The sequence below is a fragment of the Somniosus microcephalus genome, chromosome 28 (genome assembly GCF_052327205.1).
Source record: "Somniosus microcephalus isolate GS21.2 chromosome 28, FLI_Smic_1.0, whole genome shotgun sequence".
In the NCBI taxonomy this organism is placed as follows: Eukaryota; Metazoa; Chordata; class Chondrichthyes; order Squaliformes; family Somniosidae; genus Somniosus; species Somniosus microcephalus.
In genome coordinates, this window is record NC_141014.1 from 24,759,806 (window position 1) to 24,831,894 (window position 72,089).

General features: G+C 48.5%; 1 protein-coding gene across 1 annotated transcript; it reads right to left on the minus strand.

Annotated features, from left to right (window-relative positions):
* Positions 1-26,181: 26,181 nt before the first annotated feature.
* LOC147099453 (cytochrome P450 2J2-like) lies at positions 26,182-57,712 on the minus strand. Its single transcript, XM_085969623.1, has 9 exons — positions 57,286-57,712; positions 48,255-48,417; positions 46,804-46,956; positions 41,027-41,187; positions 37,208-37,381; positions 35,020-35,161; positions 34,003-34,190; positions 27,529-27,670; positions 26,182-26,478 (listed from the first exon to the last, which is right to left on the minus strand). The coding sequence occupies exons 1-9, from the start codon at positions 57,502-57,504 to the stop codon at positions 26,279-26,281; spliced, it is 1,542 nt and encodes a 513-aa protein (XP_085825749.1). The 5' UTR covers positions 57,505-57,712; the 3' UTR covers positions 26,182-26,278.
* Between the last annotated feature and the right edge of the window lie 14,377 nt (positions 57,713-72,089).

The window sequence follows — 72,089 nt, forward strand, 5'->3', positions numbered from 1 at the left end:
GGCTCACCACCACCTTCTCAAGGGCAATTAGGGATGGGCAATAAATGCTGGTCTTGCCAGCGATGCCCACATCCCATGAACAAATAAAAACATTTCTTGTTTACAGCGTCCAGCATGTGTAGCGGGCAAATTGCGTTGACGCCAACGTGCCCGCTATAACTGGTAGGACTATTATTCTCTCTAAGATCAATACATTGAAGGGGAAGCTCATCAGAAATGCACGGTGGGCGGGCAACCAGTTGGGTTCGCAATACCAAGAGGGAGGCACCAATGGGGTCCATTATGGGGGAGAAGGGTCCTGAAGGTCAGAGGCGAGCCCCCACTGAAAACCACAGCCAAGACCTTCAGCACCTACAGCAGGTAAGTGTTCAGGGCCAGAATGGAGGCGAAGGAGGCCACCACAAAGCCAGCTTCCTCCACGGGGGGAATCTCAGCGACATTCCTCGGGTTCATCGCCACCTTCCCCATGGGAAGCGGCAGTAATACAGGCAGACGGATGGAAATCAGCCAGGGAATGATGCCCTCCACCCCGTCGCCATTTACATGCGGAGGTCTCAGCAGCAGAGGTAGAGGGAGCGAGACGGGTCAGGCGGTGAAGCCCCCCCTCGCTCGCATTCCCTTCATTCTCCACCGCTATCCCACTACTTTAAAGATGGCTTGCGCTGATTTTCTCACCTACTAGTAGCTGGGCCGAGGCTGCTGTTTCACTGAGGACACTGAGTGAGTTACTGAAGGGAGAAAAGCATTTTGGGCCGTTAGTCTGACCTGGGATCGAAGCAGACTTTCAGAGGTGAAAGGTCAAAGAACAAAGCTCTAGCCTATTGCAATGCACAGACCCACCAACAAAATGAAATACTTCATTAAATGCTGTGCTCACCTTTTCCATTTCCAGTAAATAGGCATCAATAAAATCCCGGATCTCTTCACCATTCAGAGTGTCTTTGTGCTGGTTTATGATGTCCTGAAGTATGGCTTCAACTAAGGCCTGGTTTTCAAATATCCTCCGAATAGGCCCCAGGAAGTAGCGAAGGAATCGAGCTATGGGATACACCTAGCAGCAAGCACAAGAGGATCACCATCAATGATCCCTGTAAGCTGCACATCGTTCTGCACAGTCTGCTTCTTTTAATTTGCGGTCCCTTTACATTATTGCGCATACGCGGTCATTACATTGTAAAGGCGGCCTGCGCGGGTCCTTTGAGATTACTGCGCGGCCACGAACCTTCGGGGGAGCATTGATCACCATGTATAATTTTGGTGTTCCAATACACAGTGAGTCACAAGGCTTTCAACATTCCCATCCCCATCTGCCCTCTCAGTTGGATGTGAAAGATCTCAGGGCACTATTTGAAGAGGTGCCGGAGAGTTGTCCCCGGTGTCCTGACCAATATTCATCCCTCAACCAACATCACTAAAACAGATTATCTGGTCATTTATCTCATTGCTGTTTGTGGGACCTTGCTGTGCGCACATTGACTGCCATGTCTCATAAGAACATAAAAATTAGGAGCAGGAGTAGGCCATATGGCCCTTCGAGCCTGCTCCACCATTCAATAAGATCATGGCTGATCATCGACCTCACTCCACTTTCCCGCAGATAGATAAAACATATTTGTTGAAATTCGCTGCCATTTCCTTATTCCACTTTATAATTTCATCTGTCTCAGCCTCTAAGGGACCAACGTGCACTTTGGCTACTTTCTTCCTTTTTACATATTGTAGAAGCTCTTACAATCTGTTTCCTACATTTTAACAGTGATTACACTTCACAAATACTTGTAGCATAGTGGTAATGTCACTGGGCTAGTAATCCCGAGGCCTGGACTAATGATCCAGAGACGTGAGCGCAAATCCCACCACGGCACCTGGGGAATTTATATTCAGTTAATTAAATAAATCTGGAATTATAAAGCTAATATCAGTAATGGTGACCATGAAACTATCGGATTGTTATAAAAACCCACCTGGTTCACTGATGTCCTTTAGGGAAAGAAATCTGCTGTCCTTACCCGACTCTTAACTGTCCTCTGAAATGGCCTAGCAAGCCACTCAGTTGTAACAATTCACTACGAAACAACCTGCAAAGTCCTGCTCACCAACATCTGGGGACATGTGCCAAAATTGGGAGAGCTGTCCCACAGACTAGTGAAGCAACAGCCTGACATAGCCATACTCACAGAATCATAACTTTCAGCCAATGCACAGTTGATGAATCAGTACTCCTTCATGTCGAACACCACTTGGAAGAAGCACTGAGAGTAGCAAGGGCACAGAATGTACTCTGGATGGGGTACTTCAATGTCCATCACCAAGAGTGGCTTGGTAGCACCATTGCTGACTGAGCTGGCCGAGTCCTGAAGGACATAGCTGCCAGTCTGGGCCTGCGGCAGGTGGTGAGAGAACCAACACGAGGGAAGAACCTGTTTGACCTCGTCCTCACCAATCTACCTGTCGCAGATGCATCTGTCCATGACAGTATTGGTAGCAGTGACCTCTGCACAGTCATTGTGGAGACAAAGTCTTCACACTGAGGACACCCTCCATCGTGTTGTGTGGCACACCACCGTGCTAAATGGGATAGATTCAGAACAGATCTAGCAGCTCAAAACTGGGCATCCATGAGGCACTGTGGGCCATCAGCAGCAGCAGAATTGTATTCCACCACAATCTGTAACCTCATGGCCTGTCATATCCCTCACTCTACCATTAACATCAAGCCAGGCGACCAACCCTGGTTCAATAAGGAGTGTAGAACAACATGCCAGGTGCAGCACCAGGCATACCTAAACGGCTGAGTGCACTGGATACAGCAAAGTCTATGGGCCCTGACAACATCCCAGCTATTGTACTGAAGACTTGTGCTCCAGAACTAGCCACGCCTCTCGCCAAGCTGTTCCAGTACAGCTACAATACTGGCATCTATCCGACAATGTGGAAAACTGCCCAGGTATGACCTGTCCACAAAAAGCAGGACAAATCCAACCCAGCCAATTACCACACAATCAGTCTACTCTCAATCATCAGCAAAGTAATGGAAGGTGTCATCGACAGTGCTATCAAGTGGCACTTACTCACCAATAACCTACTCACTAATGCCCAGAAAGACGGAGAAAATACTGCAGATGCTGGATATCTGAAATAAAAACAGAAAATGCTGGAGAAACTCAGCAGGTCAGGCAGCATCTGTGAAGAACGAAACAGAGTTAACGTTTCAGGTCGATGACCTTTCGCCAGCATTTTCTGTTTTTATTTCACTAATGCCCAGTTTGGGTTCCGCTAAGACCACTCGGCTCCTGACCTCATTACAGCCTTGGTCCAAACATGGACAAAGGAGCTGAATTCCAGAGGTGAGGTGAGAGTGACTGCCCTTGACATCAGGGCAGCATTTGACCGAGTGTGGCATCAAGGAGCCCGAGTGAAGAAGCAGCAACTCACCAAGGCTTCTTCGGCAGCACCTCCCAAACCCGCGACATCTCCCACTTAGAAGGACAGGGGCAGCAGGCGCACGGGAACACCACCACCTCCAAGTTACCCTCCAAGTCACACACCATCCTGACTTGGAAATATATCGCTGATCCTTCATCGTCGCTGGGTCAAAATCCTGGAACTCCCTCCCTAACAGCACTGTGGGAGTACCTTCACCACACGGACTGCAGCGGTTCAAGAAGGTGGCTCACCACCACCTTCTCAAGGGGCAATTAGGGATGGGCAATATATGCTGGCCTTGCCAGCGATGCCCACATCCCATAAAAAACGAATTGAAAAAAAATTGGCTGTAAAGTGCTTAGGGACGTCCTGAGCTGGTGAAAGGCGCTATAGAAATGCAAGTCTTTCTTTCTCATCAATTTTGCATTTTGCTGCCTCAAGGAAGTCTGATGCTGGCCAGGCAAGATCCATCCCTGCTTGCGCCACATTGGCTGTCATTAATTAGGTTATTCCTATACAGGTCGTCTTCCAACTTGTTTCTTGATACTTTGCTCAGGCTAATGGGCCTGTTCTTGCCAACAAAAGCTCTATTGCCCTTCTTGAATATGGAACATCATGTCAATGAATCCCTGTGTGTTTGAAAATAAAACTGTAGATTGATTAATGTGCTTAACGCAGGAATTGGACTGTTGCGAGTCTTAGTGGAGTTTTTTTAAGTCTACTCATAATTGACTTAAAAAAAATATATATCTTTCAAAGGCACAGGTATACAGAGACATTGGTTTGTGATTTGTTTCATTTCCGTGTACCAGAATGGGAATCACTCCGCACTCAAAAGTGTGCGTAGTGTTTGTAGTCATCGATTCCCCACTCCCTGGGGGGACAAAATCAGCTTGAGCCCTTAATAAACCTCTATTTCACACTCTTGCCTCCTACCCGGTCCAGACTACGGGCGATTATCACAGTGTCCCCTCTGAGCACTGATTTATTGGCAAGGTGCCAGGCTAGGTCAATTGAAAATTTCAAAACTGAGATTGGTAGATTTTTGTTAGCTAAAGGGTATTAACGGTTACGTAACCAAGGCGGCTGGATGGAGTTAAGATACGGATCAGCCATAATCTAATTGAATGGCGGAACAGGCTTGAGGGGCTGAATGGCCTCCTCCTGTTCCTATGGTCCATTTTCTATGAACCAAATTTTTGACATCTGTATCCCTATTTTAAGAAGGATGTTCTCTTGTTCCTAAGGAAAGGAAGTCCTTTTTCTTTACCTGTAGCCATTTTGATGTCTGAAGCTTCATGTTCTCATCCAGCAGTTCTGTCAGTCGCGTGAATGTCTTGTCTTCATAATGGAAACGCTTCCCCAAAACTACTGAGCAAATCACGTTGGACACAGCACTGGTGATTTTAGAATTGGGATTAAAGGGTTGATCTGCACAAAAGAAAAAGAAGTGGGTAGATGTGCAGGAGCAAAGGTAGACTCCGACATTGTGAAGAGATTGCCCGGGTGAGGTAGGGTTTTGACATTCATCGCTTCATTCTTATTGCATCTTGACCGAACAGTAATGAATAGAGGAGACGGAATGTACCTTTTACTATTTACGGAGTAATTGGGTGGACATTACAGCACATTGTCTGCATGGCAGAACCCGAAACTGAAAGTGAAAGACAAAGTAAAACCGAGCCCCCCAGCAGCCCCTTCAGGTAACACCTGGGAACTGGGACAAACTTAATTGAAGCAAAACTCAAAACACAAAACTCCTTTTCCTCAGATAAAACCCCTTAGTCCTCCAGGCGTCTGGGACGGAATCTAACCCGACTTGAGCGCCGCTGGACAGGCATTGTCGGGGTGCCACTGCTAGCCGCAGGAAAACCTTCCTCCGTGGCTGATGACGCCGTGACACCTTCTGTCGATGTGACTTCCGTCGTTGTTGCAGGAAGCAGGCCGTCACTGCCTGGCAGAGGTGGTGGAGACAATGGCCTAGCCTGTGACGTCTCTGTTACTCTCACCGGAGTACAACCCCGTAGCTGGTCTACGTGGCGTCTGTGTAGCTGGCCATCAGGTGTACGGATGCTGTACGACAGGGGACCCGTGGCCTGCTCCACCACGGCAGGCATCCATTTGTCTCCTCCTGCATAGCAACGGGCAAACACAGTCTCTGATGGCTCGAACTGCCTGGCGGTGCCCTGGTGCTTCTTAGCCAGCTCCTCTTGCTTTGTGTGCATCTCATCCCTGTAGTCCGGGTGTAGCCGGTCCAGTGCAGTCACCAGCCGGCGACCCATCAGCATCTCGGACGGACTCTTCCCCGTTGCTGCGTTTGGTGTGGTATGCTGTGATAACAGGAACCTGGCCAATCTGGTTTGTCAGTCCCCCACCGATATCCTCACCAGTGCCTCTTTTGTGGTTTGCACCATCCTCTCTGCCTGCCCGTTAGAGGAGGAGTGATAGGGCGCTGTGGTCGCGTGGCGGATCCAGTTTCTGCCTGCAAAAGCCTTGAACTCCGCTGACGTGAAGGCTCCTCCATTGTCCGAAACCAGCACGTCGGGGACCCCATGTGTGGCAAACAGCAAACGCAACGTTTTGATCACTGCACTGGATGTCATGGAGCTCATGATAGCCACCTCCAGCCATTTCGAATGAAAACCCACCACTATCAAAAAGACCTTCCCCTGAAATGGCCCTGCAAAGTCAATGTGGAGTCTTGACCATTTATGAGTGGTCCACTCCCAGGGGTGAAGGGGAGCCTTGGATGGGCTATGGCGAGTCAGCTGACATGTCTCACAGCTCTTTATCACCTCCTCCACGTCTCGGTCCAACCCCGGCCACCAGACGTAGCTTCTCGCCAACGCCTTCATGTGCACAATCCCAGGGTGTGAGTCATGTAGTATTTTCAGCACCTCCTCTCTTGCGGCGGCAGGAACCACCACACGGCTTCCCCAGAGCATGCAGTTCTTGTGTGCAGACATTTCATGGCGCCTCTGAACGAAGGGCTTGAAATGCTCCTCCTGGACCTCGGAGGGCCAGCCATGCAGCAGCCAGCGTAGCACCCGTGATAAGACTGGATCTTTCTGTGTGAGGCTGCTAATCTGCTGGGCATGGAGTGGGGCCTCCGGAACCTCCTCCAGTAGCAGCACCTCCAGGGGTGGTGGCGTCTCAGCCATCGGCCGGTTCAAAGGCAAGCGACTCAGAGCATCAGCATTAGCCAGCATCTTCCCAGGCCTGTAGCAAAGTTCACAACTGTAGGCCCCCAACATCAGACTCCACCGAAGTATACGCGGTGATATGATCTGGGGCATGGGCTTGGAGTGATGCAGGAGCCCCAAGAGTGGCTTGTGGTCTGTGTAGATGACGAACTGTCTCCCTAACAGGTACTGGCTGAACTTCTTTACCCCAAATATGATGGCTAGGGCCTCCTTGTCAATCTGGGCGTAATTACGTTCTGTTGTTGAGAGTGTTCTTGAGGCAAAACTGATCGGCGCTTCCCGGCCATCTGGCTCTATGCGACCCAACAGAGCTCCCAGCCTGTATGGTGAGGCATCACACACCAACACTAATGGCTTGTTTTCATCATAGTGTGCCAGAACCTTATCTGCTTGTAGCAGTTCCTTTGCCTGTCTGTAGGCTGTTTCATGAGCTGAGGTCCAGTTCCACACTGTTGCTTGGTCTAACAGCCTGTGCAGTGGCTCTAAGATTGTGGCTTTGCCCTTGAGAAAACAACTGTAGAAGTTTAACAGTCCGAGGAATGCCTGCAGTTCGGTCTTGTTCTTGGGGGTGGGAGCGCTCCAGATAGCCTCCACCTTCTCCGTAGTCGGATGCACATCGTCTTTGTCCACTCGGAATCCCAAGAACTCCACCCCATTGGCAGCGAACACACATTTCTCCTGAAGGCGTAGTCCTACCTCAGCCAGCCAGCGTAGTACTTCCTGCAGCCGCTCATCATGGGCTTCCTGTGTCTTGCCTGTAATCAGTATGTCATCCAAGTAAGGCTGAACTCCCGGAACACCAGCCAACAGGGTGTCCATGAACCTCTGAAAGATTGCCACAGCTGTAGACACCCCAAACTGCAGCCTTGTGGCTCGGAAAAGTCCTCTGTGGGTGTTGATTGTCAACAGCTCGGCTGACTCTTCATCCAGGACCAGTTGCTGGTATGCTTGCTTGAAATCCAGCTTGGTGAACAGAGTGCCTCCAGCCAGTGTTGAAAACAGCTCTGTAACTGTTGGTAAGGGATACACATCTGGTAACACAGCAGTATTAACCATACATCTGTAATCTCCACAGATTCGCAGGCCCCCATCCTTCTTTGCAATGGGCACGATAGGGGTGGCCCAACGGGAGTTCTTCACTGGCAAGAGAACCCCTTGGTTCACCAGCTTATCCAGGGCCTCATCCACCTTCTTGCGCAACGCAAAAGGAACTGGTCGCGCCTTGAAGAACTTAGGCGCTACCCCTGGGTCCACTTCGATTGAGACTGGCGGTCCCCGACAGGCCCCGAACTCACCAAAAACCTCTTCATAGTTCTCCAACATAGGCATTATGGGCTGTCGCTGTACCGTGTGTACTCCTGTCACTTCAATACCGAGGGGCTCAAACCAATCTCTGCCCAGCAGGCTTGTGCCCTGCCCCGCCACCACATAAAGTGGAAGTGTGTCCTTGACTGCCTGATACTTAACTTCCACATGAATCATACCCAGCACCTGGAGTTGAGCTTGGGACCACTGCCATAGCACGCCACTGCCCTGAGCCATCGCCGGGGGTTCACTTGGCCACAGCCTATTGTAAGTCTCTTCACTTATCAACGAACACGCTGAGCCTGAATCCACCTCCATGCAGAGTGGTGCCCCATTCATGATCACATTTGCCGTGTATCCCCACCGTCTGTGGGGTACTGCTCAGCTTCCGTGGTATACACTGTCTACACATCGTTGTCCTCCAGTGTCAGGGTGTGTGTCTGCGATGCTTGTGTTGGCTCTGCTGCAGCAGCCTGAGCTTTCTTCATGCAGACACGAGCTATGTGTCCTCTTTTCTTACAGAAATGACATACCGCTGACACAAATTTGCATGTAGTGGAACCATGGAGAGCCCCACAGCGGAAACATTTTCTTCCTGTCTCTTTAGTTGCCTCCATGTCTCTCGCAGCAGGAGCTGCGTGTGTGGTCTTGTGCACCTCCTCGGCGGCCTGAGATGGTGCTGCCTCTGTACGGAGCATACGTGTGTTCATCGATGCAGCCTCTGCTGCTAAAGCCTTCTCCTCGGCCAGTCGGAACGTCAGGGCCTTCTCCGCTAACAGCTGTCTCTGCAATGCCGAGTCCAGCACTCCACACACAATCCGAAATAGATTGTCCAGGCTGTTGTTTACAATTGTGAAAATGGAAACGCTGCACAATCTCAGAGGGTTTTGGGTTAAAATGTTTCTGCAGCTTCTCAATCAAATCAGCATAATCCACCTCACTAGGTTTACGAGGAGCCACCAATGAACGCAGGACGGAGTAAGTAGCAGCTCCGCATACACTTAGCCACACTGAGCGCTTCTCTTCTTTGTCAATATTATTGGCCTCAAAGAAACACCCCAGTCTTTCTGCGTGTTCCTCCCATGAACTGTCCTTATCCCCAGAGAACTCTTCAATACGTCCCAAAGTCGTCATAGTTTTAATCTGCACTGTCCCTTTAAGATCCACGGACTTTTTCCTTTTAAAAAAAATTATTTTTCTCCTCCGGCCAGAGTTACGGTAGCGACACTCACGGTAGTTGCCTGGCCCGCACAATACTCTGTCCGCCGTCTACGTCGCAGCTAGCCAACTATCAAAATGCCGTTGATGTTGCTAGCTGAGTGGTCCGCTCGTGGCAATTTCCAATATCACGGCTGTAGGTTCGCATGTCTATCTCTGCCCTTCTAGCGAGTTCAACAGCCGCCTCATCGCCAGTATTGCATCTTGACCGAACAGTAATGAATAGAGGAGACGGAATGTACCTTTTACTATTTACTGAGTAATTGGGTGGACATTACAGCACATTGTCTGCATGGCAGAACCCGAAACTGAAAGTGAAAGACAAAGTAAAACTGAGCCCCCCAGCACCCCCTTCAGGTAACACCCGGGAACTGGGACAAACTTAATTGAAGCAAAACTCAAAACACAACAATTCTCAAGGTCATTTAGGAGCAATGTGTCCTCTCATTTTTTCCCCGTCCCTTTAACTGGCTGCGCGGCCTATTCAAATTTTCGCACGTGCGCAGTTTATTCAGTGTAAAAGCCGGTGAGCCGCCTGTGCGGGACCTCCAGACCGCTGATCGGCCGCGCAGATTAGTGGGAACCTTGTTTATGAGCAGTTCTCGACTCGTGATAGCCAGCTGATGTTTCGAGTGGCACATGATCTGTTTCCAATTATTTTAAATCTATGACCTCTAGTTATTGACCCACTCGCTAGAGGGAATATTTTTTCCCCATTTACTCAAAACCTCTCACCATCTTGAAAACCTCTATTAGGTCACCTCTTGACCTTCTCTGTTCCAAGAAGAACAGTCCTAACTTATCCAACCTCTCCTCATAACTGAAGTCCCTCATCCTGGTAACATCCTGGTAAACCTCCTCTGTACCCTTTCTAAGGCCTTTACATCTTTCCTGAAGTGCGGTGCCCAGAATTATCCACAATACTCCAGCTGGGGCCAAACCAGTGATTTATAAAGTTCGAGTGTGATCTCTCGGTTTTTATATTTTATTCCTCTGTTTATAAACCCAAGTAAACCTTTTGCTTTTTTAACCACCTTATCAACTTGCCCTGCCTCCTTTAAGGATTTGTGTATATGGACACCAAGGTCTCTCTGCTCATCTACACTATTCAAACTCGTGCCATTTATAGTCTACTGTCTTTCCCTATTAGTCCTCCCAAAGTGTATCACTTCACACTTCTCCCCGTTGAACTCCATTTGCCCGCGGCAGCGTCCTGGAGATTAATCTTCGCTTACTGGAGACTCCAGGGCAATCCTGGAGGTTCGGCAACCTTATTGTGACCTTGTCATAATAAGTTAAGGAGATAAAACACAGAGTTTACCTTTTGATGCTTTAAAGACTTCAGTCAAATACCGGACTTCTTCCAGAATTTTCTCCTCAAAGGCAATTTTGCCTAAACCAAAGTTTCGCAAAACCGTCAGTGTAAATCTCCGTTGCTGCTTCCAGGACCTCCCGTAGGGGGCCATGATAATGCCTAGCAGGAAGGGGGAAAAGAGTGGATAAATAATAATAACCAGTTTCCTCTCCCTGTCTTTTGAGGACTAAGAGAAAGTTCACAGCACATCGGTGACCCAGTAGCGAAGCTGATCAATTTAAATAGTTCACTTACAATCTGATGCCTCGCGCTACAGCTAGAAAAAATAAATCCGTCCTGGTTGAGACTGGGCAGGAATAAAATAAATAAGGTGTCCTTGCCAAAACAGAGTCTCTCTAACCACCGTTTCCATCCCTGGCAACTGGCTGAAGATGAGCCACACCGTTTGCAACCTTGGTGTTATGCTTGACCCCGAGATGAGCTTCCGACCACATATCCGCTCCATCACCAAGACCGCCTACTTCCACCTCCGCAACATCGCCCGACTCCGCCCCTGCCTCAGCTGGCCTGCTGCCGAAGCCCTGATCCATGCCTTTGTTACCTCTAGACTGGACTATTCCAATGTTCTCCTGGCTGCCCTCCTATCTTCCAACCTACATTAGTTCCCTGTCCGACAACGCCTAAAATTTAAAATTCTCATCCTTGTTTTCAAATCCCACCATGGCCTTCCCCTCCTTATCTCTGTAATCTCCTCCAGCACCTACATCCCTCCGAGATCTCTGCGTTCCTCCAATTCTGGCCTCTTGCGCATCCCTGATTTTAATCGCCGCACTATTGGCGGCCGTGCCTTCTGTTGCCTCGGCCCTAAGCTTTGGAATTCCCTGCCTAAACCTCTCCGCCTCTCTACCTCTCTCTCCTCCTTTAAGAAGCTCCTGAAAACATTCTTCTTTGATCAAGCTTTAGGGCACCTATCCTAATATCTCCTTACCATGAATCATATAGAATGGTTACAGCACAGAAGGAGGCCATTCGGCCAGTCGAGCCCGTGCCAGCTCTCTGCAAGAGCACTTCAGCGAGTCCCAGACCCCCCGCCCTTTCCCCGTAGCAATGCAAATTTCTTTCCTTCAGTTACTTATCCAACTCCCTTTTGAAAGCCGTGGTTGAATCTGCCTCCCCCATCCTTTCAGGCAGCGCATTCCAGATCATAACCACTTGCTCCCAAAAAAAAGTTTTTCCTCATGTCGCCTTTCGTTCTTCTGCCAATCTCCTTAAATCAGTGTCCTCTGGTTCTCACACCTTATGTGGCTCAGTGTCAAATTTTGTTTGATAACGCTCCTGTGAAGCGCCTTGGGACGTTTTACTACCTTAAAGACGCTATGTAAATGCTAGTTGTTGTTGTTACAGTAACTTTCCAGGGCGTTACAGGAAAATGAAACAAACTCATAAATGCTTAATACCTTGACCTTTTGTCAAATCATCAATAAGAGGCAAATGTGGCCGCCCTGCAAATTCTCTGCCATATTGGACGAGGGCCTCTTGAATGATCTGAAATCCATTGAGGAAAACGATAGACATCCCGAATGTGTCGACCATACAAATATTCCCGTACTTCTTGGAAAGCTGTTTTTGGGGGAAAGGGAAGGAAAGAAAAACAAAAAGATGATGGGCACTTTTGTACATCTCGCCGCAATTTACCTCAAAAAAAAGTTTGAAAACAAATCTCGTTACTTGATGATCTTTCATAGCAGACTGCTTTAAGAACTTCCTTATTCCAAAATGACATAGAATTACACAGGCCAATTGGACCAACAGGTCCAGGCCAGTGTCTACGCTCCGCACCAGACTCCTCCCACTCTACTCCATCGAATCATAGAATCATAAAATAGGACAGCACAGAAGGAGGCCATTCGGCCCATCGAGTCTGCGCCGGCTCTTTCGAAGAGCAATCCAGTCAGTCCCACTCCCCTCGCTCTTTCCCCACATCCCTGCAATTGTTTCTCCTTCAAGTATTTATCCAATTCCCTTTTGAAAGCTACTGTTGAATCTGTATCCACCACCCTATCAGGCAGCGCATTCCAAATCCTCACCACTCGCTGCGTAAAAAAGTTTTTCCTCAAGTCGCCTTTGGTTCTTTTGCCAATCACCTTAAATCTGTGCCCTCTGGTTATCGACCCTTCAGTCATTGGTTACAGTTTCTCTTTATTTACTCTGTCTAAACCCGTGATGATTTTAAACACCTCTATCAACTCTCCTCTTAGCCTTCCCTGCTCCAAAGAGAACAACCCCAGCTTCTCCAGTCTATTTATATTTCCCCCGCTTTGCCTCCTGCACTGAAGCTGACGGGAATGACGAGAAAGGGGGCTGGGTGGGGCGGGGGATGAAATCAGGAGGGAGGGCCAGTTCTGCCACTGACCCAAGAAATGGTCACCCGGTGTAATGTTGGTCCTGGGAAGATGCGGGGGGTGGGGGGTGAGGGGTGGGGGAGTGGGGGTGAGGGGGAGGTCTATAAACAGCTGCCGGTGATGGGAGCGAATGGGAAAGGGCGGGTCTTGAACGGCAAATAAGGAGAAACTCTTTCCAGTGGCGGGTGGGTCGGTTAACCAGAGGACACAGATTGAAGGCGATGGCCAAAAGAACCAGAGGCGAGATGAGGTTAAAAGAAAAATTATGGGCCGAGTTCTTACGATCTGGAACGCGCTGCCTGAAAGTGCAGTGGAAGCAGATTCAATGATATCTTTTAAAAAGAAATTGGATGAATACTTGAAGGGGAAAAAATTGCAGGGCTATGGGGAAAGAGCAGGGGGCAGTGGGACTAATTAGAGAGCTCTTTCAAAGAGCCGGCACAGGCACGATGGGCCGAATGGCCTCCCTCTGTGCTATATCATTCTATGGTTCAATGACTTCTCCCTTTGCTCTGTGGTGATGATCTGAAATTTATGTTCTAGTGTGACCAGTAGAAATACTTTTCCCCAACAAAGTAGCCCGCTTGATTGGCACCACATCCACCACCTTAAACATTCACTCCCTCCACCACCGGCGCACCGTGACTGCAGTGTGTACCATCTACAAGATGCACTGCAGCAACTCGCCAAGGCTTCTTCGACAGCACCTCCCAAACCCGCGACCTCTACCACCTAGAAGGACAATCTCAATACAGCAATAAATTCTCCTTGTAATACTCATGCCCAAATCTGAATGTTCTAACAATAGAATTCACATTAAATGCAGGAGCAGTCACACAGCAATACAAACCATGTAAAGTTGTTTTCACACGTCAAACACCTCCGAACCAAACTTAAACTCATACTTACCCAAAGCAACACAGATGGCAAAGGCAGCAGGCACATGGGAACACCACCACCTCCAAGTTCCTCTCCAAGTCACACGCCATCCTAACTTGGAAATATATCGGCCGGTCCTTCATCGTGGCTAGGTCAAAATCCTGGAACTCCCTCCCTAACAGCACTGTAGGAGCACCTTCACCACACGGACTGCAGCGGTTGAAGAAGGCGACTCACCACCACCTTCTCAAGGGCAATTAGGGATGGGCAATAAATGCTGGGCCTTGCCAACGATGCCCACGTCCCACGAATGAATTTAAAAAAATCACCTCTGTCGAATCCCCTCTTCGCCTACTTTGTTCTGATGCGAGGAAAAAGCCTCAGGTTCCCCAGTCTTTAGTCATAACTAAAGCCTTTCATCCAATATAGGGCCTGAATCTGTCATCGGAGGCTTACATAGAAACATAGAAGATAGGAGCAGGAGTAGGCCATTCGACCCCTCGAGCCTGTTCCACCATTTAATGAGATCATGGCTGATCATCCAAGTTCAGTACCCTGTCCCTGCTTTCTCCCCATATCCCTTGATCCCTTTAGCCTTAAGAAATATATCCAACTCCTTCTTGAATATATTTAATGAATTGGCCTCAACTGCCTTGTGTGGTAGAGAATTCCACAGGTTCACCACTCTCTGGGTGAAGAAATTCCTCCTCATCTCAGTCCTAAATGGATTACCCCTTATCTTTAGACTGTGACCCCTGGTTCTGGACTCCCCGGCCATCGGGAACATCCTTCCTGCATCTAGTCTGTCTAGTCCTGTTAGAATTTTATAAGTTTCAATGAGATCCCCTCTCATTCTTCTAAACTCTAGCAAATATAAGCCCAATCAACCCAATCTCTCCTCATACGACATTCCTGCCATCCCAGGTATCAGTCTGGTGAATCTTCGCTGCACTCTCTCCATGGAAAGAACATCCTTCCTCAGTTAAGGTGACCAAAACTGCATATAATACTCAAGGTGTGGTCTCACCAAGGCCCTGTACAACTGCAGCAAGACATCCTTGCTCCTGTACTCGAATCCTCTCGCTATGAAGGCCAACATACCATTTGCCTTCTTAACCGCCTGCTGCACCTGCATGCTTACCTTCAGCGACTGGTGCACAAGGGCACCCAGGTCTTGTTGCACTTCCCCCTTTCCCAATCTATTGCCGTTCAGACAATAATCTGTCTTCCTGTTTTTGCCACCAAAGTGGATAACCCCGCATTTATCCACATTATACTGCATTTGCCATGCATCTGCCCAATCACCCAACCTGTCCAAATCATACTGGAGTTTCTTTGCATCCTCCTCACAGCACACACGCCCACCCAGCTTTGTGTCGTCTGCAAACTTGGAGATATTACATCTAGTTCCCTCGTCTAGATCATTAATATATATTGTGAATAACTGGGGTCCTAGCACCGATCCCTGCGGTACCCCACTAGTCACTGCCTGCCACTCGGAAAAAGACCCATTTATTCCAACTGTTTGCTTCCTCTCTGCCAACCAGTTCTCCATCGAAGACGGTACCTTACCCCCAATCCCGTGTGCTTTAACTTTGCACGCTAATCTCTTATACGGGACATTATCGGAAGCCTTCTGAAAGTCCAAATACACCACATCCACTGGTTCTCACTTATCTATTCTACCAGTTACATCCTCAAAAAATTCCAGTAGATTAGTCAAGCATGATTTACCTTTAGTAAATCTATGTTGACTTTGTCCAATCCTGTCACTGTTTTCCAAGTGCTCTGCTATTACATCTTTTATAATGGACTCTAGCATTTTCCCCACTACCGATGTCAGACTTACCGGTCTATAATTCCCCGTTTTCTCTCTACCACCTTTTTTAAATAGTGGGGTTATATTAGCTATCCTCCAATCCATGGGAACTGTTCCAGAATCTATAGAATTTTGGAAGATGACCAGCAATGCATCTACTATTTCTAGGGCCACTTCCTTAAGTACCCTAGGATGTAGATTATCAGGCCCTGGGGATTTATCAGCCTTCAATCCCCTCAATTCCCCTAACACCATTTCCCTACAAATACTGATTTCATTCAATTCCTCCCTCTCATTAGACCCTATGTTCCCCGACATCTCTGGGAGGTTATTTGTGTCCTCCATTGTGAAGCCAGAACCAAAGTATGTATTTAATTGGCTTTCCATTTCTTTGTTCCCCCATTTTAATTTCCCCTGATTCTGACTGCAAGGGACCTATGCTTGACTTCACCAATCTGTTTCTCTTCACATGTCTATAGAAGCTTTTACAGTCAGTTTTTATGTTCCCTGAAAGCTTACTCTCATAATCTATTTTCCCCCTCTTAATTAATCCCTTTGTCCTCCTTTGCTGAATCCTAAACTGCTCCCAATCCTGAGGTTTGCTGCTTTTCCTGGTCAAATTATATGTCCTCTCCTTGGATCTTATGCTATCCCTAATTTCCCTTGATAGCCACGGTTAAGTCACCTTTTTGTTTTATTTTTATGCCAAACAGGGATGAGCAAATTCTGTAGTTCATCCATGCGATCTTTAAATGTTTGCCATTGCCTCTCCACCATCAACCTTTTAGGTAATGTTCCCCAATCCATCCTAGCCAACTCGTGCCTCATACCATCGTAGTTTCCTTTATTAAATTCAGGACCCTAGTCTCTGAGTCAACTACTTCACTCTCCATTTTAATGAAGAATTTTATCATTTTATGATCGCTCCTCCCCAAGTGGCCTCGCACAACAAGGTTGCTAATTAATCCTTTCTCATTACATAATAACCAATCTAAGATGGCCTGATCTCTAGTTGGTTCCTCAACATATTGGTCCAGGAAACCATCCCGTATACACTCTAGGAATTCCTACTCCACAGTATTGTTACTAATTTGGTTAGCCCAATCTATATGTAGATTAAAGTCACCCATGATAACTGCAGTGCCCTTATTGCACGCATCTTTAATTTCCCATTTAATGCCATCCCCAACCTCAGCATTACTGATGGGGGTCTGTATACAACTCCCACTAACGTTTTCTGCCCCTTGGTATTTCTCAGCTCTGCCCATACAGATTCCACATCATCAGAGCTAATATCCTTCCTTACTATTGTGTTAATCTCCTCTTTAACCAGCAATGCTACCCCACCTCCTTTTCCTTTTTTCCTGTCCTTCCTGAATATTGAATACCCCTGGATGTTGATTTCCCAGACTTGGTCATCCTGGAGCCATGTCTCCGTAATCCCAATTATATCATATCCATTTACATCTATTTGCTCAGCTAATTCATCCACCTTATTGCAAATGCTCCTTGCATTAAGACACAAAGCTTCCAGGCTTGATTTTTTAACACTCATAGTCCTTTTAGAATTATTATTTACTGTGGCCCTGTTTGATTTACACCCTTGATTTCTCTGCCTTCCACTTTTGCTTTTCTCCTTCCTGTCTTTTGTTTCTATTCTTGCTTCCCTTTCCTCTGTCTCCCTGCACAGGTTCCCAACCCCTGCCATTTTAGTTTAAACCCTCCCCAACAGCACTAGCAAACACTCCCCCTAGGGCATCGGTTCCGGTCCCGCTCAGGTGCAAACCGTCCAGTTTCTACTGGTCCCACCTCCCCTAGAACCGGTTCCAATGTCCCAGGAATTTGAATCCCTCCCCCTTGCACCATTCCTCTAGCCACGTATTCATCTGAAATATCCTTCTATTTCTACTCTGACTAGCGCATGGCACTGGTAGCAATCCTGAGATTACTACCTTTGAGGTCCTATTTTTTAATTTACCTTGTATCTCCCTATATTCAGCTTTTAGGACCTCACCCCATTTTTTACCTATATCTTTGGTACCTATATACACCACGACAGCTGGCTGTTCACCCTCCCCTCCAGAATGCCCTGCAGCCGCTTCGAGACATCCTTGACCCTTGCACCAGGGAGGCAACATACCATCCTGGAGTCTCGTTTGCGGCCGCAGAAACGCCTATCTATTCCCCTTACAATAGAATCCCCTATCACTATAGCTCTTCTGCTTTTTTTCCTTCCGTCCTGTGCAGCAGGACCACCCATGGTGCCAGGAAGTTGGCCACTGCTGCCTCCCCCCGATAAGCCATCCCCCTCAACAATATCCAAAGTGGTATATCTGTTTGAAAGGGGGATGGCCACAGGGGACCCCTGCACTACCTGCCTGCGCCTACTACTCTGCCTGGTGGTCACCCATTCCCTTCTTGCCTGTGCAGCCTTTACCTGCGGTGTGACCAACTCCCTAAACTTGTTATCCACGATGTGCTCAGCATCGTGAATGAACATAAGAACATAAGAAATAGGAGCAGGAGTAGGCCAATCGGCCCCTCGAGCCTGCTCCACCATTCAATAAGATCATGGCTGATCTGATCCTAACCTCAAATCTTCTATCACTCTGCATCCACCCGAACCCATGTGATCTCCCGGGAGAGGCGAAAAACCAGATAAAGACCCAATGGCCAATTTGGGAGAAAAAAATCTGGGAAATTCCTCTCCGACCCATCTAGGCGATCGAAATTCTTCCAGGAGATCACTCTGTCCCTATATTATCTACAGTACTTACCTTCTGTAAAGGCGATCTCCACCCCAGCCAGGAACAGGAATAAAACCATCTCCTGAAATCTAACACAGAATTAGAACACAGTAGGAGCAGAACCAGGCTACACGGCCCCTGGGCCCACTCCACTACCCACAGGGCCATGACCATTCCGAACCTAGACTCATGTCCAATTTCCTGCCTGCTCCCCGTAACCCTTAATTCCCTTTACTTCTAGGAAACTATCTATTTCTGTTTTAAATTTATTTAATGATGTAGCTTCCACAGCTTTCTGGGGCAGCAAATTCCACAAACCTACCACCCTCTGAGTGAAGAAGTTTCTCCTCATCTCAGTTTTGAATGAGCAGCCCCTTATTTTAAGATTATGCCCCCTAGTTCTAGTTTCACCCATCATTGGGAACATCCTCACCGCATCCACCCGATCAAGCCCCTTCACAATCTTATATGTTTCAATAAGATCGCCTCTCATTCTTCTGAACTCCAATGAGTAGAGTCCCAATCTACTCAACCTCTCCTCATATGACCACCCCCTCATCCCCGGGATTAACCGAGTGAACCTTCTTTGTACTGACTCGAGAGCAAGTATGTCTTTTCTCAAGTATGGACACCAAAACTGTATGCAGTATTCCAGGTGTGGTCTCACCAATACCTTGTACAACTGCAGCAATACCTCCCTGTTTTTATATTCCATCCCCCTAGCAATAAAGCCAACATTCCATTGGCCTTCTTAATCACTTGCTGCACCTGCATACTAACTTTTTGAGTTTCGTGCACCAGGACCCCCAGATCCCTTTGTACTACAGTACTTTCCAGTTTCTTGCCATTAAGATAATAACTTGCTCTATGATTTTTCCTGCCAAAGTGCATAACCTCACACTTTCCAGTATTGTATTCCATCTGCCAAATCTCTGCCCACTTACTTAGCCTGTCTATGTCCCTTTGCAGGTTTTTTATGTCCTCCTCACTCACTACTTTCCGTCCCATCTTTGTATCATCTGCAAACTTTGATATGTTACACTCGGTCCCCTCCTCCAAATCATTAATATAGATTGTAAAGAGTTGGGGACCCAGCACTGACCCCTGCGGAACACCACTAGTTACTGGTTGCCAATCTGAGAACGAACCATTTATCCCAACTCTCTGCTTTCTGTTAGAGAGCCAATCCTCCACCCATGCCAGAATATTACCCCCAATCCCGTGATTTTTTATCTTGAGCAATAATCTTTTGTGTGGCACCTTGTCAAATGCCTTTTGGAAGTCTAAATACACTACGTCCACTGGTTCCCCTTTATCCACCCTGTATGTTACTTCCTCAAAAAACTCAAGCAAATTTGTCAAACATGACTTCCCCTTCATGAAACCATGCTGAGTTTGTCCTATTAAATTATGTTTATCCAAATGTCCCGTTACTGTCTCCTTAATAATGGACTCTAACATTTTACCAACCACAGATGTTAGGCTAACAGGTCTATAGTTTCCAGCCTTCTGCCTACTACCCTTTTTAAATCCTGTATGTATCCATTCGCAGCTCCAGTGCCGCAATGCGGTCTGTCAGTAGCTGCAGCTGGATACACTTCCCGCACACATGGTCGTCAGGGACACAGGAAGTGTCCCTGATTTCCCACATAGTGCAGGAGGAGCATGCCACGGGGCCGAGCTGTGCTGCCATGACTTCCGCCACCTGGTGGATGCCTCTGAACCGCGATAAATCTACGAACCTACATGATAGTCCTGGATCTATGGAGACTCGCGTTCCCGGGCCTCTAGGCGCAGGACAGCGAAGCGGCCCACGTATCCCAGGAGCGCATGCGGCTTGCAAGCGGCCCTGGGATCACGTGGGTCGGCCCAACCAATCAGAAAGGGGATTCCCATTGACGTACGGAATCCCCACAAGCATTAATAAGAATCACCTAAAAAATACATGTATACAACTTTGAAATGCACGTTTAAGATGAATGAAAATACAACTTCATTTAACATTTAAAACAAAAATTAAATTTTTTGAAAAATAAATTTGAACATTTGTTTAAGGGCAAAAAAATAACAAACTAATTTCGAATGTTTAAAAAAAGTTATTTTAATATTTACTTTCACCCTTACACTGGTAAAAGAAGGCCCTTAAGCCTGCTTTTATCAGGAGCAAGAGTTTCATGGGCATTCGCTGGGCAAATAGCCCGACACTTCGCCAGCGGATGTCCATCTCCCGGGGATGCGGTGGTTCTGTCAAGGAGATTCTTGACAGATCGCAAGTTCCGGGTTTTCGTGCTTGCGCAACCCATGTGTAAACCCGGATCTCGCGGGGCACCTGCGGCCGCGCACGCACTGCGTATGTGGTCAGAGACCCCAGAAAATCCGGGCCATTGTGTGCACATCCACTGCAGAAAGTAGTAAATCACTATTCCCCCGCCCACCGCCCTCCCACCCAGACTGAGCAACCAGGGAATAGAGGCAACAAACAAAGTGAGAGATGTGCAACATTTACCCTTGCAGGCCACATGCTTGGGAATAAATGTTATTTCCTCAAAGCAGAAATCAAACAAAACAATCACAAATCGAGACTTAGGCTTCGTTCAAATAGCAGACGGAGAAAGATTGGGAGCGGGAGCAGCCATTACCTCAGTGAGACCAATATGGGGCGCCTGTCCCCTGCTGAAGAAGCTTCTAACAATGCATAACACGGCGGGTGGTCCTGGGGGTAGTCCGCTTGATCTCCTCACTTTCATCACAGACATCAGCGTTAAAAACACCGCCAGGAAGATCAGGAGGGTTTGTAGATCGAGATATCGCAGCCAACAAAGAGGTGCTCCCTCCAACAACTGCTGCACGATTGCCATTCTCAGCTTTTCAGAAGCGCCCAGCACCTAACGCTTTCACTTCAGTTTATGGTTTATAAATGAATGAAAGGTTTACAACTTTATAAACAACTGGTCCTTCGAAAGGCCGGAGCAGACTTGTTTTATTTCCAGATGCAGTTCCTGTCATCAGGAGAGTCTAGAGTCCAGTTTTTCAGCTTTTCTTGCTGACGGAGTTTTGCAGTTTTTCTTGTTGACGAAGTCCTCAGCGAGGAGTGGCTGATAAAGTCATTTCGCTGGCATTGTATTGATTGGTAGTCGGGTTGCTATAGTTTGCCAACAGCCTCTGGCAGAGTTCCCAGGCCGCAGCCTCTCTTTCATACCTCCTCTATATTTCGGAAAGTGCACCATTGCAGCCTTGGTCCAATCATGGACAAAAGAGTTGAATTCCCGAGGTGAGGCGAGACTATCCTTATTTTGTCTTAAAATACTCCTGTGCAGCGCCTTGGGACGTTTTACTATGTTAAAGGCGCTATATAAATACAAGTTGATGTTGGTGTAATGGAGTTGTTTGGAGTATACAGAGTTCATGGTGGAGCTAAAAGTTGATGTTCTTGGTCCTCCATGTTTATCTGGCGGAACTTGTGGCTTATCCCAGAATAAGGGAATAATCTTTACTCCTGGGTGGGAGTCTACCACAAACAGTTGCACCATCAACCGAATTCAAGACCACAACTTGTATGTCAAGCCTTTCATGTGCTCCGTCGAGAGAATTGTTGCCGTTTTTTACAGGTGTTCAGCTCTGAACTAAAAGCTCCTTCCACAAGGTTTCGATGACCCACAAACACAGCAGGCCTCCCATGACGCCTTGTTTGTTTGAAAGTTTAAAGGGGCCACGTCCTCTTTGCCCAATGTCATTGGGATAGCTTGGGGCTTTATTATCGGTCTGGCCGATAATGTGACTCCAGACCCACAGCAATGTGGTTGACTCTTAACTGTAAGAAGTCACACAACACCAGGTTATAGTCCAACAGCTTTATTTGAAATCACAAGCTTTCGGACCGCTGCTCCTTCGTCAGGTGAACATAAGAACATAAGAAATAGGAGCAGGAGTAGGCCAATCGGCCCCTCGAGCCTGCTCCGCCATTCAATAAGATCATGGCTGATCTGATCCTAACCGCCAATCCACTATCACAGAACCATCTCCTGAATCTAACAGAATTAGACACACGAAATAGGAGCAGGATCATGCTACACGGCCCCTCGGCCCGCTCCGCTACCCACAGGGCCATGACCGATCCGAACCTAGACTCATGTCCAAATTCCTGCCCGCTCCCCGTAACCCTTAATTCCCTTTACTTCTAGGAAACTGTCTATTTCTGTTTTAAATTTATGTAATGATGTAGCTTCTACAGCTTTTTGGGGCAGCATATTCCATGGACCTACCACCCTCTGAGTGAAGTAGTTCCTCCTCATCTCAGTTTTGAAAGAGCAGCCCCTTATTCTAAGACTATGCCCCCTAGTTCTAGTTTCACCCATCATCGGGAACATCTTCCCCACATCCACCCGATCCGACCCCTTCACAATCTTATATGTTTCAATAAGATCGCCTCTCATTCTTCTGAACTCCAATGAGTAGAGTCCCAATCTACTCAACCTCTCCTCATATGTCCATCCCCTCATCCCCGGGATTAACCGAGTGAATCTTCTTTGTACTGACTCGAGAGCAAGTATGTCCTTTCTTAAGTATGGACACCAAAACTGTACGCAGTATTCCAGGTGCGGCCTCACCAATACCTTGTACAACTGAAGCAATACCTCCCTATTTTTATATTCTATCCCCCTAGCAATGAAAGCCAACATTCCATTGGCCTTCTTAATCACTTGCTGCACCTGCATACTAACCTTATGAGTTTCGTGCACCAGGACCCCCAGATCCCTTTGTACTTCAGTACTTTCCAGTTTCTTGCCATTAAGATAATAACTTGCTCTACGATTTTTCCTGCCAAAGTGCATAACCTCACACTTTCCAGTATTGTATTCCATCTGCCAAATCTCTGCCCACTTACTTAGCCTGTCGATGTCCCCTTGCAGGTTTTTTATGTCCTCCTCACTCACTACTTTCCCTCCCATCTTAGTATCATCTGCAAACTTTGATATGTTACACTCGGTCCCCTCCTCCAAATCGTTAATATAGATTGTAAAGAGTTGGGGACCCAGCACTGACCCCTGCGGAACACCACTAGCTACTGATTGCCAGTCTGAGAATGAACCATTTATCCCAACTCTCTGCCTTCTGTTAGATAGCCAATCCTCTATCCATGCCAGAATATTACCCCCAATCCCGTGATTTTTTATCTTAAGCAATACTCTTTTGTGTGGCACTTTGTCAAATGCCTTTTGGAAGTCTAAATACACTACGTCCACTGGTTCCCCTTTATCCACCCTATATGTTACTTCCTCAAAGAACTCCAGCAAATTTGTCAAACATGACTTCCCCTTCATAAAACCATGCTGACTTTGTCCTATTAAATTATGGTTACCCAAATGTCCTGTTACTGTCTCCTTAATAATGGACTCCAAAATTTTACCTACCACAGATGTTAGGCTAACCGGTCTATAGTTTCCAGCCTTCTGTCTACTGCCCTTTTTAAATAAGGGTGTTACATTAGCAGTTTTCCAGTCTGCCGGGACCTTTGCCGAGTCCAGGGAGTTTTGGAAAGTGGAGAAATGCATAAAGACACAGCTTATATAGTCAGAGAATAATGTCAGATGTTTACAGGTAATCTTTTTAACTGCCATTTATCACACCTCGGCAGAGAGATAATCACAGCAATCAAAGGTGTGAATGGTGTCCAAACAGGCCAGTCAGGAATACATTACATCAAAGAACAATGAGGTGGGGTCACAAGGGGTCAAATATTGCAGATGCTGGGGTCTGTATGAAAAACAAAAAAAAAGACAAAAAACATTGTGATTTCAAATAAAGCTGTTGGACTATAACCTGGTGTTGTGTGACTTCTTACATTTGTCCACCCCAGTCCAACTCCGGCATCTCCACACCATGACTCTTAACTGCCCTCTGAGGTTCAAGAAGGTGGCTCACCACCACCACCTTCTCGAGGGCACTTAGGGATGGGCAATAAATGCCGGCCTTGCCAGTGACGCCCACATCCCGTGAACAAATTTAAAAAAAATTATCTTGAAAGGGGAGTTGACAGCGTCTGTTCTGAGCAATATTTAATGAATGATATTGCTGGTCATATAATTCCAGAAAGAGCTTCATGATTTTTTGATATATGACTTTATTATCTGACTATGAAATGAAAAAGATGCCAGATGTGTTCCAATCATTTGCTTCGTAATATTAATGCTTTTTTCTCTGAAAGGTGCTGGGAGCTGCAGGAATGGGAGCCCCCAAAAACTAAGGCTGCACCCAGGTTCAATGAGGTCTTTCTCCATGCTCTTGCTGAGGGAGTTAGAGGACGTCAGGAGGTCCTCTTCTCTGGAAACGGAGGGAGGAGGGTCTCCTCAGCAAACCAAGGCAGCTTGGCTGCAAATTGCTGAGGAGGTGAGTTTGACGTCTGTGTGCAGACGCACATGGGTTTAGTGTCGAAAATGGTTTAATGATCTGCTGAGGTCACCTAAAGTGTGGCCTCTGAGTTCAGGGAAATGGAAGTTCAAGAGTGAGGGCTCGGGGCGATTTCCATGTAGAATGTTGGTGGTGACACTGAGCACAAACCACCGTTTATTGGAGAGATGATGCCTGGGGTTTGAGACTGTCGGACTTATATTCATCTCCATGTGCCGGCCACCTGTGGTTGAAGCGTAAGCTTACGTGAATTTACCATGGCTGAGTGCATCCCTTGCCTGACGGCCAGCAATGTGGTCGCCTGCTGCTGGATTGGCTACATCCGGCCCCGCAAGACATCATTCCCCGTCCTCCTCCTCATCCTCCTCCTCGTCCTCTTCACCTACCTCCAAGGAGGCTGTGTGCTGAGCCACCTGTTCATCCGGCAGCACTAAGCCGCGCTGCTCTTCCTCCGAATCAGACGACCAGGGTGGGAGGATATAAATGGTAGCACCCTCGCCTCTGAGTCAGAAGTTAGTGGGTTCAAGTCCCACTCCAGAGACTTGAGCACAAAAATCTAGGCTGACACTCCCAGTGCAGTACTGAGGGAGTGCTGCACTGTCTGAGGTGCTGTCTTTCAGATGAGATGTTAAACTGAGGCTCTGTCTGCCCCCTCAGCTGGATGTAAACGATCCCATGGCCACTATTTCAATAGAAGAGCAGGGGAGTTATCCCCGGTGTCCTGCCTGATATTTATTCCTCAATCAACATCACTGAAACAGATTATCTGGCCATTATCACATTGCTGCTCTGGGAGCTTGCTGTGTGTAAATTGGCTGCTGTGTTTCCCACATTACAACAGAGCGCTGCACTGCTGGTCGGTGCTGTCTTTCAGATGAGACGTTTAACTGAGGCCTTGTCTGCCCTCTCAGGTGGACATAAAAGATCTCACGGCAACTATCTCGAAGAAGAGCAGGGGAGTTATCCCCGGTGTCCTGGGGCCAATATTTATCCCTCAATCAACATCACTAAAACAGATTATCTGGTCATTATCCCATTGCTCTTTGTGGGAGCTTGCTGTGCGCAAATTGGCTGCCGCGTTTCCTACATTACAACAGTGACTACACTTCAAAAAGTACTTCATTGGCTGTGGGAGGTCGTGAAAGGCACTATACAAACGCAAGTCTTTCTTGACATAGCTGTCTCTGGGGCAGATGTTTCTCTTCTGCTCAGCACCAGGGGGCGCTCCAACAAGGGAGCTCTCATTCCCCGTGACCTTATAGGCACAATATCTGGGAAAGTGGGCTGCGGCCTGCCTCTGTCCGTGGGCTCACTCCCAGAGCAGCTCGCAGTCCAGGAGCTCAGTCAACTGGAGTCGGGGGGCCCGTCCACTCCAGCTTAGACACATTTAATTTGAAAAGGCCAAGACTGAGACAAGGATCTGCAACAGACCACCGAGTCACGTAAGACAGAAGACAGATTACTGTGTGAAGCGACAAGTATTTAATCAAGCAAATTCCATATTTCTCTGAAGCTAACTCTACCATCCACCACCATCACGTGGATTGACTCTGAGATCACAGTTCATCATCTGGAGCCTTTCTGCATCTTAACCCCATCTTGTATGGCTTCGGGGCTAGCAACGAATTGTATTCACCTTGCAGGCTTGGTGAAGAGGTCTTGTCGGGCCAGTAGAACTCAAATTTCTGGAGGAGAGAAGTGAAGAACAGAAAGAGCTCCATTCTGGCCAGTTTTTCTCCCGGGCACGCTCGCAGACCTAGAACATTCAACGCAACATTCAACGTGTTAATGAGTGGAGATGAAAAATAAACCTCGCTTGAAGCAATTCAGAGTGGTTCAAGTGTTCAGACTACATTGCAAATCATGTTGCCAGCAGATAGTAAAACACCATATGGTAGACGTTAGGCGTTACTCTATTGATGGTCCCAATCTTGGCATCCTACTTGATCCTGAGCTGAGCTTCATACCCCTTATCCTCTCCATCACCAAGTCCACCTTCTTCCAGCTCCGCAACATCGCCTTTCTCCGTCCCGTCTCAGCTCACCTGCGGCTGAAACCCTCATCTGTACCTCTAGACTCAACTCACCCAATGCTCTCCTGGTTATCCTCTAACAACAACAATGAATTGCATTTATATATTGCCTTTAACGAAGTCAAACATCCCCAAGGCGCTTCACAGGAGCGTTATCAGACAGAATTTGACACCGCGCTGCATAAGCAGATATTAGGACAGGTGACCAAAAGCAAGGTCAATGAGGCAGGTTTTAAGGAGCGTCTTAAAGGAGGAGAGAGAGGCGGAGATGTTTAGGGAGGGAATTCCAGAGCTTAGGGCCTAGACAGCTGAAGGCACGGCCGCTAATGGCGGGGTGAAGGAAGTGAGGATGCGCTAGAGTTCAGAATTGGAGGAACGCGGAGATCTCGGAGGGTTGTAGGGCTGGAGGAGGTCACAGAGATAGGGAGGGGTGAGGCTACGGAAGGATGAGAATGTTAAAATCGGGACGTTGCCGGACCGGGAGCCAGTGTAGGTCAGCGAGCACAGGGGTGATGGGCGAACGGGACTTGGTGCGAGTTAGGACACAAGCAGCAGAGGTTTGGATGATTTCAGAGATTTCCACAAAGAAAGGAGAAATAACGTCAGAGACTTGCAGTTAGCAGAGGTCCCCTCCCCACCCCCCACCTCTATCTTCAGGAAGAATAAAGCATGAGTTGTGTTGGAAGGCGCTCCTGCTTGTTGTTAGGGTGAAGATTAAATTAATCTAGAACTGATTGTAAACAAGAATCTTGGCAGCCTGAAGTGCCGACTCACCCATTGAAAATGGAATGAATGCCTCTGGTTTAAAGAATTCCCCATTTTCATTCAGGAAGTTCTCTGGATTAAATTGTTTTGGGTCCTTCCATTGTGTCTCATCAGACAAAGCTGACAGCATGTTTATTATGATAAGCGTTCCCTGGAAATACAGAACAAAATATCTGCATTAAGTCACACAACGCAAAGGGTTACATCTCACCGTCTCTTACACAGCATCATCATCGGTATTTAAGGAAAGGCAGAAAAGCTGGAATGGTCATTTGTTCCACTCCCGGCCTGGAGGAACAAGCACTTCTTAAGATAAAAATAAAAAAGTTTATGCATCTCGTGTTATCAAATGGAGCACAGGAGGGGGTCATGACGATGGTTTTGAAAGGGAGGGTACCTGAGGGGAAGAAACAATTACAACATCAATAGCATGGGCACCAGAAAGGGAAATTGGGTGGTCAGCAGTTTAGTAGGAATGGGGGGGTCAAGGAATCCTAGGTTGCTCAGGGACGTAAGGTTGGACATAGATCAAAAGCTTGTGGCTCTGGCCAGAATCTTTCAATCCTCTTTGGATATGGGCGTAGTGCCAGAGGACTGGAGGGTTGAAAATGTTGCAACCCTGCTCAAAAAAGGCGAGAGGGATAAAACCTGTAACTCTAGGCCAGTTGGTGCTGGGGAAACGTCCAGAGGCCATAATCCAGGCCAAAAATGAACCGTCACTTAGAGGAACAATGGTTAATAAACGACAGCGAACATGAATTTATGAAAGGCAAATCGTGTCTGACAAACCTGATTGAGTTCTTCAATGAAGAAACAGAGAGGGTTGATGAGGGTAATGCAGTTGATGTTGTTTATATGGACTTTCAACAGGCGCTCGATTAAGTGCTGTGTAATAGACCTGTTAGCAAAATTAAAACCCTTGGGATGAAAGGGGCAGTGGCAGCATGGATGCAAAACTGGCTCAGAGACAGAAAGCAGAGAGTAGTGGTGAAACGTTGATTTTCGGACTGTTGGGAAATATATAGTGGTGTTCCCCGGGGGTTAGTATTAGGGCCACTGTACCTTCTGATATATATTAATGACCTGGACTTGGGTATAGGGGGCAAAATTTAAAAGATTGCAGATGACACAAAACTTGGAAATGTGGTAAACAGTGAGGAAGATAGTAATAGACTTCAGGAGGACATAGACAGACTAGAGAAATGACAGATGAAATTTAATGCAGAGAAGTGTGAAGTGATACATTTTGGAAGGAAGAATGAGGAGAGGCAAAATAAATTATATGGTATAATTTTAAAGGGTCCTGGAACAGAGAGACCATGGGGCTAGGAATTCGGTGCATTTGCGCCTCTCGTTAGCGCCCCTGAAATGTGGAGAAATTTCTTCACTCAAAGGGTTGTGAATCTTTTGAATTCTCCACCTGAGAGAGCTGTGGTTGCTCAGTCGTTGAGTATATTCAAGACAGAGATCGATAGGTTTTGCGGAACGAAGGGAATTAAGGGATATGGGGAGAGTGCGGGAAGGTGGAATTGAGGTAAAAGATCAGCCATGATCTTATTGAATGGCGGAGCAGGCTTGAAGGGCCAAATGGCCGACTCCAGCTCCTATTTCTTATGTTCTTATGTTCTGTCTTTGTGTACTTTGGCCATTCACTGATCGCACTGGCAGATCCAAGAAGCCTATCAGTGTCAGTTTGCTCAGCTGAGGAATGGCTGAGGCTCTGCGAGGGACAGAGACAAATTGCAATTAGGCAAAATAGAAAAGCACTCTGATAGAAAAGAATGAGTTGTAGGAGTCTCTGCACTCCTAACAAAGAACGTATAACTTACTGGAAGTTAACAAACTGAATTTATTGTCTAAGAACTTTACAAAACAAGAAACTACAGGAGAAGCTCAAAACAGGTCTTTTCTCTTTCAATCCACATGAGGACTGGCTGGCCCCGCCCTCTACCTCTGACGTCATGACGTCATCACGTTTCCCGCCGAAGGGGACGTCACGTGACCCACGTGATGACGTCATCGCGTCAGATCGCGATGTTGTCGATCTAGCTCTGTTTACCCAGAGCCAACTTGAAAGGTAATAACATTGGTTACAGACAATTAATGCTAGAGGTAATAACATTGGTTACAGACAATTATGTAAGTCACTTAGTGGTTTTGCCACATACGCCCCCCCAGAATTGTCTTTAACGAAAAGAGTCAATTGCTGAGGAGGTCGGACAAGTCTGTTGGACCGACTCCGAAATTCCCGGCGGGGCAAATGCTGAGCAGGCGGCGAACTGGTAGGCGGTACGGTGTTGTCAGGTGTGGTAGCGGCCGGCGGCCGGCCATGGCGCGGAGGCTGCGCCAGCTCGATCGGTCGTTCGAGGTCCAGGTGCGCAGGCTTGAGGCGATCGACAGAGATGTGATCCGGTTTGCCCCCGACGTCAATCACGAAACTCTTGTCCCCTGCCTGCAAAACCTTGAAGGGTCCGGCATACGGCGGTGCGAGCGGGGTACGATGGCCGTCCTGGCGCACAAACACGAATTTGGCTTTCAACAACTCCCTGGGGACGTTGGACGAAAGCAAACCGTGCCGTGAGGTCGGAACTGGGCAGAAACAGTGGGCCGTATCCCGGAGGGTCTCTTTTTGTGTGGCCGCGGACCATGGTCGCGTAGGTAACGGCAGGAATTCACCTGGGACTCGAAGCGGTTGCCCATAAACCATCTCCGCCGCCGCCGACTGGAGATCTTCCTTCGGCGCCGTGCGGAGTCCTAACATCACCCACGGTAGTTTGTCGACCCAGGATGCATCCAGCAGGCTGGCCCTGAGCGACGCCTTCAAGGAGCGGTGGAACCGCTCGCACAAGCCGTTCGCCTGTGGGTGATAGGCCGTAGTGCGGTGGAGTTTAACGCCCAACACGGAAATCACCTCGTTCCACAGTTCAGACGAAAATTGCGGCCCCCGATCCGACGAAATATCCGCAGGGACACCAAAACGGGCTACCCAGGATGAAACGAAAGCTCGAGCAACGTCCGCAGATGTGGTGGACGTCAGGGAAACTGCCTTCGGCCACCTCGTGGTGCGATCCACCATCATCAAAAGGTACGTAAAGCCCCGGGAAGGTGGGAGTGGTCCCACTAAGTCGATGTGAATATGATCAAATCGCCGTTCCGGGACCTCTAAGGTGGCGAGCGGGGCTCTGACATGGCGCTGCACCTTGGACCGTTGGCAAACAACACAAGTGTTCGCCCAGTCCCTGACGTCCTTGTGTATTCCCCTCCATACGAATTTGGAGACCAGCAGTTTTTGTGATGCCCGCATCCCAGGGTGCGATAGGCCGTGTAAGGCATCGAAAATCGTACGACGCTATTTGGACGGGACGATCGGACGGGGTGCACCCAGCGAAACATCGCAGAGCAGAGTGGTACCTGCGGAATGGAAAGGCACATCCCTCGGCTGGAGGCTGTTTGGAACCGAACGAAAACCCTGGGTCTCCGGGTCGTCCGCTTGGTCAACCGCCATCTGTGCATAGTCAATGCCCAATTGGACGGCCTGGACGGCGGCGCGGGATAGGCAATCGGCGACGACGTTGTCCTTACCGGCCACATGTCGGATGTCGGTGGTGAACTCCGATATGTACGTCAGCTGCCGTTGCTGCTGAGCCGACCATGGTTCCACAGACTTGGCCATTGCGAACAGCAATGGCTTGTGGTCGACAAACGCGATGAAGCGTCGTCCTTCGAGGAGGAAACGGAAATGGCGGATGGCCAAAAACAAAGCCAACAGCTCTCGATCGAAAGTACTGTACCGGCGTTCATGCCGTTGTAGCTGGCGGCTAAAAAAGGCCAGGGGTTGCCACATGCCGTCGACCCACTGCTCCTGGACGGCCCCCACCGCGTAGTCTGACGCGTCCGTCGTGAGAGCGATGGTGGCTCCCAGCAGGGGGTGTGCTAACATGGTCGCATTGGCGAGTGCGGCTTTCGTCTCCTCGAGAGCACGATCCATGTCCTGTGACCATTCCACAGGGTCCTTTCCCGTCGAGCCTCTGAGGGCCTCATATAGAGGACGCATGAGCTGTGCAGCCCTGGGGATGAAACGATGATAGAAGTTAACCATCCCCAGGAACTCCTGTAAAGCTTTCACGGATTTCGGTTTCGGGAACGCCGCAATTGCTTCCACCTTGGCCCGAAGTGGCGTTGCCCCCGTGGGGGTTATGCGGTGGCCCAGGAAATCCAGTTGCGATAGGCCGAAACGGCATTTGTCCGAGTTAACGATGAGGCCGTGCTGCTGAAGTCGTCTGAAAAGGACCCGAAGGTGCTCGAGGTGTTCCTCCTTGGAGGTGCTGGCAACCAGAATATCGTCCAAATAGACAAACAGAAAGTCAAGGTGCCGCAGGACTGAATCCATGAGGCGCTGAAACGCCTGTGCCGCATTCTTAAGCCCAAACGGCATTCGCAGGAATTCAAAGAGTCCAAAGGGGGTAATTACCGCTGTCTTTTCGACATCCTGAGGGTGCACCGGCACCTGATGGTAACCACGGACGAGGTCGATTTTGGAGAAGATGGACGTCCCCGCCAAATGTGCTGAGAAATCCTGTATATGGGGAATGGGGTAGCGGTCGGGCGTCGTTATGTCATTGAGGCGGCGATAATCCCCACAGGGCCGCCATCCCCTGCCGGGCTTGGGGACGATGTGGAGCGGGGAGGACCAGGGGCTACTGGACCGACGGATGATCCCCATTTTTTCCATCACGGCGAACTCCGCCTTTGCTGCCGCTAGCTTACTGGGCTTTAAACGTCGCGCCCTGGCGTAAACGGGCGAGCCGGTCATCGAAATATGGTGCTCCACCCTATGCTTGACGGTCGGAGCCGAAAAGTTGGGCTTCGTCAGCTCGGGGAAATCCTCGAGGAGCCGGGCGAAATCGTCGGGCTGCGGCCGCGCACATGAAATCGTGTGTGACGCAGCTGTGCTGCGCGTCCCCGAAATATCGTCGAGCGTGGCGGCGCGAACGAGGCGTCGATTTTTCACGTCCACCAACAGGCCGTTGGCGCCTAAAAGGTCAGCACCCAACAGGGCCTGTGAGATTTGAGCGGTGATGAAATTCCAGCTGAAAAACTGTCCACCGAAACATACTCGGACGAGGCGCTTCCCGCAAGTGCGGATCGAACCCCCGTTGGCCGCTTGCATAGGGGGCCCACAGCTGCCGGAGCGAAGGTCTATGACCGAGGCGGGCAGTATGCTGCATTGCGCCCCCGTGTCGCATAGAAAACGACGGCCGGAGATGGAGTCGGTTACGTAGGTGAGATTCCCGGAAGCACCGATCGCCATCGCAGCCGCGGGGGAAGTACCGGGACCGGTGTGCATGACTCGCGGCAGTCTATTCGACGGTCTGGTAACGAAAGTGCACGGTGAGCGGCAGCAGCGGGCCTTCGGGCCGAAACGAGCATGGTAGTAGCAGAAACCGGTCGTCGGAGGCGCCTTTGTCGGAGCCGGGGCCGGGCTCTTCATGGCGGGGCGTTGCGCGAGGGCACAGTATTGTTGCCGGACCGCGTAAATCTTATCCGCCTCTTCGGCGAGCGCGACGCAGTCTGCGGTTTCTGCTCGGGCGAGGGACGCCTGTACTTGCTCAGGAAGTTGAGTAAGGAACAGTTCGTGAAACAGAAAGCACTGGGGCTCGGACCCCAGGAGAGTCAGCATATGACTCATCATTTCCGAGGGTTTGGAGTCTCCTAACCCTGGTAGAGCCAGTAAACGGCGAGCGCGCTCCGCTTTGGTGAGACCAAATACCTGCAGCAATCGTGTCTTGATGGCGACATACTTGTCCGCAGTCGGAGGACTCTCCAGCAGGCTGATGATTCTCGACGCCGTCGAGCTCTCGAGGGCGGAGACCACGTGGAGATATCTGGTCTGATCCTGAACGATGTTGCGGAGCTCAAATTGCGCCTCGGCTTGCACAAACCAAGAGGCTGCCTGTTGTTCCCAGAATTGGGGGAGCTTCAAGGCCACTGCGTTGGCCTCCATCACTGGCCTGTGTTCGGCGTTCACCGCGAAAAACGATCACGAGGAATCGGGGTCACCAATGTAGGAGTCTCTGCACTCCTAACAAAGAATCTATAACTTACTGGAAGTTAACAAACTGAATTTATTGTCTAAGAACTTTACAAAACAAGAAACTACAGGAGAAGCTCAAAACAGGTCTTTTCTCTTTCAATCCACACGAGGACTGGCTGGTCCCGCCCTCTACCTCTGACGTCATGACATCATCACGTTTCCCGCCGAAGGGGACATCATGTGACCCACGTGATGACGTCATCGCGTCAGATCGCGATGTTGTCGATCTAGCTCTGTTTAACCAGAGCCAACTTGAAAGGTAATAACATTGGTTACAGACAATTAATGCTAGAGGTAATAACATTGGTTACAGACAATTAATGCTAGAGGTAATAACATTGGTTACAGACAATTATGTAAGTCACTTAGTGGTTTCGCCACAGAGTCACCTTTTTGATTGTGTATCCCCTAAAGCTTGTGTCTTGTATTGTTGCGTGGCCCGCTGCAAGTGGTACTATGTTCCCAAATCTTTGAATTTCATGAACAACAGCGTTGACATACGGCATGTTGGTTCCATCCTCCATGGATGGGGCACGGGACCAGCCGATCACCTTGCCTATCTCCTTCTGACACTTTTCTGTAAAGCAAAACAGAAAAGAATAACAGTTGACGTCAGGTGCACAACCTGTCCCTCAAATTGATAATTACGTGTTCTCTGTGTCCATTGATGAATTTGTCAAGGCCAAATCCTTGGGAAAGTTGGGATTGTTAGAGCAGAGAAGGCCATGGGGAGATTTAATAGAGGTGTTCAAAATTACGAGGGGTTTTGATAGGGTAGATAGGGAGAAACTGTTTCCACTGGCGGAGAGGTCGGTAACCAGCGGACACAGATTGAAGATAATTGACCAGAGAACCAGAGGAGATGAGGAGGATTCTTTTTACCCAATGAGTGGTGAGGATTTGGAATGCGCTGCCTGATAGGGCGGTGGAAGCAGATTCAACAGTAACCGTCAAAAGGGAATTGGAGAAATACTTGAAAAGTATAAATTTGTAGGGCCAAGGGGAAAGAGCAGGGAAGTGGGACTGATTGGATAGCTCTTTCAAAGAGCCGGCACAGACACGATGGGCCGAATGGCCTCCTTCAATCGCTGCGTCTAAAAACATTCTGCTCATCTCCCCCTTATGTACTCATTGTGTGCTCTGATATCGTCAATGGGAGATTGTACCCATAACTCATTATTTATGGGATGTCTGTGGCTGGAAAGATCTAATGTTGCTGCAGGGGATATTGTACAGGAAATGACTGCTCCCAAAGTATCTCCAAACAGCAGTTCCAAGGCATAAAACTGAGCAACTTGAGATGAGTGAGGCTCACTGAAAAGTGGAGAAATGCCTTCCTTTACAACACTTATTATGGGCAATTTAGTAGAACGGCCACCCCCTTTAAGTCGGAGACCTGGTTGTACCTTGTATATCTGGATAAAGCATCATGTATAGAATGCCCCATTGGAGAGTAGTTGTTGTGGTTACCGTTCCAGCACCAAAGAGATCGTTGACATTCTGGAGCAGGTTTCCCTCCGTCAAGCAAGAGTCAGGAGAGTTCTGTTCCTGCAAAATAAATGTTATTCTTCTTTCTAATTCTTAACAACACCAAAGTCTTCCACCAGCGAACCCTTGCTCCCTGCCGAGGTAACTGCACACCAGAGGGAGAAAGTGACGCAAGGAAAAGTCCAGGATAATTCAGCCCATTGAAGGTTGTCCAACTGGTATGAGGATTTCAAACTCCCCCAATCATAGAATCACAGAATAATACAGCGCTGAAGGCGGCCATTCGGCCCATCGTGCCTGTGCCAGATCTTTGAGCGAGCTCTCCAATTAGTCCCACTCCGCCCTGCTCTTTCCCCATAGCCCTGCAAATATTTCCTTTTCCAGTAGAGGCAGGGACCCTAATCACATTTAAAAAGTACTTGAATGTGCACCTGGGATGCTCTAACCTGCAGGGCTACGGACCAAGAGCTGGGAAGTGGGATTAGGATGGATAGCTCTTTGTTGGCCGGCGCGGACACGATGGGCCAAAATGGCTTCCTTCCGAAGCTGTAACTTTCTATGATTCTATGATTTGCCGTCTTGTTGAGCTCCTCGTACGTTGCCAGGGGTGGGGGAGAGAAGGGGGGGTGGGGGAGTGGGGTAGGGACAACATCTGAATTCTCCTTGCCCCATTCCGCATAGCCCGCCAGTGCCACGATCTCAGGCCGTCAGGTACGGCACTCTTATAGAATTGGCTTTACAATTGTTGCAGTCAGATCGTAGCTGGTGTGAACTTGAAGTGATTTGAGGCTATCTACTGGCCGGAGCTGGGTCTCACGCCGCCTTGACGGAATATGATTCGGACACTTGCTCTGACGCTTTTCATACAGGCCAATGCCAAAAGAGTCTTTTCAGATGGCACCCCATCCACCACCTTAAACATTCACTCCCTCCACCACCGGCGCACCGCGGCTGCAGTGTGTACCATCCACAAGGTGCACTGCAGCAACTCGCCAAGAGTTCTTCGGCAGCACCTCCCAAACCCGCGACCTCTTCCACTTAGAAGGACAAGGGCAGTGGGTGCATGGGAACACCACCACCTCCAAGCTCCCCATCAAGTCACACACCATCCTGACTTGGAAATATATCGGCCGATCCTTCATCGTCGCTGGGTCAAAATCCTGGAACTCCCTCTCTAACAGCACCGTGGGAACACCTTCACCACATGGACTGCAGCCGTTCAAGAAGGCGGCTCACCACCACCTTCTCAAGGGCAATTAGGGATGGGCAATAAATGCTGGTCTTGCCAGCGATGCCCACATCCCATGAACAAATAAAAACATTTCTTGTTTACAGCGTCCAGCATGTGTAGCGGGCAAATTGCGTTGACGCCAACGTGCCCGCTATAACTGGTAGGACTATTATTCTCTCTAAGATCAATACATTGAAGGGGAAGCTCATCAGAAATGCACGGTGGGCGGGCAACCAGTTGGGTTCGCAATACCAAGAGGGAGGCACCAATGGGGTCCATTATGGGGGAGAAGGGTCCTGAAGGTCAGAGGCGAGCCCCCACTGAAAACCACAGCCAAGACCTTCAGCACCTACAGCAGGTAAGTGTTCAGGGCCAGAATGGAGGCGAAGGAGGCCACCACAAAGCCAGCTTCCTCCACGGGGGGAATCTCAGCGACATTCCTCGGGTTCATCGCCACCTTCCCCATGGGAAGCGGCAGTAATACAGGCAGACGGATGGAAATCAGCCAGGGAATGATGCCCTCCACCCCGTCGCCATTTACATGCGGAGGTCTCAGCAGCAGAGGTAGAGGGAGCGAGACGGGTCAGGCGGTGAAGCCCCCCCTCGCTCGCATTCCCTTCATTCTCCACCGCTATCCCACTACTTTAAAGATGGCTTGCGCTGATTTTCTCACCTACTAGTAGCTGGGCCGAGGCTGCTGTTTCACTGAGGACACTGAGTGAGTTACTGAAGGGAGAAAAGCATTTTGGGCCGTTAGTCTGACCTGGGATCGAAGCAGACTTTCAGAGGTGAAAGGTCAAAGAACAAAGCTCTAGCCTATTGCAATGCACAGACCCACCAACAAAATGAAATACTTCATTAAATGCTGTGCTCACCTTTTCCATTTCCAGTAAATAGGCATCAATAAAATCCCGGATCTCTTCACCATTCAGAGTGTCTTTGTGCTGGTTTATGATGTCCTGAAGTATGGCTTCAACTAAGGCCTGGTTTTCAAATATCCTCCGAATAGGCCCCAGGAAGTAGCGAAGGAATCGAGCTATGGGATACACCTAGCAGCAAGCACAAGAGGATCACCATCAATGATCCCTGTAAGCTGCACATCGTTCTGCACAGTCTGCTTCTTTTAATTTGCGGTCCCTTTACATTATTGCGCATACGCGGTCATTACATTGTAAAGGCGGCCTGCGCGGGTCCTTTGAGATTACTGCGCGGCCACGAACCTTCGGGGGAGCATTGATCACCATGTATAATTTTGGTGTTCCAATACACAGTGAGTCACAAGGCTTTCAACATTCCCATCCCCATCTGCCCTCTCAGTTGGATGTGAAAGATCTCAGGGCACTATTTGAAGAGGTGCCGGAGAGTTGTCCCCGGTGTCCTGACCAATATTCATCCCTCAACCAACATCACTAAAACAGGTTATCTGGTCATTTATCTCATTGCTGTTTGTGGGACCTTGCTGTGCGCACATTGACTGCCATGTCTCATAAGAACATAAAAATTAGGAGCAGGAGTAGGCCATATGGCCCTTCGAGCCTGCTCCGCCATTCAATAAGATCATGGCTGATCATCGACCTCACTCCACTTTCCCGCAGATAGATAAAACATATTTGTTGAAATTCGCTGCCATTTCCTTATTCCACTTTATAATTTCATCTGTCTCAGCCTCTAAGGGACCAACGTGCACTTTGGCTACTTTCTTCCTTTTTACATATTGTAGAAGCTCTTACAATCTGTTTCCTACATTTTAACAGTGATTACACTTCACAAATACTTGTAGCATAGTGGTAATGTCACTGGGCTAGTAATCCCGAGGCCTGGACTAATGATCCAGAGACGTGAGCGCAAATCCCACCACGGCACCTGGGGAATTTATATTCAGTTAATTAAATAAATCTGGAATTATAAAGCTAATATCAGTAATGGTGACCATGAAACTATCGGATTGTTATAAAAACCCACCTGGTTCACTGATGTCCTTTAGGGAAAGAAATCTGCTGTCCTTACCCGACTCTTAACTGCCCTCTGAAATGGCCTAGCAAGCCACTCAGTTGTAACAATTCACTACGAAACAACCTGCAAAGTCCTGCTCACCAACATCTGGGGACATGTGCCAAAATTGGGAGAGCTGTCCCACAGACTAGTGAAGCAACAGCCTGACATAGCCATACTCACAGAATCATGACTTTCAGCCAATGCACAGTTGATGAATCAGTACTCCTTCATGTCGAACACCACTTGGAAGAAGCACTGAGAGTAGCAAGGGCACAGAATGTACTCTGGATGGGGTACTTCAATGTCCATCACCAAGAGTGGCTTGGTAGCACCATTGCTGACTGAGCTGGCCGAGTCCTGAAGGACATAGCTGCCAGTCTGGGCCTGCGGCAGGTGGTGAGAGAACCAACACGAGGGAAGAACCTGTTTGACCTCGTCCTCACCAATCTACCTGTCGCAGATGCATCTGTCCATGACAGTATTGGTAGCAGTGACCTCTGCACAGTCATTGTGGAGACAAAGTCTTCACACTGAGGACACCCTCCATCGTGTTGTGTGGCACACCACCGTGCTAAATGGGATAGATTCAGAACAGATCTAGCAGCTCAAAACTGGGCATCCATGAGGCACTGTGGGCCATCAGCAGCAGCAGAATTGTATTCCACCACAATCTGTAACCTCATGGCCTGTCATATCCCTCACTCTACCATTAACATCAAGCCAGGCGACCAACCCTGGTTCAATAAGGAGTGTAGAACAACATGCCAGGTGCAGCACCAGGCATACCTAAACGGCTGAGTGCACTGGATACAGCAAAGTCTATGGGCCCTGACAACATCCCAGCTATCGTACTGAAGACTTGTGCTCCAGAACTAGCCACGCCTCTCGCCAAGCTGTTCCAGTACAGCTACAATACTGGCATCTATCCGACAATGTGGAAAACTGCCCAGGTATGACCTGTCCACAAAAAGCAGGACAAATCCAACCCAGCCAATTACCACACAATCAGTCTACTCTCAATCATCAGCAAAGTAATGGAAGGTGTCATCGACAGTGCTATCAAGTGGCACTTACTCACCAATAACCTACTCACTAATGCCCAGAAAGACGGAGAAAATACTGCAGATGCTGGATATCTGAAATAAAAACAGAAAATGCTGGAGAAACTCAGCAGGTCAGGCAGCATCTGTGAAGAACGAAACAGAGTTAACGTTTCAGGTCGATGACCTTTCGCCAGCATTTTCTGTTTTTATTTCACTAATGCCCAGTTTGGGTTCCGCTAAGACCACTCGGCTCCTGACCTCATTACAGCCTTGGTCCAAACATGGACAAAGGAGCTGAATTCCAGAGGTGAGGTGAGAGTGACTGCCCTTGACATCAGGGCAGCATTTGACCGAGTGTGGCATCAAGGAGCCCGAGTGAAGAAGCAGCAACTCACCAAGGCTTCTTCGGCAGCACCTCCCAAACCCGCGACATCTCCCACTTAGAAGGACAGGGGCAGCAGGCGCACGGGAACACCACCACCTCCAAGTTACCCTCCAAGTCACACACCATCCTGACTTGGAAATATATCGCTGATCCTTCATCGTCGCTGGGTCAAAATCCTGGAACTCCCTCCCTAACAGCACTGTGGGAGTACCTTCACCACACGGACTGCAGCGGTTCAAGAAGGTGGCTCACCACCACCTTCTCAAGGGGCAATTAGGGATGGGCAATATATGCTGGCCTTGCCAGCGATGCCCACATCCCATAAAAAACGAATTGAAAAAAAATTGGCTGTAAAGTGCTTAGGGACGTCCTGAGCTGGTGAAAGGCGCTATAGAAATGCAAGTCTTTCTTTCTCATCAATTTTGCATTTTGCTGCCTCAAGGAAGTCTGATGCTGGCCAGGCAAGATCCATCCCTGCTTGCGCCACATTGGCTGTCATTAATTAGGTTATTCCTATACAGGTCGTCTTCCAACTTGTTTCTTGATACTTTGCTCAGGCTAATGGGCCTGTTCTTGCCAACAAAAGCTCTATTGCCCTTCTTGAATATGGAACATCATGTCAATGAATCCCTGTGTGTTTGAAAATAAAACTGTAGATTGATTAATGTGTTTAACGCAGGAATTGGACTGTTGCGAGTCTTAGTGGAGTTTTTTTAAGTCTACTCATAATTGACTTTAAAAAAAAATATATCTTTCAAAGGCACAGGTATACAGAGACATTGGTTTGTGATTTGTTTCATTTCCGTGTACCAGAATGGGAATCACTCCGCACTCAAAAGTGTGCGTAGTGTTTGTAGTCATCGATTCCCCACTCCCTGGGGGGACAAAATCAGCTTGAGCCCTTAATAAACCTCTATTTCACACTCTTGCCTCCTACCCGGTCCAGACTACGGGCGATTATCACAGTGTCCCCTCTGAGCACTGATTTATTGGCAAGGTGCCAGGCTAGGTCAATTGAAAATTTCAAAACTGAGATTGGTAGATTTTTGTTAGCTAAAGGGTATTAACGGTTACGTAACCAAGGCGGCTGGATGGAGTTAAGATACGGATCAGCCATAATCTAATTGAATGGCGGAACAGGCTTGAGGGGCTGAATGGCCTCCTCCTGTTCCTATGGTCCATTTTCTATGAACCAAATTTTTGACATCTGTATCCCTATTTTAAGAAGGATGTTCTCTTGTTCCTAAGGAAAGGAAGTCCTTTTTCTTTACCTGTAGCCATTTTGATGTCTGAAGCTTCATGTTCTCATCCAGCAGTTCTGTCAGTCGCGTGAATGTCTTGTCTTCATAATGGAAACGCTTCCCCAAAACTACTGAGCAAATCACGTTGGACACAGCACTGGTGATTTTAGAATTGGGATTAAAGGGTTGATCTGCACAAAAGAAAAAGAAGTGGGTAGATGTGCAGGAGCAAAGGTAGACTCCGACATTGTGAAGAGATTGCCCGGGTGAGGTAGGGTTTTGACATTCATCGCTTCATTCTTATTGCATCTTGACCGAACAGTAATGAATAGAGGAGACGGAATGTACCTTTTACTATTTACGGAGTAATTGGGTGGATATTACAGCACATTGTCTGCATGGCAGAACCCGAAACTGAAAGTGAAAGACAAAGTAAAACCGAGCCCCCCAGCAGCCCCTTCAGGTAACACCTGGGAACTGGGACAAACTTAATTGAAGCAAAACTCAAAACACAAAACTCCTTTTCCTCAGATAAAACCCCTTAGTCCTCCAGGCGTCTGGGACGGAATCTAACCCGACTTGAGCGCCGCTGGACAGGCATTGTCGGGGTGCCACTGCTAGCCGCAGGAAAACCTTCCTCCGTGGCTGATGACGCCGTGACACCTTCTGTCGATGTGACTTCCGTCGTTGTTGCAGGAAGCAGGCCGTCACTGCCTGGCAGAGGTGGTGGAGACAATGGCCTAGCCTGTGACGTCTCTGTTACTCTCACCGGAGTACAACCCCGTAGCTGGTCTACGTGGCGTCTGTGTAGCTGGCCATCAGGTGTACGGATGCTGTACGACAGGGGACCCGTGGCCTGCTCCACCACGGCAGGCATCCATTTGTCTCCTCCTGCATAGCAACGGGCAAACACAGTCTCTGATGGCTCGAACTGCCTGGCGGTGCCCTGGTGCTTCTTAGCCAGCTCCTCTTGCTTTGTGTGCATCTCATCCCTGTAGTCCGGGTGTAGCCGGTCCAGTGCAGTCACCAGCCGGCGACCCATCAGCATCTCGGACGGACTCTTCCCCGTTGCTGCGTTTGGTGTGGTATGCTGTGATAACAGGAACCTGGCCAATCTGGTTTGTCAGTCCCCCACCGATATCCTCACCAGTGCCTCTTTTGTGGTTTGCACCATCCTCTCTGCCTGCCCGTTAGAGGAGGAGTGATAGGGCGCTGTGGTCGCGTGGCGGATCCAGTTTCTGCCTGCAAAAGCCTTGAACTCCGCTGACGTGAAGGCTCCTCCATTGTCCGAAACCAGCACGTCGGGGACCCCATGTGTGGCAAACAGCAAACGCAACATTTTGATCACTGCACTGGATGTCATGGAGCTCATGATAGCCACCTCCAGCCATTTCGAATGAGAACCCACCACTATCAAAAAGACCTTCCCCTGAAATGGCCCTGCAAAGTCAATGTGGAGTCTTGACCATTTATGAGTGGTCCACTCCCAGGGGTGAAGGGGAGCCTTGGATGGGCTATGGCGAGTCAGCTGACATGTCTCACAGCTCTTTATCACCTCCTCCACGTCTCGGTCCAACCCCGGCCACCAGACGTAGCTTCTCGCCAACGCCTTCATGTGCACAATCCCAGGGTGTGAGTCATGTAGTATTTTCAGCACCTCCTCTCTTGCGGCGGCAGGAACCACCACACGGCTTCCCCAGAGCATGCAGTTCTTGTGTGCAGACATTTCATGGCGCCTCTGAACGAAGGGCTTGAAATGCTCCTCCTGGACCTCGGAGGGCCAGCCATGCAGCAGCCAGCGTAGCACCCGTGATAAGACTGGATCTTTCTGTGTGAGGCTGCTAATCTGCTGGGCATGGAGTGGGGCCTCCGGAACCTCCTCCAGTAGCAGCACCTCCAGGGGTGGTGGCGTCTCAGCCATCGGCCGGTTCAAAGGCAAGCGACTCAGAGCATCAGCATTAGCCAGCATCTTCCCAGGCCTGTAGCAAAGTTCACAACTGTAGGCCCCCAACATCAGACTCCACCGAAGTATACGCGGTGATATGATCTGGGGCATGGGCTTGGAGTGATGCAGGAGCCCCAAGAGTGGCTTGTGGTCTGTGTAGATGACGAACTGTCTCCCTAACAGGTACTGGCTGAACTTCTTTACCCCAAATATGATGGCTAGGGCCTCCTTGTCAATCTGGGCGTAATTACGTTCTGTTGTTGAGAGTGTTCTTGAGGCAAAACTGATCGGCGCTTCCCGGCCATCTGGCTCTATGCGACCCAACAGAGCTCCCAGCCTGTATGGTGAGGCATCACACACCAACACTAATGGCTTGTTTTCATCATAGTGTGCCAGAACCTTATCTGCTTGTAGCAGTTCCTTTGCCTGTCTGTAGGCTGTTTCATGAGCTGAGGTCCAGTTCCACACTGTTGCTTGGTCTAACAGCCTGTGCAGTGGCTCTAAGATTGTGGCTTTGCCCTTGAGAAAACAACTGTAGAAGTTTAACAGTCCGAGGAATGCCTGCAGTTCGGTCTTGTTCTTGGGGGTGGGAGCGCTCCAGATAGCCTCCACCTTCTCCGTAGTCGGATGCACATCGTCTTTGTCCACTCGGAATCCCAAGAACTCCACCCCATTGGCAGCGAACACACATTTCTCCTGAAGGCGTAGTCCTACCTCAGCCAGCCAGCGTAGTACTTCCTGCAGCCGCTCATCATGGGCTTCCTGTGTCTTGCCTGTAATCAGTATGTCATCCAAGTAAGGCTGAACTCCCGGAACACCAGCCAACAGGGTGTCCATGAACCTCTGAAAGATTGCCACAGCTGTAGACACCCCAAACTGCAGCCTTGTGGCTCGGAAAAGTCCTCTGTGGGTGTTGATTGTCAACAGCTCGGCTGACTCTTCATCCAGGACCAGTTGCTGGTATGCTTGCTTGAAATCCAGCTTGGTGAACAGAGTGCCTCCAGCCAGTGTTGAAAACAGCTCTGTAACTGTTGGTAAGGGATACACATCTGGTAACACAGCAGTATTAACCATACATCTGTAATCTCCACAGATTCGCAGGCCCCCATCCTTCTTTGCAATGGGCACGATAGGGGTGGCCCAACGGGAGTTCTTCACTGGCAAGAGAACCCCTTGGTTCACCAGCTTATCCAGGGCCTCATCCACCTTCTTGCGCAACGCAAAAGGAACTGGTCGCGCCTTGAAGAACTTAGGCGCTACCCCTGGGTCCACTTCGATTGAGACTGGCGGTCCCCGACAGGCCCCGAACTCACCAAAAACCTCTTCATAGTTCTCCAACATAGGCATTATGGGCTGTCGCTGTACCGTGTGTACTCCTGTCACTTCAATACCGAGGGGCTCAAACCAATCTCTGCCCAGCAGGCTTGTGCCCTGCCCCGCCACCACATAAAGTGGAAGTGTGTCCTTGACTGCCTGATACTTAACTTCCACATGAATCATACCCAGCACCTGGAGTTGAGCTTGGGACCACTGCCATAGCACGCCACTGCCCTGAGCCATCGCCGGGGGTTCACTTGGCCACAGCCTATTGTAAGTCTCTTCACTTATCAACGAACACGCTGAGCCTGAATCCACCTCCATGCAGAGTGGTGCCCCATTCATGATCACATTTGCCGTGTATCCCCACCGTCTGTGGGGTACTGCTCAGCTTCCGTGGTATACACTGTCTACACATCGTTGTCCTCCAGTGTCAGGGTGTGTGTCTGCGATGCTTGTGTTGGCTCTGCTGCAGCAGCCTGAGCTTTCTTCATGCAGACACGAGCTATGTGTCCTCTTTTCTTACAGAAATGACATACCGCTGACACAAATTTGCATGTAGTGGAACCATGGAGAGCCCCACAGCGGAAACATTTTCTTCCTGTCTCTTTAGTTGCCTCCATGTCTCTCGCAGCAGGAGCTGCGTGTGTGGTCTTGTGCACCTCCTCGGCGGCCTGAGATGGTGCTGCCTCTGTACGGAGCATACGTGTGTTCATCGATGCAGCCTCTGCTGCTAAAGCCTTCTCCTCGGCCAGTCGGAACGTCAGGGCCTTCTCCGCTAACAGCTGTCTCTGCAATGCCGAGTCCAGCACTCCACACACAATCCGAAATAGATTGTCCAGGCTGTTGTTTACAATTGTGAAAATGGAAACGCTGCACAATCTCAGAGGGTTTTGGGTTAAAATGTTTCTGCAGCTTCTCAATCAAATCAGCATAATCCACCTCACTAGGTTTACGAGGAGCCACCAATGAACGCAGGACGGAGTAAGTAGCAGCTCCGCATACACTTAGCCACACTGAGCGCTTCTCTTCTTTGTCAATATTATTGGCCTCAAAGAAACACCCCAGTCTTTCTGCGTGTTCCTCCCATGAACTGTCCTTATCCCCAGAGAACTCTTCAATACGTCCCAAAGTCGTCATAGTTTTAATCTGCACTGTCCCTTTAAGATCCACGGACTTTTTCCTTTTAAAAAAAATTATTTTTCTCCTCCGGCCAGAGTTACGGTAGCGACACTCACGGTAGTTGCCTGGCCCGCACAATACTCTGTCCGCCGTCTACGTCGCAGCTAGCCAACTATCAAAATGCCGTTGATGTTGCTAGCTGAGTGGTCCGCTCGTGGCAATTTCCAATATCACGGCTGTAGGTTCGCATGTCTATCTCTGCCCTTCTAGCGAGTTCAACAGCCGCCTCATCGCCAGTATTGCATCTTGACCGAACAGTAATGAATAGAGGAGACGGAATGTACCTTTTACTATTTACTGAGTAATTGGGTGGACATTACAGCACATTGTCTGCATGGCAGAACCCGAAACTGAAAGTGAAAGACAAAGTAAAACTGAGCCCCCCAGCACCCCCTTCAGGTAACACCCGGGAACTGGGACAAACTTAATTGAAGCAAAACTCAAAACACAACAATTCTCAAGGTCATTTAGGAGCAATGTGTCCTCTCATTTTTTCCCCGTCCCTTTAACTGGCTGCGCGGCCTATTCAAATTTTCGCACGTGCGCAGTTTATTCAGTGTAAAAGCCGGTGAGCCGCCTGTGCGGGACCTCCAGACCGCTGATCGGCCGCGCAGATTAGTGGGAACCTTGTTTATGAGCAGTTCTCGACTCGTGATAGCCAGCTGATGTTTCGAGTGGCACATGATCTGTTTCCAATTATTTTAAATCTATGACCTCTAGTTATTGACCCACTCGCTAGAGGGAATATTTTTTCCCCATTTACTCAAAACCTCTCACCATCTTGAAAACCTCTATTAGGTCACCTCTTGACCTTCTCTGTTCCAAGAAGAACAGTCCTAACTTATCCAACCTCTCCTCATAACTGAAGTCCCTCATCCTGGTAACATCCTGGTAAACCTCCTCTGTACCCTTTCTAAGGCCTTTACATCTTTCCTGAAGTGCGGTGCCCAGAATTATCCACAATACTCCAGCTGGGGCCAAACCAGTGATTTATAAAGTTCGAGTGTGATCTCTCGGTTTTTATATTTTATTCCTCTGTTTATAAACCCAAGTAAACCTTTTGCTTTTTTAACCACCTTATCAACTTGCCCTGCCTCCTTTAAGGATTTGTGTATATGGACACCAAGGTCTCTCTGCTCATCTACACTATTCAAACTCGTGCCATTTATAGTCTACTGTCTTTCCCTATTAGTCCTCCCAAAGTGTATCACTTCACACTTCTCCCCGTTGAACTCCATTTGCCCGCGGCAGCGTCCTGGAGATTAATCTTCGCTTACTGGAGACTCCAGGGCAATCCTGGAGGTTCGGCAACCTTATTGTGACCTTGTCATAATAAGTTAAGGAGATAAAACACAGAGTTTACCTTTTGATGCTTTAAAGACTTCAGTCAAATACCGGACTTCTTCCAGAATTTTCTCCTCAAAGGCAATTTTGCCTAAACCAAAGTTTCGCAAAACCGTCAGTGTAAATCTCCGTTGCTGCTTCCAGGACCTCCCGTAGGGGGCCATGATAATGCCTAGCAGGAAGGGGGAAAAGAGTGGATAAATAATAATAACCAGTTTCCTCTCCCTGTCTTTTGAGGACTAAGAGAAAGTTCACAGCACATCGGTGACCCAGTAGCGAAGCTGATCAATTTAAATAGTTCACTTACAATCTGATGCCTCGCGCTACAGCTAGAAAAAATAAATCCGTCCTGGTTGAGACTGGGCAGGAATAAAATAAATAAGGTGTCCTTGCCAAAACAGAGTCTCTCTAACCACCGTTTCCATCCCTGGCAACTGGCTGAAGATGAGCCACACCGTTTGCAACCTTGGTGTTGTGCTTGACCCCGAGATGAGCTTCCGACCACATATCCGCTCCATCACCAAGACCGCCTACTTCCACCTCCGCAACATCGCCCGACTCCGCCCCTGCCTCAGCTGGCCTGCTGCCGAAGCCCTGATCCATGCCTTTGTTACCTCTAGACTGGACTATCCCAATGTTCTCCTGGCTGCCCTCCTATCTTCCAACCTACATTAGTTCCCTGTCCGACAACGCCTAAAATTTAAAATTCTCATCCTTGTTTTCAAATCCCACCATGGCCTTCCCCTCCTTATCTCTGTAATCTCCTCCAGCACCTACATCCCTCCGAGATCTCTGCGTTCCTCCAATTCTGGCCTCTTGCGCATCCCTGATTTTAATCGCCGCACTATTGGCGGCCGTGCCTTCTGTTGCCTCGGCCCTAAGCTTTGGAATTCCCTGCCTAAACCTCTCCGCCTCTCTACCTCTCTCTCCTCCTTTAAGAAGCTCCTGAAAACATTCTTCTTTGATCAAGCTTTAGGGCACCTATCCTAATATCTCCTTACCATGAATCATATAGAATGGTTACAGCACAGAAGGAGGCCATTCGGCCAGTCGAGCCCGTGCCAGCTCTCTGCAAGAGCACTTCAGCGAGTCCCAGACCCCCCGCCCTTTCCCCGTAGCAATGCAAATTTCTTTCCTTCAGTTACTTATCCAACTCCCTTTTGAAAGCCGTGGTTGAATCTGCCTCCCCCATCCTTTCAGGCAGCGCATTCCAGATCATAACCACTTGCTCCCAAAAAAAAGTTTTTCCTCATGTCGCCTTTCGTTCTTCTGCCAATCTCCTTAAATCAGTGTCCTCTGGTTCTCACACCTTATGTGGCTCAGTGTCAAATTTTGTTTGATAACGCTCCTGTGAAGCGCCTTGGGACGTTTTACTACCTTAAAGACGCTATGTAAATGCTAGTTGTTGTTGTTACAGTAACTTTCCAGGGCGTTACAGGAAAATGAAACAAACTCATAAATGCTTAATACCTTGACCTTTTGTCAAATCATCAATAAGAGGCAAATGTGGCCGCCCTGCAAATTCTCTACCATATTGGACGAGGGCCTCTTGAATGATCTGAAATCCATTGAGGAAAACGACAGACATCCCGAATGTGTCGACCATACAAATATTCCCGTACTTCTTGGAAAGCTGTTTTTGGGGGAAAGGGAAGGAAAGAAAAACAAAAAGACGATGGGCACTTTTGTACATCTCGCCGCAATTTACCTCAAAAAAAAGTTTGAAAACAAATCTCGTTACTTGATGATCTTTCATAGCAGACTGCTTTAAGAACTTCCTTATTCCAAAATGACATAGAATTACACAGGCCAATTGGACCAACAGGTCCAGGCCAGTGTCTACGCTCCGCACCAGACTCCTCCCACTCTACTCCATCGAATCATAGAATCATAAAATAGGACAGCACAGAAGGAGGCCATTCGGCCCATCGAGTCTGCGCCGGCTCTTTCGAAGAGCAATCCAGTCAGTCCCACTCCCCTCGCTCTTTCCCCACATCCCTGCAATTGTTTCTCCTTCAAGTATTTATCCAATTCCCTTTTGAAAGCTACTGTTGAATCTGTATCCACCACCCTATCAGGCAGCGCATTCCAAATCCTCACCACTCGCTGCGTAAAAAAGTTTTTCCTCAAGTCGCCTTTGGTTCTTTTGCCAATCACCTTAAATCTGTGCCCTCTGGTTATCGACCCTTCAGTCATTGGTTACAGTTTCTCTTTATTTACTCTGTCTAAACCCGTGATGATTTTAAACACCTCTATCAACTCTCCTCTTAGCCTTCCCTGCTCCAAAGAGAACAACCCCAGCTTCTCCAGTCTATTTATATTTCCCCCGCTTTGCCTCCTGCACTGAAGCTGACGGGAATGACGAGAAAGGGGGCTGGGTGGGGCGGGGGATGAAATCAGGAGGGAGGGCCAGTTCTGCCACTGACCCAAGAAATGGTCACCCGGTGTAATGTTGGTCCTGGGAAGATGCGGGGGGTGGGGGGTGAGGGGTGGGGGAGTGGGGGTGAGGGGGAGGTCTATAAACAGCTGCCGGTGATGGGAGCGAATGGGAAAGGGCGGGTCTTGAACGGCAAATAAGGAGAAACTCTTTCCAGTGGCGGGTGGGTCGGTTAACCAGAGGACACAGATTGAAGGCGATGGCCAAAAGAACCAGAGGCGAGATGAGGTTAAAAGAAAAATTATGGGCCGAGTTCTTACGATCTGGAACGCGCTGCCTGAAAGTGCAGTGGAAGCAGATTCAATAATATCTTTTAAAAAGAAATTGGATGAATACTTGAAGGGGAAAAAATTGCAGGGCTATGGGGAAAGAGCAGGGGGCAGTGGGACTAATTAGAGAGCTCTTTCAAAGAGCCGGCACAGGCACGATGGGCCGAATGGCCTCCCTCTGTGCTATATCATTCTATGGTTCAATGACTTCTCCCTTTGCTCTGTGGTGATGATCTGAAATTTATGTTCTAGTGTGACCAGTAGAAATACTTTTCCCCAACAAAGTAGCCCGCTTGATTGGCACCACATCCACCACCTTAAACATTCACTCCCTCCACCACCGGCGCACCGTGACTGCAGTGTGTACCATCTACAAGATGCACTGCAGCAACTCGCCAAGGCTTCTTCGACAGCACCTCCCAAACCCGCGACCTCTACCACCTAGAAGGACAATCTCAATACAGCAATAAATTCTCCTTGTAATACTCATGCCCAAATCTGAATGTTCTAACAATAGAATTCACATTAAATGCAGGAGCAGTCACACAGCAATACAAACCATGTAAAGTTGTTTTCACACGTCAAACACCTCCGAACCAAACTTAAACTCATACTTACCCAAAGCAACACAGATGGCAAAGGCAGCAGGCACATGGGAACACCACCACCTCCAAGTTCCTCTCCAAGTCACACGCCATCCTAACTTGGAAATATATCGGCCGGTCCTTCATCGTGGCTAGGTCAAAATCCTGGAACTCCCTCCCTAACAGCACTGTAGGAGCACCTTCACCACACGGACTGCAGCGGTTGAAGAAGGCGACTCACCACCACCTTCTCAAGGGCAATTAGGGATGGGCAATAAATGCTGGGCCTTGCCAACGATGCCCACGTCCCACGAATGAATTTAAAAAAATCACCTCTGTCGAATCCCCTCTTCGCCTACTTTGTTCTGATGCGAGGAAAAAGCCTCAGGTTCCCCAGTCTTTAGTCATAACTAAAGCCTTTCATCCAATATAGGGCCTGAATCTGTCATCGGAGGCTTACATAGAAACATAGAAGATAGGAGCAGGAGTAGGCCATTCGACCCCTCGAGCCTGTTCCACCATTTAATGAGATCATGGCTGATCATCCAAGTTCAGTACCCTGTCCCTGCTTTCTCCCCATATCCCTTGATCCCTTTAGCCTTAAGAAATATATCCAACTCCTTCTTGAATATATTTAATGAATTGGCCTCAACTGCCTTGTGTGGTAGAGAATTCCACAGGTTCACCACTCTCTGGGTGAAGAAATTCCTCCTCATCTCAGTCCTAAATGGATTACCCCTTATCTTTAGACTGTGACCCCTGGTTCTGGACTCCCCGGCCATCGGGAACATCCTTCCTGCATCTAGTCTGTCTAGTCCTGTTAGAATTTTATAAGTTTCAATGAGATCCCCTCTCATTCTTCTAAACTCTAGCAAATATAAGCCCAATCAACCCAATCTCTCCTCATACGACATTCCTGCCATCCCAGGTATCAGTCTGGTGAATCTTCGCTGCACTCTCTCCATGGAAAGAACATCCTTCCTCAGTTAAGGTGACCAAAACTGCATATAATACTCAAGGTGTGGTCTCACCAAGGCCCTGTACAACTGCAGCAAGACATCCTTGCTCCTGTACTCGAATCCTCTCGCTATGAAGGCCAACATACCATTTGCCTTCTTAACCGCCTGCTGCACCTGCATGCTTACCTTCAGCGACTGGTGCACAAGGGCACCCAGGTCTTGTTGCACTTCCCCCTTTCCCAATCTATTGCCGTTCAGACAATAATCTGTCTTCCTGTTTTTGCCACCAAAGTGGATAACCCCGCATTTATCCACATTATACTGCATTTGCCATGCATCTGCCCAATCACCCAACCTGTCCAAATCATACTGGAGTTTCTTTGCATCCTCCTCACAGCACACACGCCCACCCAGCTTTGTGTCGTCTGCAAACTTGGAGATATTACATCTAGTTCCCTCGTCTAGATCATTAATATATATTGTGAATAACTGGGGTCCTAGCACCGATCCCTGCGGTACCCCACTAGTCACTGCCTGCCACTTGGAAAAAGACCCATTTATTCCAACTGTTTGCTTCCTCTCTGCCAACCAGTTCTCCATCGAAGACGGTACCTTACCCCCAATCCCGTGTGCTTTAACTTTGCACGCTAATCTCTTATACGGGACATTATCGGAAGCCTTCTGAAAGTCCAAATACACCACATCCACTGGTTCTCACTTATCTATTCTACCAGTTACATCCTCAAAAAATTCCAGTAGATTAGTCAAGCATGATTTACCTTTAGTAAATCTATGTTGACTTTGTCCAATCCTGTCACTGTTTTCCAAGTGCTCTGCTATTACATCTTTTATAATGGACTCTAGCATTTTCCCCACTACCGATGTCAGACTTACCGGCCTATAATTCCCCGTTTTCTCTCTACCACCTTTTTTAAATAGTGGGGTTATATTAGCTATCCTCCAATCCATGGGAACTGTTCCAGAATCTATAGAATTTTGGAAGATGACCAGCAATGCATCTACTATTTCTAGGGCCACTTCCTTAAGTACCCTAGGATGTAGATTATCAGGCCCTGGGGATTTATCAGCCTTCAATCCCCTCAATTCCCCTAACACCATTTCCCTACAAATACTGATTTCATTCAATTCCTCCCTCTCATTAGACCCTATGTTCCCCGACATCTCTGGGAGGTTATTTGTGTCCTCCATTGTGAAGCCAGAACCAAAGTATGTATTTAATTGGCTTTCCATTTCTTTGTTCCCCCATTTTAATTTCCCCTGATTCTGACTGCAAGGGACCTATGCTTGACTTCACCAATCTGTTTCTCTTCACATGTCTATAGAAGCTTTTACAGTCAGTTTTTATGTTCCCTGAAAGCTTACTCTCATAATCTATTTTCCCCCTCTTAATTAATCCCTTTGTCCTCCTTTGCTGAATCCTAAACTGCTCCCAATCCTGAGGTTTGCTGCTTTTCCTGGTCAAATTATATGTCCTCTCCTTGGATCTTATGCTATCCCTAATTTCCCTTGATAGCCACGGTTAAGTCACCTTTTTGTTTTATTTTTATGCCAAACAGGGATGAGCAAATTCTGTAGTTCATCCATGCGATCTTTAAATGTTTGCCATTGCCTCTCCACCATCAACCTTTTAGGTAATGTTCCCCAATCCATCCTAGCCAACTCGTGCCTCATACCATCGTAGTTTCCTTTATTAAATTCAGGACCCTAGTCTCTGAGTCAACTACTTCACTCTCCACTTTAATGAAGAATTTTATCATTTTATGATCGCTCCTCCCCAAGTGGCCTCGCACAACAAGGTTGCTAATTAATCCTTTCTCATTACATAATAACCAATCTAAGATGGCCTGATCTCTAGTTGGTTCCTCAACATATTGGTCCAGGAAACCATCCCGTATACACTCTAGGAATTCCTACTCCACAGTATTGTTACTAATTTGGTTAGCCCAATCTATATGTAGATTAAAGTCACCCATGATAACTGCAGTGCCCTTATTGCACGCATCTTTAATTTCCCATTTAATGCCATCCCCAACCTCAGCATTACTGATGGGGGTCTGTATACAACTCCCACTAACGTTTTCTGCCCCTTGGTATTTCTCAGCTCTGCCCATACAGATTCCACATCATCAGAGCTAATATCCTTCCTTACTATTGTGTTAATCTCCTCTTTAACCAGCAATGCTACCCCACCTCCTTTTCCTTTTTTCCTGTCCTTCCTGAATATTGAATACCCCTGGATGTTGATTTCCCAGACTTGGTCGTCCTGGAGCCATGTCTCAGTAATCCCAATTATATCATACCCATTTACATCTATTCGCACAGCTAATTCATCCACCTTATTGCAAATGCTCCTTGCATTAAGACACAAAGCTTCCAGGCTTGATTTTTTAACACTCATAGTCCTTTTAGAATTATTATTTACTGTGGCCCTGTTTGATTTACACCCTTGATTTCTCTGCCTTCCACTTTTGCTTTTCTCCTTCCTGTCTTTTGTTTCTATTCTTGCTTCCCTTTCCTCTGTCTCCCTGCACAGGTTCCCAACCCCTGCCATTTTAGTTTAAACCCTCCCCAACAGCACTAGCAAACACTCCCCCTAGGACATCGGTTCCAGTCCCGCTCAGGTGCAAACCGTCCAGTTTCTACTGGTCCCACCTCCCCTAGAACCGGTTCCAATGTCCCAGGAATTTGAATCCCTCCCCCTTGCACCATTCCTCTAGCCACGTATTCATCTGAAATATCCTTCTATTTCTACTCTGACTAGCGCATGGCACTGGTAGCAATCCTGAGATTACTACCTTTGAGGTCCTATTTTTTAATTTACCTTGTATCTCCCTATATTCAGCTTTTAGGACCTCACCCCATTTTTTACCTATATCTTTGGTACCTATATACACCACGACAGCTGGCTGTTCACCCTCCCCTCCAGAATGCCCTGCAGCCGCTTCGAGACATCCTTGACCCTTGCACCAGGGAGGCAACATACCATCCTGGAGTCTCGTTTGCGGCCGCAGAAACGCCTATCTATTCCCCTTACAATAGAATCCCCTATCACTATAGCTCTTCTGCTTTTTTTCCTTCCGTCCTGTGCAGCAGGACCACCCATGGTGCCAGGAAGTTGGCCACTGCTGCCTCCCCCCGATAAGCCATCCCCCTCAACAATATCCAAAGTGGTATATCTGTTTGAAAGGGGGATGGCCACAGGGGACCCCTGCACTACCTGCCTGCGCCTACTACTCTGCCTGGTGGTCACCCATTCCCTTCTTGCCTGTGCAGCCTTTACCTGCGGTGTGACCAACTCCCTAAACTTGTTATCCACGATGTGCTCAGCATCGTGAATGAACATAAGAACATAAGAAATAGGAGCAGGAGTAGGCCAATCGGCCCCTCGAGCCTGCTCCACCATTCAATAAGATCATGGCTGATCTGATCCTAACCTCAAATCTTCTATCACTCTGCATCCACCCGAACCCATGTGATCTCCCGGGAGAGGCGAAAAACCAGATAAAGACCCAATGGCCAATTTGGGAGAAAAAAATCTGGGAAATTCCTCTCCGACCCATCTAGGCGATCGAAATTCTTCCAGGAGATCACTCTGTCCCTATATTATCTACAGTACTTACCTTCTGTAAAGGCGATCTCCACCCCAGCCAGGAACAGGAATAAAACCATCTCCTGAAATCTAACACAGAATTAGAACACAGTAGGAGCAGAACCAGGCTACACGGCCCCTGGGCCCACTCCACTACCCACAGGGCCATGACCATTCCGAACCTAGACTCATGTCCAATTTCCTGCCTGCTCCCCGTAACCCTTAATTCCCTTTACTTCTAGGAAACTATCTATTTCTGTTTTAAATTTATTTAATGATGTAGCTTCCACAGCTTTCTGGGGCAGCAAATTCCACAAACCTACCACCCTCTGAGTGAAGAAGTTTCTCCTCATCTCAGTTTTGAATGAGCAGCCCCTTATTTTAAGATTATGCCCCCTAGTTCTAGTTTCACCCATCATTGGGAACATCCTCACCGCATCCACCCGATCAAGCCCCTTCACAATCTTATATGTTTCAATAAGATCGCCTCTCATTCTTCTGAACTCCAATGAGTAGAGTCCCAATCTACTCAACCTCTCCTCATATGACCACCCCCTCATCCCCGGGATTAACCGAGTGAACCTTCTTTGTACTGACTCGAGAGCAAGTATGTCTTTTCTCAAGTATGGACACCAAAACTGTATGCAGTATTCCAGGTGTGGTCTCACCAATACCTTGTACAACTGCAGCAATACCTCCCTGTTTTTATATTCCATCCCCCTAGCAATAAAGCCAACATTCCATTGGCCTTCTTAATCACTTGCTGCACCTGCATACTAACTTTTTGAGTTTCGTGCACCAGGACCCCCAGATCCCTTTGTACTACAGTACTTTCCAGTTTCTTGCCATTAAGATAATAACTTGCTCTATGATTTTTCCTGCCAAAGTGCATAACCTCACACTTTCCAGTATTGTATTCCATCTGCCAAATCTCTGCCCACTTACTTAGCCTGTCTATGTCCCTTTGCAGGTTTTTTATGTCCTCCTCACTCACTACTTTCCGTCCCATCTTTGTATCATCTGCAAACTTTGATATGTTACACTCGGTCCCCTCCTCCAAATCATTAATATAGATTGTAAAGAGTTGGGGACCCAGCACTGACCCCTGCGGAACACCACTAGTTACTGGTTGCCAATCTGAGAACGAACCATTTATCCCAACTCTCTGCTTTCTGTTAGAGAGCCAATCCTCCACCCATGCCAGAATATTACCCCCAATCCCGTGATTTTTTATCTTAAGCAATAATCTTTTGTGTGGCACCTTGTCAAATGCCTTTTGGAAGTCTAAATACACTACGTCCACTGGTTCCCCTTTATCCACCCTGTATGTTACTTCCTCAAAAAACTCAAGCAAATTTGTCAAACATGACTTCCCCTTCATGAAACCATGCTGAGTTTGTCCTATTAAATTATGTTTATCCAAATGTCCCGTTACTGTCTCCTTAATAATGGACTCTAACATTTTACCAACCACAGATGTTAGGCTAACAGGTCTATAGTTTCCAGCCTTCTGCCTACTACCCTTTTTAAATCCTGTATGTATCCATTCGCAGCTCCAGTGCCGCAATGCGGTCTGTCAGTAGCTGCAGCTGGATACACTTCCCGCACACATGGTCGTCAGGGACACAGGAAGTGTCCCTGATTTCCCACATAGTGCAGGAGGAGCATGCCACGGGGCCGAGCTGTGCTGCCATGACTTCCGCCACCTGGTGGATGCCTCTGAACCGCGATAAATCTACGAACCTACATGATAGTCCTGGATCTATGGAGACTCGCGTTCCCGGGCCTCTAGGCGCAGGACAGCGAAGCGGCCCACGTATCCCAGGAGCGCATGCGGCTTGCAAGCGGCCCTGGGATCACGTGGGTCGGCCCAACCAATCAGAAAGGGGATTCCCATTGACGTACGGAATCCCCACAAGCATTAATAAGAATCACCTAAAAAATACATGTATACAACTTTGAAATGCACGTTTAAGATGAATGAAAATACAACTTCATTTAACATTTAAAACAAAAATTAAATTTTTTGAAAAATAAATTTGAACATTTGTTTAAGGGCAAAAAAATAACACAAACTAATTTCGAATGTTTAAAAAAAGTTATTTTAATATTTACTTTCACCCTTACACTGGTAAAAGAAGGCCCTTAAGCCTGCTTTTATCAGGAGCAAGAGTTTCATGGGCATTCGCTGGGCAAATAGCCCGACACTTCGCCAGCGGATGTCCATCTCCCGGGGATGCGGTGGTTCTGTCAAGGAGATTCTTGACAGATCGCAAGTTCCGGGTTTTCGTGCTTGCGCAACCCATGTGTAAACCCGGATCTCGCGGGGCACCTGCGGCCGCGCACGCACTGCGTATGTGGTCAGAGACCCCAGAAAATCCGGGCCATTGTGTGCACATCCACTGCAGAAAGTAGTAAATCACTATTCCCCCGCCCACCGCCCTCCCACCCAGACTGAGCAACCAGGGAATAGAGGCAACAAACAAAGTGAGAGATGTGCAACATTTACCCTTGCAGGCCACATGCTTGGGAATAAATGTTATTTCCTCAAAGCAGAAATCAAACAAAACAATCACAAATCGAGACTTAGGCTTCGTTCAAATAGCAGACGGAGAAAGATTGGGAGCGGGAGCAGCCATTACCTCAGTGAGACCAATATGGGGCGCCTGTCCCCTGCTGAAGAAGCTTCCAACAATGCATAACACGGCGGGTGGTCCTGGGGGTAGTCCGCTTGATCTCCTCACTTTCATCACAGACATCAGCGTTAAAAACACCGCCAGGAAGATCAGGAGGGTTTGTAGATCGAGATATCGCAGCCAACAAAGAGGTGCCCCCTCCAACAACTGCTGCACGATTGCCATTCTCAGCTTTTCAGAAGCGCCCAGCACCTAACGCTTTCACTTCAGTTTATGGTTTATAAATGAATGAAAGGTTTACAACTTTATAAACAACTGGTCCTTCGAAAGGCCGGAGCAGACTTGTTTTATTTCCAGATGCAGTTCCTGTCATCAGGAGAGTCTAGAGTCCAGTTTTTCAGCTTTTCTTGCTGACGGAGTTTTGCAGTTTTTCTTGTTGACGAAGTCCTCAGCGAGGAGTGGCTGATAAAGTCATTTCGCTGGCATTGTATTGATTGGTAGTCGGGTTGCTATAGTTTGCCAACAGCCTCTGGCAGAGTTCCCAGGCCGCAGCCTCTCTTTCATACCTCCTCTATATTTCGGAAAGTGCACCATTGCAGCCTTGGTCCAATCATGGACAAAAGAGTTGAATTCCCGAGGTGAGGCGAGACTATCCTTATTTTGTCTTAAAATACTCCTGTGCAGCGCCTTGGGACGTTTTACTATGTTAAAGGCGCTATATAAATACAAGTTGATGTTGGTGTAATGGAGTTGTTTGGAGTATACAGAGTTCATGGTGGAGCTAAAAGTTGATGTTCTTGGTCCTCCATGTTTATCTGGCGGAACTTGTGGCTTATCCCAGAATAAGGGAATAATCTTTACTCCTGGGTGGGAGTCTACCACAAACAGTTGCACCATCAACCGAATTCAAGACCACAACCTGTATGTCAAGCCTTTCATGTGCTCCGTCGAGAGAATTGTTGCCGTTTTTTACAGGTGTTCAGCTCTGAACTAAAAGCTCCTTCCACAAGGTTTCGATGACCCACAAACACAGCAGGCCTCCCATGACGCCTTGTTTGTTTGAAAGTTTAAAGGGGCCACGTCCTCTTTGCCCAATGTCATTGGGATAGCTTGGGGCTTTATTATCGGTCTGGCCGATAATGTGACTCCAGACCCACAGCAATGTGGTTGACTCTTAACTGTAAGAAGTCACACAACACCAGGTTATAGTCCAACAGCTTTATTTGAAATCACAAGCTTTCGGACCGCTGCTCCTTCGTCAGGTGAACATAAGAACATAAGAAATAGGAGCAGGAGTAGGCCAATCGGCCCCTCGAGCCTGCTCCGCCATTCAATAAGATCATGGCTGATCTGATCCTAACCGCCAATCCACTATCACAGAACCATCTCCTGAATCTAACAGAATTAGACACACGAAATAGGAGCAGGATCATGCTACACGGCCCCTCGGCCCGCTCCGCTACCCACAGGGCCATGACCGATCCGAACCTAGACTCATGTCCAAATTCCTGCCCGCTCCCCGTAACCCTTAATTCCCTTTACTTCTAGGAAACTGTCTATTTCTGTTTTAAATTTATGTAATGATGTAGCTTCTACAGCTTTTTGGGGCAGCATATTCCATGGACCTACCACCCTCTGAGTGAAGTAGTTCCTCCTCATCTCAGTTTTGAAAGAGCAGCCCCTTATTCTAAGACTATGCCCCCTAGTTCTAGTTTCACCCATCATCGGGAACATCTTCCCCACATCCACCCGATCCGACCCCTTCACAATCTTATATGTTTCAATAAGATCGCCTCTCATTCTTCTGAACTCCAATGAGTAGAGTCCCAATCTACTCAACCTCTCCTCATATGTCCATCCCCTCATCCCCGGGATTAACCGAGTGAATCTTCTTTGTACTGACTCGAGAGCAAGTATGTCCTTTCTTAAGTATGGACACCAAAACTGTACGCAGTATTCCAGGTGCGGCCTCACCAATACCTTGTACAACTGAAGCAATACCTCCCTATTTTTATATTCTATCCCCCTAGCAATGAAAGCCAACATTCCATTGGCCTTCTTAATCACTTGCTGCACCTGCATACTAACCTTATGAGTTTCGTGCACCAGGACCCCCAGATCCCTTTGTACTTCAGTACTTTCCAGTTTCTTGCCATTAAGATAATAACTTGCTCTACGATTTTTCCTGCCAAAGTGCATAACCTCACACTTTCCAGTATTGTATTCCATCTGCCAAATCTCTGCCCACTTACTTAGCCTGTCGATGTCCCCTTGCAGGTTTTTTATGTCCTCCTCACTCACTACTTTCCCTCCCATCTTAGTATCATCTGCAAACTTTGATATGTTACACTCGGTCCCCTCCTCCAAATCGTTAATATAGATTGTAAAGAGTTGGGGACCCAGCACTGACCCCTGCGGAACACCACTAGCTACTGATTGCCAGTCTGAGAATGAACCATTTATCCCAACTCTCTGCCTTCTGTTAGATAGCCAATCCTCTATCCATGCCAGAATATTACCCCCAATCCCGTGATTTTTTATCTTAAGCAATAATCTTTTGTGTGGCACTTTGTCAAATGCCTTTTGGAAGTCTAAATACACTACGTCCACTGGTTCCCCTTTATCCACCCTATATGTTACTTCCTCAAAGAACTCCAGCAAATTTGTCAAACATGACTTCCCCTTCATAAAACCATGCTGACTTTGTCCTATTAAATTATGGTTACCCAAATGTCCTGTTACTGTCTCCTTAATAATGGACTCCAAAATTTTACCTACCACAGATGTTAGGCTAACCGGTCTATAGTTTCCAGCCTTCTGTCTACTGCCCTTTTTAAATAAGGGTGTTACATTAGCAGTTTTCCAGTCTGCCGGGACCTTTGCCGAGTCCAGGGAGTTTTGGAAAGTGGAGAAATGCATAAAGACACAGCTTATATAGTCAGAGAATAATGTCAGATGTTTACAGGTAATCTTTCTAACTGCCATTTATCACACCTCGGCAGAGAGATAATCACAGCAATCAAAGGTGTGAATGGTGTCCAAACAGGCCAGTCAGGAATACATTACATCAAAGAACAATGAGGTGGGGTCACAAGGGGTCAAATATTGCAGATGCTGGGGTCTGTATGAAAAACAAAAAAAAAGACAAAAAACATTGTGATTTCAAATAAAGCTGTTGGACTATAACCTGGTGTTGTGTGACTTCTTACATTTGTCCACCCCAGTCCAACTCCGGCATCTCCACACCATGACTCTTAACTGCCCTCTGAGGTTCAAGAAGGTGGCTCACCACCACCACCTTCTCGAGGGCACTTAGGGATGGGCAATAAATGCCGGCCTTGCCAGTGACGCCCACATCCCGTGAACAAATTAAAAAAAAATTATCTTGAAAGGGGAGTTGACAGCGTCTGTTCTGAGCAATATTTAATGAATGATATTGCTGGTCATATAATTCCAGAAAGAGCTTCATGATTTTTTGATATATGACTTTATTATCTGACTATGAAATGAAAAAGATGCCAGATGTGTTCCAATCATTTGCTTCGTAATATTAATGCTTTTTTCTCTGAAAGGTGCTGGGAGCTGCAGGAATGGGAGCCCCCAAAAACTAAGGCTGCACCCAGGTTCAATGAGGTCTTTCTCCATGCTCTTGCTGAGGGAGTTAGAGGACGTCAGGAGGTCCTCTTCTCTGGAAACGGAGGGAGGAGGGTCTCCTCAGCAAACCAAGGCAGCTTGGCTGCAAATTGCTGAGGAGGTGAGTTTGACGTCTGTGTGCAGACGCACATGGGTTTAGTGTCGAAAATGGTTTAATGATCTGCTGAGGTCACCTAAAGTGTGGCCTCTGAGTTCAGGGAAATGGAAGTTCAAGAGTGAGGGCTCGGGGCGATTTCCATGTGGAATGTTGGTGGTGACACTGAGCACAAACCACCGTTTATTGGAGAGATGATGCCTGGGGTTTGAGACTGTCGGACTTATATTCATCTCCATGTGCCGGCCACCTGTGGTTGAAGCGTAAGCTTACGTGAATTTACCATGGCTGAGTGCATCCCTTGCCTGACGGCCAGCAATGTGGTCGCCTGCTGCTGGATTGGCTACATCCGGCCCCGCAAGACATCATTCCCCGTCCTCCTCCTCATCCTCCTCCTCGTCCTCTTCACCTACCTCCAAGGAGGCTGTGTGCTGAGCCACCTGTTCATCCGGCAGCACTAAGCCGCGCTGCTCTTCCTCCGAATCAGACGACCAGGGTGGGAGGATATAAATGGTAGCACCCTCGCCTCTGAGTCAGAAGTTAGTGGGTTCAAGTCCCACTCCAGAGACTTGAGCACAAAAATCTAGGCTGACACTCCCAGTGCAGTACTGAGGGAGTGCTGCACTGTCTGAGGTGCTGTCTTTCAGATGAGATGTTAAACTGAGGCTCTGTCTGCCCCCTCAGCTGGATGTAAACGATCCCATGGCCACTATTTCAATAGAAGAGCAGGGGAGTTATCCCCGGTGTCCTGCCTGATATTTATTCCTCAATCAACATCACTGAAACAGATTATCTGGCCATTATCACATTGCTGCTCTGGGAGCTTGCTGTGTGTAAATTGGCTGCTGTGTTTCCCACATTACAACAGAGCGCTGCACTGCTGGTCGGTGCTGTCTTTCAGATGAGACGTTTAACTGAGGCCTTGTCTGCCCTCTCAGGTGGACATAAAAGATCTCACGGCAACTATCTCGAAGAAGAGCAGGGGAGTTATCCCCGGTGTCCTGGGGCCAATATTTATCCCTCAATCAACATCACTAAAACAGATTATCTGGTCATTATCCCATTGCTCTTTGTGGGAGCTTGCTGTGCGCAAATTGGCTGCCGCGTTTCCTACATTACAACAGTGACTACACTTCAAAAAGTACTTCATTGGCTGTGGGAGGTCGTGAAAGGCACTATACAAACGCAAGTCTTTCTTGACATAGCTGTCTCTGGGGCAGATGTTTCTCTTCTGCTCAGCACCAGGGGGCGCTCCAACAAGGGAGCTCTCATTCCCCGTGACCTTATAGGCACAATATCTGGGAAAGTGGGCTGCGGCCTGCCTCTGTCCGTGGGCTCACTCCCAGAGCAGCTCGCAGTCCAGGAGCTCAGTCAACTGGAGTCGGGGGGCCCGTCCACTCCAGCTTAGACACATTTAATTTGAAAAGGCCAAGACTGAGACAAGGATCTGCAACAGACCACCGAGTCACGTAAGACAGAAGACAGATTACTGTGTGAAGCGACAAGTATTTAATCAAGCAAATTCCATATTTCTCTGAAGCTAACTCTACCATCCACCACCATCACGTGGATTGACTCTGAGATCACAGTTCATCATCTGGAGCCTTTCTGCATCTTAACCCCATCTTGTATGGCTTCGGGGCTAGCAACGAATTGTATTCACCTTGCAGGCTTGGTGAAGAGGTCTTGTCGGGCCAGTAGAACTCAAATTTCTGGAGGAGAGAAGTGAAGAACAGAAAGAGCTCCATTCTGGCCAGTTTTTCTCCCGGGCACGCTCGCAGACCTAGAACATTCAACGCAACATTCAACGTGTTAATGAGTGGAGATGAAAAATAAACCTCGCTTGAAGCAATTCAGAGTGGTTCAAGTGTTCAGACTACATTGCAAATCATGTTGCCAGCAGATAGTAAAACACCATATGGTAGACGTTAGGCGTTACTCTATTGATGGTCCCAATCTTGGCATCCTACTTGATCCTGAGCTGAGCTTCATATCCCTTATCCTCTCCATCACCAAGTCCACCTTCTTCCAGCTCCGCAACATCGCCTTTCTCCGTCCCGTCTCAGCTCACCTGCGGCTGAAACCCTCATCTGTACCTCTGGACTCAACTCACCCAATGCTCTCCTGGTTAGCCTCTAACAACAACAATGAATTGCATTTATATATTGCCTTTAACGAAGTCAAACATCCCCAAGGCGCTTCACAGGAGCGTTATCAGACAGAATTTGACACCGCGCTGCATAAGCAGATATTAGGACAGGTGACCAAAAGCAAGGTCAATGAGGCAGGTTTTAAGGAGCGTCTTAAAGGAGGAGAGAGAGGCGGAGATGTTTAGGGAGGGAATTCCAGAGCTTAGGGCCTAGACAGCTGAAGGCACGGCCGCTAATGGCGGGGTGAAGGAAGTGAGGATGCGCTAGAGTTCAGAATTGGAGGAATGCGGAGATCTCGGAGGGTTGTAGGGCTGGAGGAGGTCACAGAGATAGGGAGGGGTGAGGCTACGGAAGGATGAGAATTTTAAAATCGGGACGTTGCCGGACCGGGAGCCAGTGTAGGTCAGCGAGCACAGGGGTGATGGGCGAACGGGACTTGGTGCGAGTTAGGACACAAGCAGCAGAGGTTTGGATGATTTCAGAGATTTCCACAAAGAAAGGAGAAATAACGTCAGAGACTTGCAGTTAGCAGAGGTCCCCTCCCCACCCCCCACCTCTATCTTCAGGAAGAATAAAGCATGAGTTGTGTTGGAAGGCGCTCCTGCTTGTTGTTAGGGTGAAGATTAAATTAATCTAGAACTGATTGTAAACAAGAATCTTGGCAGCCTGAAGTGCCGACTCACCCATTGAAAATGGAATGAATGCCTCTGGTTTAAAGAATTCCCCATTTTCATTCAGGAAGTTCTCTGGATTAAATTGTTTTGGGTCCTTCCATTGTGTCTCATCAGACAAAGCTGACAGCATGTTTATTATGATAAGCGTTCCCTGGAAATACAGAACAAAATATCTGCATTAAGTCACACAACGCAAAGGGTTACATCTCACCGTCTCTTACACAGCATCATCATCGGTATTTAAGGAAAGGCAGAAAAGCTGGAATGGTCATTTGTTCCACTCCCGGCCTGGAGGAACAAGCACTTCTTAAGATAAAAATAAAAAAGTTTATGCATCTCGTGTTATCAAATGGAGCACAGGAGGGGGTCATGACGATGGTTTTGAAAGGGAGGGTACCTGAGGGGAAGAAACAATTACAACATCAATAGCATGGGCACCAGAAAGGGAAATTGGGTGGTCAGCAGTTTAGTAGGAATGGGGGGGTCAAGGAATCCTAGGTTGCTCAGGGACGTAAGGTTGGACATAGATCAAAAGCTTGTGGCTCTGGCCAGAATCTTTCAATCCTCTTTGGATATGGGCGTAGTGCCAGAGGACTGGAGGGTTGAAAATGTTGCAACCCTGCTCAAAAAAGGCGAGAGGGATAAAACCTGTAACTCTAGGCCAGTTGGTGCTGGGGAAACGTCCAGAGGCCATAATCCAGGCCAAAAATGAACCGTCACTTAGAGGAACAATGGTTAATAAACGACAGCGAACATGAATTTATTAAAGGCAAATCGTGTCTGACAAACCTGATTGAGTTCTTCAATGAAGAAACAGAGAGGGTTGATGAGGGTAATGCAGTTGATGTTGTTTATATGGACTTTCAACAGGCGCTCGATTAAGTGCTGTGTAATAGACCTGTTAGCAAAATTAAAACCCTTGGGATGAAAGGGGCAGTGGCAGCATGGATGCAAAACTGGCTCAGAGACAGAAAGCAGAGAGTAGTGGTGAAACGTTGATTTTCGGACTGTTGGGAAATATATAGTGGTGTTCCCCGGGGGTTAGTATTAGGGCCACTGTACCTTCTGATATATATTAATGACCTGGACTTGGGTATAGGGGGCAAAATTTAAAAGATTGCAGATGACACAAAACTTGGAAATGTGGTAAACAGTGAGGAAGATAGTAATAGACTTCAGGAGGACATAGACAGACTAGAGAAATGACAGATGAAATTTAATGCAGAGAAGTGTGAAGTGATACATTTTGGAAGGAAGAATGAGGAGAGGCAAAATAAATTATATGGTATAATTTTAAAGGGTCCTGGAACAGAGAGACCATGGGGCTAGGAATTCGGTGCATTTGCGCCTCTCGTTAGCGCCCCTGAAATGTGGAGAAATTTCTTCACTCAAAGGGTTGTGAATCTTTTGAATTCTCCACCTGAGAGAGCTGTGGTTGCTCAGTCGTTGAGTATATTCAAGACAGAGATCGATAGGTTTTGCGGAACGAAGGGAATTAAGGGATATGGGGAGAGTGCGGGAAGGTGGAATTGAGGTAAAAGATCAGCCATGATCTTATTGAATGGCGGAGCAGGCTTGAAGGGCCAAATGGCCGACTCCAGCTCCTATTTCTTATGTTCTTATGTTCTGTCTTTGTGTACTTTGGCCATTCACTGATCGCACTGGCAGATCCAAGAAGCCTATCAGTGTCAGTTTGCTCAGCTGAGGAATGGCTGAGGCTCTGCGAGGGACAGAGACAAATTGCAATTAGGCAAAATAGAAAAGCACTCTGATAGAAAAGAATGAGTTGTAGGAGTCTCTGCACTCCTAACAAAGAACGTATAACTTACTGGAAGTTAACAAACTGAATTTATTGTCTAAGAACTTTACAAAACAAGAAACTACAGGAGAAGCTCAAAACAGGTCTTTTCTCTTTCAATCCACATGAGGACTGGCTGGCCCCGCCCTCTACCTCTGACGTCATGACGTCATCACGTTTCCCGCCGAAGGGGACGTCACGTGACCCACGTGATGACGTCATCGCGTCAGATCGCGATGTTGTCGATCTAGCTCTGTTTACCCAGAGCCAACTTGAAAGGTAATAACATTGGTTACAGACAATTAATGCTAGAGGTAATAACATTGGTTACAGACAATTATGTAAGTCACTTAGTGGTTTTGCCACATACGCCCCCCCAGAATTGTCTTTAACGAAAAGAGTCAATTGCTGAGGAGGTCGGACAAGTCTGTTGGACCGACTCCGAAATTCCCGGCGGGGCAAATGCTGAGCAGGCGGCGAACTGGTAGGCGGTACGGTGTTGTCAGGTGTGGTAGCGGCCGGCGGCCGGCCATGGCGCGGAGGCTGCGCCAGCTCGATCGGTCGTTCGAGGTCCAGGTGCGCAGGCTTGAGGCGATCGACAGAGATGTGATCCGGTTTGCCCCCGACGTCAATCACGAAACTCTTGTCCCCTGCCTGCAAAACCTTGAAGGGTCCGGCATACGGCGGTGCGAGCGGGGTACGATGGCCGTCCTGGCGCACAAACACGAATTTGGCTTTCAACAACTCCCTGGGGACGTTGGACGAAAGCAAACCGTGCCGTGAGGTCGGAACTGGGCAGAAACAGTGGGCCGTATCCCGGAGGGTCTCTTTTTGTGTGGCCGCGGACCATGGTCGCGTAGGTAACGGCAGGAATTCACCTGGGACTCGAAGCGGTTGCCCATAAACCATCTCCGCCGCCGCCGACTGGAGATCTTCCTTCGGCGCCGTGCGGAGTCCTAACATCACCCACGGTAGTTTGTCGACCCAGGATGCATCCAGCAGGCTGGCCCTGAGCGACGCCTTCAAGGAGCGGTGGAACCGCTCGCACAAGCCGTTCGCCTGTGGGTGATAGGCCGTAGTGCGGTGGAGTTTAACGCCCAACACGGAAATCACCTCGTTCCACAGTTCAGACGAAAATTGCGGCCCCCGATCCGACGAAATATCCGCAGGGACACCAAAACGGGCTACCCAGGATGAAACGAAAGCTCGAGCAACGTCCGCAGATGTGGTGGACGTCAGGGAAACTGCCTTCGGCCACCTCGTGGTGCGATCCACCATCATCAAAAGGTACGTAAAGCCCCGGGAAGGTGGGAGTGGTCCCACTAAGTCGATGTGAATATGATCAAATCGCCATTCCGGGACCTCTAAGGTGGCGAGCGGGGCTCTGACATGGCGCTGCACCTTGGACCGTTGGCAAACAACACAAGTGTTCGCCCAGTCCCTGACGTCCTTGTGTATTCCCCTCCATACGAATTTGGAGACCAGCAGTTTTTGTGATGCCCGCATCCCAGGGTGCGATAGGCCGTGTAAGGCATCGAAAATCGTACGACGCTATTTGGACGGGACGATCGGACGGGGTGCACCCAGCGAAACATCGCAGAGCAGAGTGGTACCTGCGGAATGGAAAGGCACATCCCTCGGCTGGAGGCTGTTTGGAACCGAACGAAAACCCTGGGTCTCCGGGTCGTCCGCTTGGTCAACCGCCATCTGTGCATAGTCAATGCCCAATTGGACGGCCTGGACGGCGGCGCGGGATAGGCAATCGGCGACGACGTTGTCCTTACCGGCCACATGTCGGATGTCGGTGGTGAACTCCGATATGTACGTCAGCTGCCGTTGCTGCTGAGCCGACCATGGTTCCACAGACTTGGCCATTGCGAACAGCAATGGCTTGTGGTCGACAAACGCGATGAAGCGTCGTCCTTCGAGGAGGAAACGGAAATGGCGGATGGCCAAAAACAAAGCCAACAGCTCTCGATCGAAAGTACTGTACCGGCGTTCATGCCGTTGTAGCTGGCGGCTAAAAAAGGCCAGGGGTTGCCACATGCCGTCGACCCACTGCTCCTGGACGGCCCCCACCGCGTAGTCTGACGCGTCCGTCGTGAGAGCGATGGTGGCTCCCAGCAGGGGGTGTGCTAACATGGTCGCATTGGCGAGTGCGGCTTTCGTCTCCTCGAGAGCACGATCCATGTCCTGTGACCATTCCACAGGGTCCTTTCCCGTCGAGCCTCTGAGGGCCTCATATAGAGGACGCATGAGCTGTGCAGCCCTGGGGATGAAACGATGATAGAAGTTAACCATCCCCAGGAACTCCTGTAAAGCTTTCACGGATTTCGGTTTCGGGAACGCCGCAATTGCTTCCACCTTGGCCCGAAGTGGCGTTGCCCCCGTGGGGGTTATGCGGTGGCCCAGGAAATCCAGTTGCGATAGGCCGAAACGGCATTTGTCCGAGTTAACGATGAGGCCGTGCTGCTGAAGTCGTCTGAAAAGGACCCGAAGGTGCTCGAGGTGTTCCTCCTTGGAGGTGCTGGCAACCAGAATATCGTCCAAATAGACAAACAGAAAGTCAAGGTGCCGCAGGACTGAATCCATGAGGCGCTGAAACGCCTGTGCCGCATTCTTAAGCCCAAACGGCATTCGCAGGAATTCAAAGAGTCCAAAGGGGGTAATTACCGCTGTCTTTTCGACATCCTGAGGGTGCACCGGCACCTGATGGTAACCACGGACGAGGTCGATTTTGGAGAAGATGGACGTCCCCGCCAAATGTGCTGAGAAATCCTGTATATGGGGAATGGGGTAGCGGTCGGGCGTCGTTATGTCATTGAGGCGGCGATAATCCCCACAGGGCCGCCATCCCCTGCCGGGCTTGGGGACGATGTGGAGCGGGGAGGACCAGGGGCTACTGGACCGACGGATGATCCCCATTTTTTCCATCACGGCGAACTCCGCCTTTGCTGCCGCTAGCTTACTGGGCTCTAAACGTCGCGCCCTGGCGTAAACGGGCGAGCCGGTCATCGAAATATGGTGCTCCACCCTATGCTTGACGGTCGGAGCCGAAAAGTTGGGCTTCGTCAGCTCGGGGAAATCCTCGAGGAGCCGGGCGAAATCGTCGGGCTGCGGCCGCGCACATGAAATCGTGTGTGACGCAGCTGTGCTGCGCGTCCCCGAAATATCGTCGAGCGTGGCGGCGCGAACGAGGCGTCGATTTTTCACGTCCACCAACAGGCCGTTGGCGCCTAAAAAGTCAGCACCCAACAGGGCCTGTGAGATTTGAGCGGTGATGAAATTCCAGCTGAAAAACTGTCCACCGAAACATACTCGGACAAGGCGCTTCCCGCAAGTGCGGATCGAACCCCCGTTGGCCGCTTGCATAGGGGGCCCACAGCTGCCGGAGCGAAGGTCTATGACCGAGGTGGGCAGTATGCTGCATTGCGCCCCCGTGTCGCATAGAAAACGACGGCCGGAGATGGAGTCGGTTACGTAGGTGAGATTCCCGGAAGCACCGATCGCCATCGCAGCCGCGGGGGAAGTACCGGGACCGGTGTGCATGACTCGCGGCGGTCTATTCGACGGTCTGGTAACGAAAGTGCACGGTGAGCGGCAGCAGCGGGCCTTCGGGCCGAAACGAGCATGGTAGTAGCAGAAACCGGTCGTCGGAGGCGCCTTTGTCGGAGCCGGGGCCGGGCTCTTCATGGCGGGGCGTTGCGCGAGGGCACAGTATTGTTGCCGGACCGCGTAAATCTTATCCGCCTCTTCGGCGAGCGCGACGCAGTCTGCGGTTTCTGCTCGGGCGAGGGACGCCTGTACTTGCTCAGGAAGTTGAGTAAGGAACAGTTCGTGAAACAGAAAGCACTGGGGCTCGGACCCCAGGAGAGTCAGCATATGACTCATCATTTCCGAGGGTTTGGAGTCTCCTAACCCTGGTAGAGCCAGTAAACGGCGAGCGCGCTCCGCTTTGGTGAGACCAAATACCTGCAGCAATCGTGTCTTGATGGCGACATACTTGTCCGCAGTCGGAGGACTCTCCAGCAGGCTGATGATTCTCGACGCCGTCGAGCTCTCGAGGGCGGAGACCACGTGGAGATATCTGGTCTGATCCTGAACGATGTTGCGGAGCTCAAATTGCGCCTCGGCTTGCACAAACCAAGAGGCTGCCTGTTGTTCCCAGAATTGGGGGAGCTTCAAGGCCACTGCGTTGGCCTCCATCACTGGCCTGTGTTCGGCGTTCACCGCGAAAAACGATCACGAGGAATCGGGGTCACCAATGTAGGAGTCTCTGCACTCCTAACAAAGAATCTATAACTTACTGGAAGTTAACAAACTGAATTTATTGTCTAAGAACTTTACAAAACAAGAAACTACAGGAGAAGCTCAAAACAGGTCTTTTCTCTTTCAATCCACACGAGGACTGGCTGGTCCCGCCCTCTACCTCTGACGTCATGACATCATCACGTTTCCCGCCGAAGGGGACATCATGTGACCCACGTGATGATGTCATCGCGTCAGATCGCGATGTTGTCGATCTAGCTCTGTTTAACCAGAGCCAACTTGAAAGGTAATAACATTGGTTACAGACAATTAATGCTAGAGGTAATAACATTGGTTACAGACAATTAATGCTAGAGGTAATAACATTGGTTACAGACAATTATGTAAGTCACTTAGTGGTTTCGCCACAGAGTCACCTTTTAGATTGTGTATCCCCTAAAGCTTGTGTCTTGTATTGTTGCGTGGCCCGCTGCAAGTGGTACTATGTTCCCAAATCTTTGAATTTCATGAACAACAGCGTTGACATACGGCATGTTGGTTCCATCCTCCATGGATGGGGCACGGGACCAGCCGATCACCTTGCCTATCTCCTTCTGACACTTTTCTGTAAAGCAAAACAGAAAAGAATAACAGTTGACGTCAGGTGCACAACCTGTCCCTCAAATTGATAATTACGTGTTCTCTGTGTCCATTGATGAATTTGTCAAGGCCAAATCCTTGGGAAAGTTGGGATTGTTAGAGCAGAGAAGGCCATGGGGAGATTTAATAGAGGTGTTCAAAATTACGAGGGGTTTTGATAGGGTAGATAGGGAGAAACTGTTTCCACTGGCGGAGAGGTCGGTAACCAGCGGACACAGATTGAAGATAATTGACCAGAGAACCAGAGGAGATGAGGAGGATTCTTTTTACGCAATGAGTGGTGAGGATTTGGAATGCGCTGCCTGATAGGGCGGTGGAAGCAGATTCAACAGTAACCGTCAAAAGGGAATTGGAGAAATACTTGAAAAGTATAAATTTGTAGGGCCAAGGGGAAAGAGCAGGGAAGTGGGACTGATTGGATAGCTCTTTCAAAGAGCCGGCACAGACACGATGGGCCGAATGGCCTCCTTCAATCGCTGCGTCTAAAAACATTCTGCTCATCTCCCCCTTATGTACTCATTGTGTGCTCTGATATCGTCAATGGGAGATTGTACCCATAACTCATTATTTATGGGATGTCTGTGGCTGGAAAGATCTAATGTTGCTGCAGGGGATATTGTACAGGAAATGACTGCTCCCAAAGTATCTCCAAACAGCAGTTCCAAGGCATAAAACTGAGCAACTTGAGATGAGTGAGGCTCACTGAAAAGTGGAGAAATGCCTTCCTTTACAACACTTATTATGGGCAATTTAGTAGAACGGCCACCCCCTTTAAGTCGGAGACCTGGTTGTACCTTGTATATCTGGATAAAGCATCATGTATAGAATGCCCCATTGGAGAGTAGTTGTTGTGGTTACCGTTCCAGCACCAAAGAGATCGTTGACATTCTGGAGCAGGTTTCCCTCCGTCAAGCAAGAGTCAGGAGAGTTCTGTTCCTGCAAAATAAATGTTATTCTTCTTTCTAATTCTTAACAACACCAAAGTCTTCCACCAGCGAACCCTTGCTCCCTGCCGAGGTAACTGCACACCAGAGGGAGAAAGTGACGCAAGGAAAAGTCCAGGATAATTCAGCCCATTGAAGGTTGTCCAACTGGTATGAGGATTTCAAACTCCCCCAATCATAGAATCACAGAATAATACAGCGCTGAAGGCGGCCATTCGGCCCATCGTGCCTGTGCCAGATCTTTGAGCGAGCTCTCCAATTAGTCCCACTCCGCCCTGCTCTTTCCCCATAGCCCTGCAAATATTTCCTTTTCCAGTAGAGGCAGGGACCCTAATCACATTTAAAAAGTACTTGAATGTGCACCTGGGATGCTCTAACCTGCAGGGCTACGGACCAAGAGCTGGGAAGTGGGATTAGGATGGATAGCTCTTTGTTGGCCGGCGCGGACACGATGGGCCAAAATGGCTTCCTTCCGAAGCTGTAACTTTCTATGATTCTATGATTTGCCGTCTTGTTGAGCTCCTCGTACGTTGCCAGGGGTGGGGGAGAGAAGGGGGGGTGGGGGAGTGGGGTAGGGACAACATCTGA

Coding starts and splice junctions, on each gene's coding strand:
- LOC147099453 (XM_085969623.1), bottom strand. CDS start 57,504: ATGGCAATCGTGCAGCAGTTGTTGGAGGGGGCACCTCTTTGTTGGCTG. Junction 34,191..35,019: donor GCTTTATCCAGATATACAAG/GTACAACCAGGT, acceptor TTTGCTTTACAG/AAAAGTGTCAGAAGGAGATA. Junction 26,479..27,528: donor ATTCATTCCATTTTCAATGG/GTGAGTCGGCAC, acceptor TGAATGTTCTAG/GTCTGCGAGCGTGCCCGGGA.